Genomic DNA, 72,089 nt, shown 5'->3' with positions numbered 1-72,089 from the left:
TGGGTTATTTCTCAACAACTGTGAAAGTCACTAAAAAACTCTAAACTATGCTCCTTGCCTCAAACTGTAGTAAATTCTGGTTTCAAAGGAGGCACATACAGTGTTCAGCAATCTAAGGTACCAAAGGGGACCTTTTCCATAACTAGGTATTTGACTTCCCACAGTATCTAGGAAACTACTGGGATATGTACTGGGATATATATATATGTACACACACATATATATGTATGTATGCATGTATGTGTATATATATATATAAAGCATACAATTGTGTGTGATTTAAAGTCATTTTCAGAAAAGCATCAGAAATCCAACCTTCTTACGTGTGTGTTTGTACTACATCAGAGACAATCCTACCAGTGAACTTCTTATACTGACTCTTGTTCTTCCAGTGTCAGTGGGGTTTTGCTCCATTCCCACCCCTAAACTGAGGAACAGCCTCACTAAATTGAGGATGAAAATAATCTTTAGACAATACTGAATCTGGGTCATTATGAAGAGACTCTAAATTGATGACTTTTTTCCCTGTAATTTAATAAAAGATAATTGCACAGAGGACTTGGTTGGTGTAAGTTATGCTCTTTCACTGTTCTCTGATATTTTCTTCTTTGCATCAAGAGCAGAACTTTGCAGCTAAGAGGTCTTGAGATGTTCCAGTCACAGAGGAGTCACGGGTCAGTGAGATTTAAACACCACTGCTTGGAAGAGACGTGCCTATTTAGAAACAGAAGAAAGAAAATGTTGTTTTTTAATTAAAAACGTGAATCTGGAAAGGTAGGACTACTGAAAATGGTTCTGAACTGCATATTTTACATACACGGTTAAGAAAAAGTGTTCACCGTAGCAACTAGAGCAATGCACGGTTCAGCTCCTCTATGACACTAAGCAGTTTATTAACCTAGAACTACAAAATCACTCAAAGTGACATTTAGCAATGCTGAACTTCTGACACAAATCCACCAATGTAAGGAAACTGAGAGGGCAGCCACAGAGCCTTTCACTGAGCCCTGCTGCGTCTTTAAATAGCAGCAGGCGAATTGCACAAGGGGAGCTGGGATCAGAAGGATAAAAGAGCAGCGTGAGAGCAAGAAACTTTTGCATTTTAACCCTGGCTCTGACTCCTGCCACAGCCCAGAGCAGGTCACTTTGGACCAGAGATTCAGGAGTTAAGCAGTCACAGTGAAGACCAAGCTTTAAATAGAGTTCTCTCAGTCATGAGCCCTTTGGACCTGACTTACATACCCAGAAGAGCACTGAGTTTGTTTAAAAATCAAGCCCTAATGGTGGATGCTGGGCTCTTTTGAAATAGGATCCTTAAGATCTAATCTTGCAAGTTTGTGATGAAGTTGTGAGCATTCCAGACTTAGAGCTCTAACCATGCTACCTCTTGGGCAAGGCAAGGGCTAATTTGTCATTTATTCATGACTGTCAGGGGATAAAATGTTGGCAACCTCATTTTTTTCAACTGTCTGTTGGGCCTTCTTGCAGGAGCAGGTCTGTCAGACTGAGACTCTAAAGTTGGACTTGGCACATCTCTTCGGGATCAGAAACAGCATAGCTGCATCAGTCTAGAACTTTGCCCAAGGTGAAAGGATGGTGTGGGCTTCTGGGCTAGCACAGCTTGACTCCTTTCCAGATGCAAGCTAATATCCCTGCATGGTGTTTTACTACATTGCATGGAGGTGCCAGTTTATCTAGAATTAGCTCAGGAGTCTCTGCACCACTCCATCACATGCTGTCGATGCACCCTCTCTCCATTTGATATCTAGTTGTTTTTCAGCATGAAGTTATGAAGCGTTTCAGGCAGTAAACCTGACTGTGAGGCCTCCTGGTAAATTGTACAGTCTAATAGTTGTATTTTCTTCAACATAAAGCACTGTCTGCTTCTTTCCCACTGTCTCATGAAATCTGTCCATGACCGTCATGAACTTTGGTTCATGACCAGTTCTTTCACTACTGCATGACCAAGCTTTGACCATAGCAGTAGTCTGAATGACACAAAATTACTCAGGTGCAGAGCGAGGGAGGGAAAAATCATCTCTTCCCACACAGAATTCTCTTTCTAGGTCCGGATTTGCCAGCGCCTGCATTACAACTCTCCCAGCAATGAACCTGCTCCACATAATGTGACTGGAGGCCACTCTAACACCAGTCCTTACCACAAGTTACCCCAGGCGTGGCAGCCAAAACTCCTCAGCAGTTTTCCAGCTGGGCTGCTGCACAGATGGACGTACGAGTAGAAAGGAAAATCAGGTAGACTTCAACACTTGCCTGGCAGGTTGGTTCCTGTCAGAACCTTACTTAATTATCAGAGGATTTTTGATTCCATGTAAAATTTTTTCTTTGACAGACCAATTTCAAAGAAAACAGTTTTCCCAACCGGACCTGCATACGTGCTTCACGTGTGCTCCAGTGTGTAACTGGAAAGGAAAAGCAGGGGTACACGTCTGGCAGAAAACATTGCCCAATGTGCAAAGTAAACATACCTCCCAAAATGGGGGGAGATAAATCTGCTCTTTAATGTCTTTCAGCTCTAGTAATCTCAGCCAATCTACTAATCTTAATTGGTATAAATAACACTTGAAATGTTTTCCGACAGAAGCGTTATCTTTTAGCTGACAGTGTCCCTTTAAGCGCTAAAGCACTGTTGTGTGGAGCTTTTGCTGTAGCCAAATGGGACTAGATTGAAATCAATAGCCCCATTTCGCTTGTCACTTATTTAAGCTTGATTTGAACCCGTGTTAGTGAAGCTGAAAGACTTTCGTATGCCATCGTTATTGTGCCTCCCACAGCCAGCCCACCTGTGTGAATTTCACATTCCTGAGTTTTAAATAGAAATATGATAGACAATGAAAAAATGTTTGTTTTGTTTTAAAATGTTTTACTCCACATTTCTTCTGTTATTTGACTGGGCTAAAATGAGACTGCTTGAAAAGGTGATTAGACACACTGACACATCTGCTCAGAGCAGAGAAAGACTTTCATAACTCATTCAGAGTTATTGGTCTTACCCACAATATTAGCGATAAAAATTGATTATCCATTCCCACTTGTTTCATGATCCATGGCTATTTTTTCATTTGTATTATAAGTTGTTTTATATGGAGTGAAACAGTGTTATTCAAATAGCCAAGCGTAGGTGTAATACATCTTACTTTCTAAAAGCCCACACGAGCAGAAAGCAGAATTTTTCCTTATTAGTCCTCTCCTGTCCTAAAGGCAGAAATAATCTGGACTCGGCAACTGTCAAGGCTTCTTTCTACTCTGAGGAGAAAGTAGCCTTAGTTTGCTGTATGTGCATTGCCCAGTCAGGCTTACAGCTGCCTTTTTATCCCCAAATGCAAAGTTTGGGAATCGATCTGGCCCCATCATTTGATGAACAGTTATGCTCAGCTTCCTAGGGGAAGGTCGTTTGGCGACTGTCTGACCAACACCTCATAGAAGGAAGGGGAGAATAAGAATGATTTAATATCATGAGGTTGGAGAGGAAAAAAAAAAAACAGGGACACAGCGTAAAGCCTCTGCAGTACTTTCCGAGTGAAATCTGTCTTTTGGAAGTTGCTCTTTCAGCAGTAAGGGATGGGGCTATTTGGGCCATGGGCTCACCTGGTCCCAAGGAAGGGGACGTCCAAGGGAGCCATATCATGGCCAGTAGAGTCCAGAGCTTTATAAATGCTGTGGTTACTTCAGGGGAGAGGAGGAGTGGCTGCTTGCCCCTAGTTCACTGAGTTCCCAACTATTAAAAGGACAGAGCAGTGTGGATAGTGACTTCAGAAGAATATGTAAAAGTTTCAGTCTTCGGCTAAAACTGATTCCTTAAGTCCAACAGTTGGATGTGGTGTGAGGTCAGAGACTGTCCCTAAAACAGGATAAACTATAGTGTTCCAGCTGTGAGGAAGAGGAATTTGTTGGCATGACCATAACCATAACTCCCGTACAAAGAACAGAATGGTAACGTATTGGCTTGTCCAGAGATCAATATTTTCTTTGACTTAGACCTAGAAGATTTTGGTTATTTGATCCAGAAGTGAATGCTGGGGATTCCACCTTTTCCTCTGTAACTCCTTTTAGCATAAACAGGTATTATCTGCACACAAGAAAGGGAAGAACAGACTCCTAATAAAAACACCTAGCAGCTTAACTGCATAGCTGGTAGCTTCTCTCACGTAGTAAAACAGTCAATGCATAGACTGACATAAAATTGAAAGGAGAGGTGTTTCCCCGTGGGACTATTAAATGTAAATCTCTTTCCATTCAACAAGGAGACGAGACGAGTTTTTACACACATTCGCTGGGTAATCTCTTTGGAGCGAGCACTGCTTGCCTTGCGCAGGATCTCCAAGTCCTGAGCGCAACTGCAAAGCCAATGATTAATGCCAGCTAGTTCAGCGAGAAAAAATTCCCATCCATGCATCCATATGGGCCTTTGTGGCCTCCTCCCGTACATTATTTAAGAGCTGCACCCGGTCTGTAAGGCGGCATCTCCGCTTTGCCGCTGTGATTTGCAGGCGGGAGGGTGCTGGGGCGAGCGACGGAGCAGCGGGGTCCCCGGAGCGGGGCGACCGGCCCCACCGCCCGCAGGGTGCTGGGGGCAGCCGCGGGGGGTGTCCTGCCCGCAGAGGGCCTGAACCCGCGGAAACCTGGCTCTGGGGAGCCCGAGGTGCCGGGGAGCAGCAGCCCGGGCCCGGCTGCGATAACTAACGCTGTTTTGCCATCTAGTGTCGCGGGCCCAGATTGCAAGTCCCCATCCCCGCCGCGGTCCTCGTCCCCGAGCCACCTGCCCGCCACACCGCTCCTCTCCAGCGGCTAGGCTTCAAAAGAAGGGCCAGTTTTATTATCCAGCCAGAATTACAAGAACTTCAGCTTTTTTGCATTAATTTGCATCAATATTTTATGTGCCATAATGGCTGGATAACCCCAGCTCAAAGAGACTGTATTTCATATTGCCAATAGCAATGGGAAGGGGATAAATTACCAGTGGCCGCATGAGCTATCTGTGGCTCATTTGGAAACTGTTCTTCAGCTGATTAGATATCGCCTAAAAGTAGATATTTAGTGTCACTCAGCAACAGTAGATGTCCTGATTTAGCGCTAAAACTGTGATGGGACCGAAGCCATTAGCTGAGCACCACTGCCACCACTCAGCTTGTTTGGCAAATGAGTCTCCTTCTATTTGTGACTGACGTGATTTACATATTGAGGCTTGGGAGCGGAGCCAGGTGAATAATTTTCAGTGACAGTGAATAATGAATCTGATCAATTCTCTGGGTCCTCCCCCTCCTTTGGTAATTGTCCATGAGTAGGTCATGATTTTCTCAAATTTATTCATTCTTCTAAATTATTTGGTGAATAATTTCAGTGGATATAGTTGGTGTCTAAATTATGTGTGAGCAGCTTATTTGGAGAACCCTAGAATCAAAGGGATTTTAGCTGGTTGCCTAGAAGTACAGAAACACTGTACGGAGACTTGTGGTCATGAAACATGGGTGTTAGTCACAGGTATGAATTTGTGATTTATTTTCCACAAACATTCTCCCCTGTTCATTTATAATGTGCTGTGACTACAAATTTTGAGGCCACAACATTTTAAAGATTATGTCTAGATACAAAAAAAAAAAGAAGGCCTGTGATGCAGTCATAAAATACGAGTGGATATTTGCTGAACCTCTTGGTTTTAGTTTTCATTTCAGCCAATTCTAGTCACCTCAGAAGTGGAAAGGTGAGATAAACGAAATTGGCTGCCCCACAATTAGTTCCCAGCATGTAGAATTAAAAGGCCTTCATGAACTGAAATCAACAGCAGGGCAAAAAAAGAAGATAGATTTGGACTTTGAATTTCATTCCCTTAGAGAAGGGAAATCTCTGCATTGGTAACCAATTTCCAGAGGAGCTTTACAGATAATATCTGGTTTGTTTGGGTAAAACTTCCTTCTGCAGTTTGATGCAGACATACTTCTTCATAGGCACAAGAACTTGGCATAGATGAGAGTCAACATTGCTTATGTAAATGCCAAGAACATAAATCACATGCAGAGAATGGTAAAAAGCAGATGATGAAGGGGCAAAGCAAAAAGAAAGAGATTTGAGTTGGGGACTGAGAAATAGTTAAGAAAGAGTGAAGAAGATGATAATAAAATAATGAGCTGTATTCAGAATACCTCTACCACTGCACAGGAAAACAGCAGCACAGCTGTACCACCAAGAGGAAAACTTGGCAACTTTCAAGAAAAGCAATACCACACCCCCTAGGCTGGTGAGCTGTGAATAATACCATAGTTTAACTTTACTTGCCAGCACAGGCTATATTGTCATCTACAATTAAAATCTTTGCTTAGGAGGTTTTTGGTTTTGTTATTGAGAGAGAATAACAAAGAACTGCATGAAGACAAGATCCAGGGAGACCTGGTTTCCTACAGATCTGTGACTTGAGGCTGAGCACCCAAGAGGACTTTGTAGCATCTAACAGCACTTATGCTCTCACCGTATCCTTTCCTTCGGCTGGGGACATTAACAGGATGTTTTCTCTTCTATCCACCTTCCCGCTTTCATGAAACCTGTAGTAAGTTTGTGCCTTTGACATCTTTGGCCTTCTGTCACATTTGGTTAAATTAGCCATTGAATTTAAAAACTATTGAGGTTACCTGGACTGAAAATCATCCAGTGTGATTGAATTAGCCTTGCTTCCTTAGCAAACTCAAAGTTAATCAACACAGAGTTAGAGGGATGAAGACTTCAACCTTCAAAATGGGATTGAACAGCAGCAGAAAAAATAACTTTTTTGAATCCAGGCAAGCATTTTCACAATATCAACAATAATGACTAATAATAACAATAACCGCTGACCTTTTATGTAACAGCAGATATCTCAAAGAATCTTACAAGCTTCTTTTTTCACTTTCAGATTAATTTTCTCAAAATGCATTACAACCTACATTTTTGCAGCATTGCTGAAGTCTAGTCCCCCCTTGGATAAGGCAATGGCAATCACATGGCTTGCAACACACTGCACATCAGTGGAAGGAGAGGAAATTTTAGACAAAGACATTCAGACTCCTACTCTAAAATAAACTGCTAGTGTTTCTTTAATATTAAAGCAAGTAAGCCAGGGCTTAAATCTTAGGGGTCTTATTCACTGTTTTCTTGGCTAGACTAGGCAAATTGTGAACGTTGTTGTAGATAATAAACCCCAAAGCCAATCCCTTGTCGATACAAGGAGCTGAATCGGGATCAGAGTTGTGCCATGAATACATAAACACGGCAGTTGATTTTACGAGATGTGCAGTGATGTGTGATCACACAGATTCTAAAAGATACAGAGCACGCACCAGATGCAGGCCTAACCTCAAAGCCAAACTTGTAAATGCCCCTATTCCACAGACTTGAATGCTGAAGGGGTGTTCAAAGGCAGAGAAGTAGCCATCAAAAAGCCTTTGAAGGTATTTCTGCTGTGCTGCAATTTAGTGTAACTTTTGGGGCAGTATGGGTTATATTTTTAATGTATTCTTACAGAAATATTAGCTATGGTGTCTCTGTGTGTATGAGTAGATATATGCAAAGAGACAGAGGGAAAATGTTTACCCATTGCTTTATTTTTTATCCTTACTGATTCTAAAATGGTAGGGGTTATATGTGGAGAGGAGGCTGAACTCTCATTACTCACCTGCCATCAGCACGCTGACCTGAGTGTTTCCTCTGCAGTTTAGCAAACATGCAGAAAGAGTACTGTAACACTTATTAATCAGTTTCCCTGTACAGTATTTCATTAAGATATTATTATTATTATTATTATTATTATTCTCCCAGTTAGTGTGCACAGAGAATGACTAAATAATTTGGATAGACATAGCATGATTAGGAAAGAAAAGGGTTTCTAAGCACTTCATTTTTCCCCATCCTTTTCCCTTCAGCAGCAAGAATAAAATCCACTGGTTTTCATGCATAACCTTGTACAGGAGATGGGCTGCAAATAATTAAGCCTTCCTTTCTTACGACCCAGCTTAGGCCTTCTCTGCAAACATGCAGATAATAGCATTGCAGAAATGAAGTATTAGCAGCTGAGTTTAGCTTACTAGTATGCCAGCAAGTATAGGGAAGGACCGCACACAGTCAGTGCTTGTTCACTAAACTGATCCTTGACAGAGTCCATGCCAAGCATGATTAAAGCCTTAAGGATGGGTGTAAATAGCAAAGCATGGTGGGCTTGTATAGGGGCCAACGCTTGGATGGGCTCCATACAAGCATTAGAGGGAGAAGAGAGTGACACATCTTTAGCCTTCCTTAGATTCATGTAAAAGCGATTTAGAGACATAACCTGTGTCCATCTCTCTAAGTGACACAGAAGGACTGCTAGAAATTGTTGGAGCAAGCCCTCAGGTGTACGAAGTCTACACCAACTGCTCCCTAAAGTTACGCCAGCTGCAGCGGGCCGAGCACAAGGCTGATGAAGCAACGTGCATTCTGTGTGCAGGGGAACCTGGCTAGCCAAGCTCTCTGGCCAAAAACGGCCCCCTTTGATAAAGCAACCTTGAATGCCTTCTTTAAAAACGCTTTGCATTGCTGGCACGCAATTATTTTTTTGGAGGGTTCAGAATAAAATAACAGATGCAACTAGAGGTGGAATGGAGGTGACAGGAAGGTAAACTAGACTGAGGTTTCCTTGTGTACTGTTTGATGCAAGCACCACGGATAGTTAAAAAGAGGCATAAGACTTCAGAGAGATAAAGACAAACACAGAAAAACTAAGGGGATGAAACACTTTTCCACATCAATAACACTGCATCAGAAATGCCCATTCTGAGCTGTTTTTTTTTCCCCAAAAAAAATCCCAAAATGTGAAGTTGTATGAAGAATATTTGCTATGAAGAATGTTTGTTTGTGTGAAGAATATTTGCCAGGAAATACTAATTGTGGGTAAAATTACTTCTGGAAGCTCTAGAACTGAGCTTTTCAAAGCAACTTAAAGAGGTGAGAGGCCAATTTTCACTGAATTTCAATGGGATTTGGGCATCTGTTCTCTCACACTCCTGAACCAAATTCTAAAACTGTTGGTTTTCATAGCAGCAATACTTACCACTTTCATGGTGCTATAGTAAAACATCAAAGTCCTTTAACTACAAATCAATATAATGGACAAAAATTACCATTTGAAAATTGTAGGCTGCTATATTCGTTTAAGGAAAACATTCTTAATCTTGCTAATCCCTATTCAAATAAATCCAGCAGCTACTTTAGGAAACATTTAATGACCTGGTATACTCAGCCAGCTCTGTGTTTCCATGAATAACTCAAGGGGAGAGAACAAAACAAAACATAACTCCAGCCAATTGCAAAATGGGGATATGGTACAACCTCCTAGATGAAAGTAAGATGGGGGACAGACTGAAACCCTTTCAGAAGTCAGATTTCACTAGTCAAAAAGCAGGCTGTGATAACATCCCAGCTATCAATCACCCAGACCCAAAAATGCTATGGGTAGCCAGGAGTCACTGTCTGACATTAAAAGTCCATAAGTAGTGTAGTTAACTCCATGACTGTCCTATGCTTGAGATATGCGCTATTTACTAGAGTCCTTGGGAGCATTACTGAAGCACTTGGGATTCTGGGAAGAGCATCATGAGTTTAATGCAGCTGCTCAGAAGCCTGTCGGTCGACTACAATCAAGTGGTGAGATGCCTCAATGTAGCAGCCCACGCTGGTTGTCTTTCAGGGAACAGCAAGCTTTTCTGGTGGAACCAGAGGTTCTTCCCAGTGTCCGTCTCTGGACTCCAGGCTGTTTTCTCATCATTTGGATGTCAGTGACTGCAGTCATACCAAAGAGCTTTCCTACACTCCCCCGACAGTGTTTTCCTTTTTGGCGCTGTGGGAAATACCACATTCATACTTTTCACAAGCGCTCCCTAAATGACTGCATGTTCACATTGGGAATATGAAAGGGAGGGTCGATAACACCATCCTTTACTTAGAGGTTTTGTTACTGCTTACACTATTTCTTCTTTGGCTGTGTTTTCTTCCCCATCTGGCCTTTTTGCTGGAGACAGCACATTAGGCTTTATTGTGTTCACATAGGAGGCTTCTGCTTGCTCCAAATCATTTGAGTGCGTCTCCTCAAGTCGAACATACTCCTGACAATTACTGGGTTGCATCCCAGCTGCTATTTTGAATTTGTATCATTATTATGCACTTTCAAAGGCACTAACTGTTATCTGCCAGGGTGCTATTCCCTGTCTTTTCCTTTATGACAATATAGTGGTTTGGGAGGAATTTCTACTAGGATGCTATAAAGCAGAGGGATGACCATCAGAAAACTCTGCTCATTGATCTGTGTGGCCTAGCATTGCTTTCCAAACTGAGTTCGCTGTCTTTGTTGCACCTCCTACGATGCACACTACAGGCTACTGCAACTCAAGCCCATATTTCTGCAGTGACACACCTCCTCTTCTTTCTTTTGCACCTGCTGTGGACAATATGCTCTCTTTCAATGATATTTCCCCAGCTTAGCAGCTTTCCAAAGCAGAGTCGCTTGATCATCATCTCAGCTTCACCAAGCATGTTAAATTTGTGCTGCCCATCAACAAAGTGTCACACTGTTTGATGGATTGCAGTTTAAGAACAAAAAAATGGGGTCATCCTAACAGGATAGACACTAGTGGTGGTGAGAACCAAAGACCATGGAACACTTCACGATCACTGCCATAGCTTGGCAAAGCCCTGCTGTCTCATTTACAGCTGCATTTTGGCCTGTAACGTAAGTCTGATTGTAGTGGCTGAAGGGGAAGAGGAGAAAATACTGATTGATGATGTTGGTAATTGCTTCAAATCCTTGCTCTCACCCTTCCTGTCTGTCCACTGCTCTAACTACCATATTTATTCTATATCTGAGCAAAGACACTTTCTTAAGTAAATGGTTTGAGCTGCATTGCTGGGTGTGAACACATTGACCTACTTCAACCTCCTCTGCAATTTCTAAATTTTCTTGTTTATCCCTTTCATTCTCAGCCTGTTCAGTGTTGCTTATAATCAGCAGGCTTTATTCCCTTTGCGGTCATTTTCTCCAGACATAATTAAATTGACGTTTGGCTCTGCCGAGGTTGGGTTGGTAACTTCTCGTCTGTCTCAATGTCCTCCTTAATTTGGGATTCTGATCACTGCTCTGCCCCCATTGCAAATGATCAATGGATGCTTTCATTCCTGCAAGACTCTCTTGCACTTGAAATAAACTGTAAAGTATTCCTGGTACACAAAGTACTCCGGAAGGGTATTTCAAAACTCAGTCTCAGCTCTAGTGTTTACTGTGCATTTTGGAGTCTCCTGCAGGCCTGGGGAGATTTTAGGAATCCCTGCCCACCGTGACCTCCCCAGGACTGCTATCCTCCCCTGTCCAGCCTGCTGCAGCCGTGGTTTGCAGCTTTCCTGGGCACTTCAGGCACTGAAAAAAAACAGCCAAAGCAGCTGACTTGTTGAAGAGCCTGGTCCCTCCTTGCTGAGTCCCTTTTAATGTTCGCACCTTAAGGTCAAGACCTGGTACCTCTCCTGTCCCCCTTCTCCTCCACGATTACGAAGCTTTCTTTAATTTAATATGCTACAAGCTATGCTATCTGCTCTCTTGTTTTGCAATGCTTCTTTTAATCCTTTAATTTCAGGTCTGTGAAACACTCTAGGCGGTTACAAGAACAGGCCCCAACCTTTCCATGACGTAGCCTTATGTCATGGGGCAACAGCCCTGTGTCTTTCATAAGGATACGTAAGTCCCCTTGCTCCTGGAAAGGATTTTTGCTTGTTACTGTTGCAGCTTTGGCTGATGTACACCCTCTTGGTCAGGCTCACTAGCGCACGTACATGCAATTTACTGCTTTGCTTTGTCAGATTCAGTGGCTTTAGTGGATTTAGAGGTAAGAAATCAGCCTAGAGACGTCCCTCACTGGAGATTTTGACATTGAATATTTTAATCTTTGAATTAAATTTCCTGAGTTTTCTACTCCTGTAGTTGCTTGTGTGGCTGTGGCTGGCTTTGCGGTGACCATATCTATATGTTTTCATTAGTCAAATCCCTAATGGCAGAATGTCTTCTCATCGGACTTGCAACTTGCTCTTTTCTTTCCCATAAAGATCACTCAAATGCTACCTTCACCTCCCACCTTTTCCACTCTGTGAAGGTTTTGTGATTGTTTCTAGTTGGAAGCACTTCTATATATGAATTAAATCTGCCTCAACATCATTCCTTGTACAAAAGGTTTTTCACTTTCCCTCTGTCTGTTTTATTCTGACTTTTTAAGCCACATGCTCTTTGACTCTTATTAGACATCACTTTACATTTGTGTTTGTTCTGTTTCTTGGCATTGGTACATTGCTTTGCCCAGTGTGATTTTTGTGTCCACACACAGACTATCACGTACCTTAATTTTCTATAGCACAATAAGGAGACATTCTGCAACTTGTAGGGATGTGCTGAATGAAGTTGTGTAGAGAGCTGATCAGTTTTGAAATACGGAGGTTTTTTTAATATGCCAGATTAATAAAACTAATTATTCATTTTGTCTGATATATATATATATTGCTTGAGTTCTTATGAAGAACACAGATCTTTGGTAGATCATGTCTCTAAAGGGGCAAAGCTAGTCTTCATGTTATCTACAAAGTCGCATTCTTCCCTTCTGCCATCTCTCTCAATCTTGTAGCTCCAACAACCATTAAAAAAAAATAAAAAGTGCCATTCACTCTGTTGTTTCCCATTTTCCTACCTAGCTGAGGCTAAGATGCAAAGTTTTATTTGAACTTTTCGACAGTCCCTTCCACATTCTCTGTATTTATTTTTTTAAGCCCAGTTGTTGATTTGTAGGACACATTTCTACATGTTCTTCTACAACTTACATTGCAAATGCCACAGCAAAGCAAAAAGTAATATGCTTGCTTTTTTTCTGTAACCCTTGAACAACATGGGCCTCCCATTCCTCATATCAAGCTTTATTTTGACTAGAGTAACACCCATTTTCTTGACTAATAATAAAATCTTGTAAAGCAAGCAGCCCTCCAATGCCACTCTGACCTATTCTAGCTGTGTTTTCTGGAACCGCTGCCCAGCTCTGTATTCAAAGCTCTACCAAAGTCAGATGGAAATCTGTTATTGCACAATAATCCAACAGGAAATACAGTAACTTTAGATTTACTGCTGTGCTTAATACTTCATTGGAGACTACCTCTGTGTGCAGAGACTGAACCTTACACTACACAGTCTCTTTCAGCCTGAACTAAATGAGATGTCCTTTATCTGTGACAGAGTAGGAAATTGTATTATTAACAAGATTAGTTGCTCTGATCTCAAACATGAGGGCAATATATTAATTTTACCTTTCCTTGATTAGGCAGTCTTCTCCCAAGCACCTGAGATGCATGAAAGTTCAGATCCTACAGCGAGAGCCATTTAACAAGCCATGGTTGTACAGTGCTACAGGCACCTTTTTCCTAGGAGAGACTGGAGCTGCTGTGGGCTTCAGACACAGGCGAACAAGCTTGTTTAACAGAAGGAATATGTAAAACCCCAGTCTCATGCCTGTGGTCATGACTATATAATGAGAATCCTTTTTTAAGCCTGTGGTTTTGGTGCTGAATCTCAAGGCTGAGTCCCCCCTAATGATTACAGTGTCTAACTGTGCATTTCAGCAGTGCCTCGTTTACACCTAGCCTCATTAGCATGAGTAAGAGTTACAGGAACAGCCACTGCTGGAGAGAGGGGGCTCCTCTATTGCTGCATTTATCTCCCCAGCTCCTCACCAGAAGTGTTCCTAAGATGAAGGGAGTGGACCCACAAATATTTGGCACCCAGTATAACTTGTTTTCCATCAGCGATTTGACAGATCAATCAGCAGAAACCAAATTGCGCCCCGTGGCAGGCAAGTGCTCTTTGTTCCCCACCAATTCCCAAGCTGCCTCCACGCCAGGCTAATGAGGTCTGCTGGATGCCAGGCGCTGTCTGCGAGTGCCACCGCACAGTGTTCCCCGTGATTGAACTGCCATCGCAACACAAAGCAGCGAGAAACTTTGATTCGTGCAGGAGGTGAAACGGCAAGTACAACTGCGAAGCTTGAAAGGGAAGCACCAGAAAGCAGTGTACAAGCTACTACTTGTCATTTAGCAGAGACAAAAGTGAGTGCAACCAAAACAACAGCGTTACTCGATTAACAGCACCTGCAACCAACAGGAATGGACCTGGAAAGGTAGGGGATCTGTCAGCTGTCATTACAACACTGCTGCAAGTGCCACCATATGTTAAGTGGGATTAAAGAGGTGGTGGTGTAACAGGTGTAATTACAGTGGTGTTGAAAGGGACACTGCCAAAGCTTGCAGACCTGAAATTAGATCTCCCAATCTTGCATGTGGGTGTGCAGGAGATACAATGTCATATTGCACTGAGGCTCAACCTGATGGCTCCACTGTGGCATTAAAGGATGCAACAATCCCGCTCTTAAGCACAGAGCTTGCACAACTCAGCATCTCCTTTGCTCACAGTCTAGAAGAAGCAGAGGACTGCTGTGATGGGCAATACCCCAAGGAAAGTGTCTGAGACATCTGTGCTTGGGACCAGTCTGTGTGCCTACCAAATACATCTCCACTACCCTTGAAAACTACCTCTCAGAAACAGTCTTCAGGTTTAAAAGTATCTAGTTCACTTTTAACTTTTTTCTTCACCTGCCACATACTTTCCCTTCCCATAAGGCAAAAAACATATTTAAGTTTAGTCAGAGTATAAGATATATGAGTATATATACAATATTATTATTATAATGATACATGATATAACTACCATTTATACACACACACAGACTTGTGTACTTCTACACACAATTTTCTTATACAAAATATTCAGTATATGAAATGCCACCTAAGCATAGCTTATCTGATCATATTTCTTTCACTGCAGGATAAGTGGCAAAAATAAAAGATATTGATAAATTGATAAGTCCACATAGGGTTTTTCATGGTTAGGGATTCTTCTATTCATTCACCTGCACAAACAGAGAAGGTATGGTTCACATGAGGGGCTGGTGTGTCATACGCATCTTCCAATTTAGAGATTTTACAGGCCAGTTCATTAGGCTGCTACTAATATACTCACTTTAGTCAATCAGCTGTTGGCTGTTGGGCTGTTGGGAGGCTGAGCCATGTGCAGAGATGTGCGCTCTGACTTCCCAGGTGTCACAGATGTTCATCTTTCTTAAGGAATCAGAGTGGTGAGAATGTTAATTGCGGGGGAGAAAACAACAACAAAGGGAGGTTGAATGCAGTATTGAAAACTGTACGGTCTGTATCAACATGGGTCTAGAAGGGACTTCCAGGACTGAGAAACAAGGTTTTTCTAGATCCTTGCAGATATGCATGTGGGTCTCATGCTCCCTTCCGTCCACTGCCCTCAAAGCATAACTCTGGTTTAATAAAATAGAGAGGGATTGGTGTGATTCCATCATGCCAGCAAAGCCAGGCCCTTTGCCATTTGCCCCTCATGCCATTTGGCACTTGTCATAGAAAGGCTGAATTTGCAAACATCCTTTGGGTGCTCTTTGGGAACTCCATGAAGTCCCAACATGAAAGTCTGCTAGCCTGTGTGTTTACTTGGAGAGGGATGGAGAATCCAGCAGGGAAATGAATGCTCTGTGCTAATTTATCTGCAGTTCCCAGAGGTAATGGTGCCAAGGTGAGTTACACAAACACGAGTTAGGTTGGGATATTGCACCTTACACTTTTCCTCTGATAGTAACCTCAGCGGTGGGGAGAACAGCGTCTGCCAGGCGCGAGCAGCACCATGGGGAAGGCTGTGGGACTTGCGGTGGGTCAGTACTGCAGGGAAGGCGACACTGTTTTCCTTGTCCTGGGTAGTGATTAAGAGCCTGGGGATTGCAGGGTGTAYGTGGTAATACATGTCAAGGCTTTGCATGCTTACTGTGCCTATGTGGGACAGGTCCATTATGTGCTATAGCAAATGGGAGTTTTGCAGGGCAGGTGATTTATAGGGAGGATTTATGAATATAACTCACTTCAATAAGTATACTTGTGTATCATTCACAGCTTCTACAGAATTAAAGCATACTTATCCCATAACTCCATTGTAAGGTCACTGGCACAGCCTGTTCTGAGCTTGTAGCTCCTTGACTCCTTAGACTTCTTGACCTGTCCTAGCTGCAAATACCAGTGGCCCCGTGGCTGTGATGTGATTAAGGATACTTTCCTTTCCAAAGCCAGTTTCAAGCTACAACCATTCCTGCAAAAATTACCTTTCCTACTGTTGCAAGAAAATGGATAATGGAAAACAGACTTCAGAGCATGATATCAATCCATATGAGATCTAGCCCTGATCTTCCTCAATTCTGTATAGTGATATCACACCAAGTCTTCATCATTTAGCTTATTAAAAAAAGAAAGAAAAAAAAGACTCAAACATTAACCAAAGAAAAGGGCCAGCTCTCTAAAAAGTGAAAATTTCAAATACATTAATTTAAAACACTGTGATAATAACAAAAAATGTAGTCCTCAAGCCCAGATCCTTTAAAAAGTGGCAGTAAAGTGATTGCTACTTCAAGTTTCAAAAATAATCACACCTAGTGGAACTTTTCAAGATTTTTATGTGGAAAAACTTATTTTTATTTTCCTTATAAAACTTTCTCTAGAATTCAATCAACCCTTGAGACAAAAGGGAGTGACAAGAACTTTGGCCAATATGAAGCTGAGGAACAACTTCTTTCCCTTCATGCTAAAATCATGAAGCAGCACAGGGATTGGCCTCCCCAGCGGGCCACATGCTCTGGGCAAGCATCACCTTTATCCCCCCTTCTCTCCAGCCCAAACAGCACTGCCTAATTCTCTTATTTTCCATCCCTGCTTGTTCCTACCTGTATGCTTACAGCCACAGCTCCATAGTAGGACTGTATTTTCTTGACATACTCAGCGAGACAGTGCTCTGATACTGCACTGTTGCCTCCAGGCACTAGCGCAATGCCAATTAAGCAATCATTACATTCACTACTCATCTGGGTGTTTTATATCTCGCTGTACACAGCAAGGAGACACGGCAGAGACGCAGCCACCACAGAGGCGCCTGGCAGAACTGGCTATTAAACTCCATGCTGGCTCCAGAGGCGGCTGCAACGCTGGCCTTCAGCGTGCACACCTTGCCCTTGGGGCTGCAGCATCATCATCTGTGGGGTGGATGTTCCCTCTTCCCCAGGCTGGGGTGGGCTCCCCCAGGAGCAAGTGGGAGATGGGGTGACGGAGGGTATTTGCAGCATGTAAATTCGCTGTCCTCCTGAATGAGGCCCCCGTTACCTGCTCTCTTCCCACTGGGAAAGTCCTTGCAGCCAAGCTCCACAGCATCAATCCCAAACGACTTCTTGTTGATTTGGTAGTCCATCGTGGGAGGGAGAATTCAGCACTTCAGTTCTCAGGATTGTAAATGTAGCGAGAAAGCTTCTAAAAATTAGCTACAAGAAGCTATGACAGCAGCCACCCGGCCAGCAGCAGCCACCTGGATCCTTGCCGGCCCTGGGGTTTTGGGTGAGCGAGGCCCACGCGGGGCACGTGGGTCAGGGAGAGTGCTGCACCAGGGAGTGGGAGGGACGCTCTTAGGGCAGAGCAGAAGGGGAACCATCGTTTGATCTGTTCGAGGGCTCCCCTCCAGCAGGAAAGGCCTGCTCACCCCGTGCCTTACAATGCTGAAGAGACAGCTGTGCCGAACGCGAATGGGTTGTCAGCCCTGGAGAGGCAACGCACGCTGTAAATACTGGCTCCTGGTGCACACGCAGTAGCTTCCCGATATGGTTTCTCAGACTCGGGACAACATTTTGCTCGAAATAAGGCTGCTCAGCCATTGAGTTGAGAATTCAACGCAGATTTTGTATCCGCACAAAAGCGTATCTCATTGAAAATGCTGACAATCAAAGAGGGACGATGGGGAAGGAGTGCCACCACATCGTGGTTTCAGTGAGTTACRTGGTGAAGGGGGGACAAGCGGGGAATACGCAACCCTCTGCCACTTGACTGCCAAACATCTCTGGGATGATAAAATCGCCATGGCTAGACTAGTCATAGTCTACCCTGCAGACTTCTACGGGCATATTTAGCAAAGGGTAGTAACTAGTACATCTCCATTGACTTCATAAAGTTTGCACCCAGGGACAAATTAGGCATTGGTCTTTTTGTGTGCTTTACTTCATCTCCTTAATGAATAAGAGGTTTCCTTTATTGCACAAAACGGAGCAAGTTATTAATGGCCTTTCATTTCAGAAGCAACCCACTCCAGTGTTCATCACAGTATGATTGCCTCCTGTTTGTGATCATCTTACCATCTGCATTTTCAAACAATGTAGTTTTAGAACAACATTAATCTGAAATGGATTATTATTGGGCTGACTACCCCTTGGGGTGTAATGAAAAGCATTCATTAATTCTCAGGGCAGGAGGGCTAATTACTTTTTTAAAAAACCTATGCTAATTGCCAATAACTTTTTCATTGAATTGGTCTCGTAAAGCCATTTCTGATTTCCCTGTCACATTCTAACATCTAAAATAGTTAGTCAAACAAATCGGGAACATCTAGGCTATCCAGATAAGCATGAGGAGGAAATCCTACCATTATAAAGATAGGTGGACTAAGCTGGTCTTTGTATTCTCAGCTCAGTGTTAGAGCTACTCGTAGTATTGGCCAGGATTTTCAGAATTTCTTACCTTCACGCTGCCTCATGCTTTCACATAACAGGCTAAGGCCTGTTTTCTGTTCTCCCTCAAGCAAGTCCATTGATTTTGACAGGCCTCCACGCAGCCGAGACATAAGGAACATACAGGGCTTGTGCCGGTTCCCTGCATGGGGCTGAATTTTACCTTGTGTGAAGAGACGAAGCAGTCCTCAGTCCAGTAATTACTAGAAATTGTATAAAGGTAAATGGAGCGGCACACAACAATAACCCAGTGCTTCAATATACTGGTTTCTATATTTGGAAGAAGGCCTTACACATTTAACATTTGGATCACAGAGAATTCCAGGGTGAAGAAAATTATTGGCAATTTTTTGTCTGTTTGTTTTTAATTACAAACTACAGGCCTGGAGATACCTAGTAATCAACATAAGCACCAACCAGTTTTTCAGCCACATAGGAACTTATAAATATAATGACAAAAATAATAAAGAAGGCCCATCCCACAAAAGCACAATAAGCCTGTGGGAACCAGAGTAAGAAACTCTCAGGGTCAAACCACTCTTGTGAAGCATTCAAGTAGTGCCATGGATTTATGCTGGCCATGAAGTTCATTGTGTGTGAACCACCGTAGGTTTCAGCATAGCTTAAACAATATACAGCTGAAGAAACAGGCACAACCAGATTCTGCCGTGAGAGAGGTTTTGTGATAGAGAGACTGAGGAAGACCAGCTCTCCCCCCAACTTTGCGGCAGCAAGGATGTGTGTGTGGCAGAAGGGACCGGGAGGCGAAAGCTACTGGAGCTTGACCCTGCCCTATGCAGGACAAACCGAGGCACCAAGCCCAGTGTCTCCCAGTCTGACATCTGAAGATTTCCACAAAAGGCCACTCGCACAGATCAAGACATGAGAGCTGCCCTGGCAGCCAGCTCCGTATCAGGCTGCCAGCTCCCGTTTCGCCAGCCTGAACACGGGAACTGCCCCAGCTCCAGAGTTCAGACCGCGGCACCACAATGTCGGGCCCAAGGCCAAATCGGCTGCTCCCGTTTCTCTGCCCAGGCACTCTTGCAGTTCCTGCATCAGACTGAAATACTTCCCATTTCAAACCCTTTTGACTGGGAGGGGGAAGTGATTTTTTTTCCCCTCTTTTCCCCTCCTTATCCCACTCCAGCTTCTCCCACTGAGCATCAGCCTTCTCTCACATCATGTTTTCTGGTTCTCAAGAAGATAAAACACACCATGGTTTCCTGCCCCATGAACCAGAAAGCTGTTCCTGCTTCGCCTCCGGAAATAACTGCAGTTAAAAAAATATTAATGGCTTTTACTTAGATGAATAGTCTCCTTTTCAAGAACATATAGGGCTTTCAAATGTGACTTTTCATTTCTGAGTGCCATAAGAGGTTTTGAAAGGGCTTGATTTTCAGAAGGTATGTTGCTCAGCATTTTTTTGAAAGCGAGAACATTTTGAAAATACCCCAGGAGGGTTACCCAAAATCTAATCCTTCTGAAAGTCTTGGCCAAGATACTCTGTTATTTGAGTATGATGAATAAAAAATAGCATTCTGGTGGTTCAGTAGTTGCACTGGGAATATACATCACATTAAAAGTTACGTTATTGCATAGCACAGAAGGGATATTATATGTGTGTGTGTATACACCCCCCAATTATGAATAATGTGGAAGGACTGCAAGCTAGGAGTACTCACTGTCACCTCTAAATAGCTTCAGCAGAGACCAAAAGTGGCCATATTGCCATTACTACAGAGCAGAACAGACTTCAGAGCTTGAAGAGTTTCTGCCTCGGCACGGCTTGCTTTTAGTGAGCTTACACAAACCAAATATCTGCAATCATGCTGGACAAAAATGAAACCCAGCTTAAATAATACCTTTCTATTTTGCAACAGAAACTGGTGCAATGAACATGCAGAAGGCAAAAGCAACAACTTTTCCTTAAAAATTAGGCCAAAATGGTAAAAACAACCTGCAGATAGTTGACCAGATTTTACATGTTTGTGGGGCAAAACACTTTTTGTTACGAAAAAGCAGGAGTGCCATTTATATGATAAGTCATCAAGATTTACATTTGTACTATATGCATTTATACTGAAACAGCCCTAAATGAGCCCTGGTGAAACTCCACACCTTCATCAATCCAGACTTTCCAGTGGGACGCCATTTGTTTTATACAGCGTTAACTAAATATTACATGGGGCTTGGCTGATAGTAAAAGAATTTGCTAATCTCAAAATTACCTTGAACAGTAATAAGCTATTAAAGTCAATGAAGAAAAAATACAGAGGATTAAATCATTTTGGCCATTACACTAGGTTCTCTGAGGAGCAATAGGCTGAAATCCAGATGTCTTAGAAAGCAAATTTCCCCCAGAGCAACATCCTCCCATAGAAACTTTTTGTTAGCAGTGGCAACATCTAAGGCTATTGATTCACCACCTTTTTTGCTGCGTTGCACTCACCGCGAAAAGACCAGTGAGCTCTGACAGCTGGCTGAAGTCATTTTCAAAGAAAATGTGATTCTCAGGCTCGCTGCCTTCAGTTCACACAAGGGTTGGTTACGGGCCCTGAGGAACTTGCCACTGGTTATTTTTCCTATTTCTAGTACTGTAGTAGCTGTTGCCCTCAGAGAAAACTGAAGCCCTTTGGGTGGAAGGTCCTACCTGTATGCAGGGATGTAAGCCCAGATCTTATAGTCACGGGCAAGATGGGGAAGGGGTCAAAAGGAGAGCAGAAACAGAGGGACATGCCGAGGTCCCACGGGAGGTTGAAGACAAAGCGAAGACTAACCTGGCTTTGGCAGCCCCGCAGCAGAGTGCCCCTGGCACCCCGCACCCTCAGCGGCCGTCACACACTGGTTCGCCTTGGGAAGGAAAATCCCAAGCAGCTCTGTCTTGCTCACGCTAACCCCACCACTCCCCTTCTGCCCCAGCAGTGGTGTTATTCCCTCTCATCTCCATGGAGGGGAATGTGGGGATGCTGTGCCTGCATCAAACGTGGGGATGCTAAGCCTTCAGGCCCATCAGCCAGCTGCCGTGGGGGATGTCACGGTGTCGACTTACGCAACCATCCCTATAGGAGCTGCTGCACGGCTCCAGCATGCGCTGGGGGGGTTATGAGAGAAGTCCTTGGCAGGTCACTCAAGAGACTGTTCCTCTCTGAGGAAGCTGTCAAGAGCTCAATTAACACACCTAGCCCATACAAGCACGAGTGCTGCTAGACCCGGCAAAACAACTGAGCACATACTTAAGGGCTTTGCTGAATGGACTTAATTCACTGCTTATGCCTTAAAGCTGAGCACATACTTTACTGAATGGGGGCAGACAAGCTGGAGCAGTTTGGGGGCCTGCTGACCTGTCACCCAACATCAGTATCTTCAAAAGAAACAGCTTTTAGCACAAACAGCTCTTTCTTTCAGGAAGAGAGAAAAAAAAAAAACCCACTGAGGAAAGGCTGATGCTTTTCCACTCCCAAAGCTCACTCCTAACTCCTGCGGGAGGAGGCGGCAGTCTTGCCTTCATCTCTCCCCTACATATAACAGGAAAAACATCCTAGGAGGTGAATAGGAAAGAAAACTGGGACAGCTTGTGGGCCAGTTCTTTCTGGTACATGGAAAAATGTTCCTCTACAAACTTCCTGTGTTTGTAAGGAAGGGCATTGCTCCAGCATCTCGTAGTCCCAGCAACCGAATGAGCAAATACTACTTTTTTGAGCACTTGGAAGGAACTGCAGATGAGATGTGCAGTGATCGGTGCTGAGCAGCTCTTCCTTTCTGCCTCAAAAATCCTTGCATCAAATTCAGCTCTTGCAGTTTCATTTGGCTTGGGAGGGAAAGGACTGTGTTTCAGCAGGAAGAGAGAGAATACACAGCTATGGCTGAACAAAAGAGTTGTGGTTCTACCACTACAGAGTTTAATTCAGATATCCTTTCCCCCTCAGCTTCGTTGGGGTGTTTCCAAAAGTAAAAAAGACCACAGTACTGGGCCTGATGTAGCCTGAAATCCAAGCAATCTCTAAAGGCAAAGCATATGGGAACTGTCCTCAAAGCTCCCATTTTTGGCTGGCAGCTCAAGAGCCCGCATTGTCCTGCAGGTGCAGAGCAAAGCTGCTGGGAGACAAACAGGCTTCCTGGAAACATCCTGCTGGGATGGAGAGGAGGGAGGAAGAGAAAGGGGAGAACGAGTGAGACTGTTTATATTGCCTCAAAAACTTGCACGCACACTATTCAGCATTTATGCAGATACTCTATTGGCATTCTCCACATTTAATTAAGCACAAACATTGTTCTGCTGCATAGCCAAGCACAGAAGCAGGGTCTGCGCTGGCGTAACACTGAGCACTCCAGCTTGCCAAACGCAAAGCTGTCAAAAGCAAGGGGATGCTCAAAGCACAAGCGCTTGTGTTTGTCACAGAGAAAAGCAGTTCCCTCCAGGCTGAGCCAAAAAAATGACCTGCTCCCTCAAGGCAGGTGGTTATTTGCTCTCCTAAGCAGAGAATCAGCAGTGCAGAACTGCACAGGTGAAGGAGATTAAAAATAAAAATAAAAATAAATAAAATCAGAATCTCAAAGGCACAAGCTATGGACCAAACTACAAAGCTTGAACCCACAGGCCATATAAGTAACCTCAGTCTGAACCCAGAGCACTTGCAATTGCTAAGAGAAAAAATGAATAAATCAAGGCGAATAAATCAAGCAGTGACATATGTGGGCCATCAGTTCTGCACAAAAGCAAGGCCCCCAATCTGCTGCCATGCAGCACAGAGCACATGAGGCAGCCAGCCAGCAGCAGTGCAGGAAGGCGCAGGTCTAAAAGAATCTAAAAGAGCCCTCCAGATTTTAACTGATCCCTTCAGCTGGCACAGATGAACTGTCTGGTATTTGCAGCATTTGCTCTCCTACGGTTACGGACAGACCCACCTCACTAGCACAAAGCAGAATCCACCGACGGCTGCTTTCTGAGAACAGCAATGCAATTAGCAGACACTTACTTGGGATTCAGTACAGACTGTAGAAAAACAGAGCAGCAAAGCAGCAGAAGACAACTGCATTCAAGACAAATTTAAATTCGTGAACCAGCTTCCTCTTCTCTTATTACAAATCTCTATTTCAAATTACCACAGTTTTGAACTTCAAGGAGAGATTATGGCAGTGAAGAAGGAGAAAGAGAAGAGAGACATAAAAATTGCCTTTGTGAGTACTTTATTTGCTCTGAGGTAACGTAATTTACTTGGTCGGAAAAAATCAGTAAAAGGACTTATGTGAGATAAGCAGGATTTGTTGAGCACTGCGGTACTTTGCCTTACAGCTTCTAAAGTTAGTAGAAGTTATGAGTAACACTTTCACATGTAATAACTGTGCAAATGCTTAAGAATGGAACTCTTCCCTTGCAAGTAACAAAAGCTTTCTGCTCTTCTGACTCAACCTGAAGTGTTGAGATATTAAAAGTTCAGCCATTCTTCAGCTACATATGAGTTTTTACATTTCACGCAGAGAGAGACAGTGTGCGTGTGTGGCAGGGGGGGTGCGCACACGTGTGCATTTGTGTGGTGGGGAACCATGCTCTTTCACAGGACAAGTACTACAAAATTCTCTATATGCTTTTCATTTACAGTGGCAGGGGAACATCTCAGATATGAAACGATCTTGTGGAAAAAGGTCTTCAACTGAAAGTCTTAATATATCCCCAGCCAGAACAGACTCCTGTAATAAAATATGCTTCAGACGCCCCCCGTCTTGATGCTTCTCTCACACACAGGTACTAAGCCTTTTTGCTCCCTTCACCAGCAACTTATAATAGGGAAAGCGGAGATGACAAAGAAAATATGAAATGCTCTTATTTTTCATAGGGTATGAAACAAAACAAGCCTACAGACATGCATTTCAATATGCACAGCTCTTAGCATCAGCCAGCGATCAGGCTCCTGGGCACCACAGTAACACAAACTGCGCCAAAGGTCACAATGTAGAGCTTGCTGAAAAATGCAGACTGAGACAGAAGCCAAACACGAAGCTCTGAGCTGTATCAAATACAGAAGCAGAGACTGAGCAGCAAATCAGAGCTCTACATTTTGGGAGTGGATTGAATCCATAAAAGAACGTTACTTATATTTCAAGATCAACACAGAGTACTGACTTCCCATTTTGCTGGCAAAGCAGAGTCCCACATCTCCCCATTTTGCAAATACTCTGAATAAAGCTGAAGATGCCACCGAAGAAAGCACTCATACCACTCAGAAAGGTTTACGGGCAGCTGAGGTGGGAAGCTGTGCGTGTGGGCACCCAGGGCAGCCCTCCTCAGGCTCCGTGTCCTCCCACACGCTCGGATCCCAGCCCCGTGGCAGGCTCCCCTCACCGCAGGCATCCTGCTACTTGGCAAAATGACCTACAGCCTCCCCCAAAGACGTCACATAAGACCTGATCCAAGCTGTTTATCCAACACTAATTAGGGAACTCAGGGCCATTGCTGCTATGGGCTGGGAAAGGGCAGGCGGGTGGGATGGACAAGGGAAAACCCACGCAGGAAGAAGGCAGATGGAGGATCGGCATTTGGCAGAGAGACTCCAGGGACAGCGTTTGGAGCAGCGCCTGGCCTTTTGTGAAAGTGCAGTCAGAAGTGCAGCTTTTGCACATCTATTTAATCCAAGACATGTCCAGATGTTCCTCTGTCCTTTCTGGCTGGCTGGAACCCAAAATAACCGCCTGGGCTGTGACTATGGTTTGTATCATTTTGCAGCCCACGTTAATGAAGATCAATGTGTTATCCCACTTTAAAATCAGCTTAGACCTCAGCATGACAACTTTCACACCAGCACTGGGTATTTTTGCACACTAATGTCAGGCAGTTGCTGTTTTCCAGGGGAGCAGACGGAAAGGTTGCAACAACCAGGCGCTGAGGCAGGGCGGCACCCGCTGACAGGCAGGGACTCCTGCAGCTCAAGGGCCTGGGTGGACACCTACGCGACAGAGCCCCTCTGCAGCCGAAGAGCTGCAGAGAGGACTGAGAGGTTGAGAGACTGCTGCTCATCTCAGCAAGGGCCTGGTGCAATCATCTCCTACATTTGCCTCATTGCACTTAGAAAGGCTTGAAAGTTTACCTCCAAGAAAGCTACAGAGTTTCCCCTCAATTCTTCTTTTCTGCCCAAGTCGCCAATTTAAGGGCTTGGTCCAAAACTTCCAGAGCGGCTTTCGATCAGACCTTCAACTCCTCACATGTTCAAAAGAAAAAGAGACATGTGCCTGCCTTTCCACAAATGCAGCAAAGACAGCTATTACCCTCCCCATCCCTAGTCTCCCCACCCACACACTCACCAAAACCAAATAGAGAGAAATGCCTAATGCCAAAATCACACACAGCACTAAGGACAGGATAATTAAATACTGCAGATTTCATCAGTCACAAGAAGAAAAATTGCAAAGCAGAGGGTATGTATTTGTCACATGGTGAAACCAGCTGTGGATGGTTTTTCTTGGAGTTTTGAAACAATTCCAGCTCTTTCTCTTTTTTTCCAGGGTAACAACATTTTTCCCCTCACAAGCAAGTTGCAAATTAAAATATGCACACAGAAACATGTCACTCCAAGCTGTGCACTTGGGTTTCATTTTCACTTCTCCCCCCAGAGAACAGTTTTGTTAAGACTAAAGAACAAAAAAGAAGCAGCTAGAAATCTGTAATGGTTCCATTTATTAATACGTATATCACAAATACTCACAATATCAATGCATTCTCGTTGGCATGCTAGACAGAGGCATTATTAAAAAAGTCCTATTTTTTTAAAAAGGTTTTAAACTTTTGCTTTCCCCAAAAAATATTCCATATGCCTGGCTTTTTGTGTGTTTTTTTTTATTATTTTTATTTTGATTTGATTCAACAATGTATTTGGTGGCTGCAACTTCAATGCAAAAAGAAAGAAAAAGAACAGGAAAAAGTATGAAGGCCGCAGTACAGCACAGTTCAATTAGTTCATAACTATCTAATAAAAATAAAGGAAGCAAAATTACTGCCTTCACAGTAAGCAACAACACAGCTTAATAACAGTATTACACAGGTTCAGAGGCAAAATGCACTAGACAAAGCCTACTGGGATACGCACTAGGCATACAACACTGAGTAAGAATCAAAGATGTAGAAGAACATCAGGAATAATGGTTCCCTTCAAGCACAACATTTTAACATCATTTTCAAGTATCTTCATGTTTTGTTACTGATTTCTTTGTTTTTGGGGTAGGGGGGCAGGTGCAGGGAAGGGGGAAAGGATGAAAACCTTAGTAAAGCAATAAACAAAAGAAATTAAGGTAAAACCAAAAGAATATATATTTCATATACCGGTTTATATGAATGTGTGCAACACTTATTAACCATGGTGAAAGGCTAATTATGCCCTCCAGTCACTACATGCACAGCCTGATCAATGCTGTTGTTAATGAATTACCTTTGTTAACTTACAATGCAACTACTGTATGACCAAGAACATACGTACAGTGTCATCACACGCAGAGCCTTGACGATGGAGGTTGGGTCTAGATGCTGAATGGTTCAGGCTACTCTCTGCGGCACCGCGGTACTTCACAGGATGGTACACTACGCATGGGACAGACTTCAGGAGACGGGTGTGAGTGTGCGCGCGCACGTGCTCGCGTGTGTGTGGGTGTGCGTGCTGGCGAGAGACAGTGTGTGCTATAACGTTCTTTTCAGTCTTTCTTGAATTCTGCAGTTCCTGATCCTGAGACAGGCTCTGGACTTCTCACTTCTGAAAGACTAGAAAAAGTGAGAGAGAGAGAGAGAGAGAGAGAAAGAGGTGTTTTAGTTGCTAACAGTGTTCACAACAAATATTTTGCCCTCTCTTTTTAAGAAAAATTCGGAAATAACACTCAATGATATGTTTCCCCCTTTTGTCACTAGACAATATTGGAACACAAACTCCAAACCAAAGATCACGTGGGAAGACATAATTCTTGATGAACATGCTGAGCATCTAAAACTTGCCAACTATCTTCATTAGGAGAGCACAGCTACTGTAATACATCACAGACAGCATACCATGCAGAAAATGGTAAAAACTCACCATGTTACACCATCTCATACTGATTAGCAGTAATAAACCGGGACAGACAGCACGCCAGCAGCATTCCGATCAACTATTGCAGACAAAAATAGAAATAAAAAAAAGAAATTAAGTTAAAGGAACACAAAGTAGATTTGCCAGGAGAGGCCATGGCAAGCCAAGGTTTCACGTTCTGGAGTTACTATGCACAACAGAATTTATGCCTTAATTTAAAGACAGTTCTAATCAGAAAAATAGCATTATTTATAGCCTGCTCTTCTCCACTGGGTCTTCCTCTTGACTGTTATCAGAGCCCTACCTCTTTACTTGAGAGAAAGCATGCATTTTTACCACTTTTCAAGCCTTTCTTCATTGCCTGGCCAAGTCAGACATGGATGGATAAACTGGTATGTGTAGCAGCACACTGCTGATGGTGTTTGTCTTGCAAGATCCACCTTGGTCCCTCACGACTACCAACCGCCCCTGACAGACAGCCGTCGGGGCCCAGGGGGAGGACTCAGCCCACCGAACCATTGCTGCTGAGGAGCAGCACACGGGAAAGAAAGGAGCTCAGCTGCCAAATCCAATTCTTAAGCTGCAGGCCAGGAAAGCTTAAGCTTTTACAAGCTGGACCACAAACCTCTGTTAACAGTATGCTGGCATGAAGGTTCCTAATGCCCCAGAGCAGCTGTGCTTTCTTTACAAATGAAGCACTACTTGAAAAATGAATGTTATAAATCTGCAAACCAAAAAACAGTCTTTTGCTATGCCCTGGGACATCACTCAAATTATTGAAAACAGATTCCTTGCTTCCATTCTTCAATAAGCTCTCAGTCATTTTAACATTTTGCCTGTTGCAGTTTGTCAGCATTTCCTGTATATGCCAACAGCATCAATATGCTATAAATAACTCCACCTCACTTTTCTCATCTGGATTGGTCAATTAATTAACTCATGAGCATATCCAGATTGTTACAGCTCATCATCAGCTACAGAGGTGAGGCAGGGAGGCCGTCTCTGCAGAAATACCAGCCGCTCGCTGACTTTGTTCCAAACAGCTACAGCCGCTTTTGCCAAGGACTGGGGTGTCAGAGCTGCTCCAGCTCATCCACCTGTGCCTGTGGGGGCGTCTAGTGAGTTAGGGGAGACCAAACAACTCACTTTGAACACTTCGTTTTGCTGCAGGGAGAGCGTATCAGAAAGGAGGCAGCTCACAACCGTTTAGCAACATCGGAGCTCCTTTTCCCCCTCAGACCTCACAGAGGGCACACAGCTAACGCCTGGCTGGCTCTTCTGCCAAACTGGCTCCTTCTTTTATTTTACACTCAAGATTATTTGTTATTTTCCCTATACAATCAGTGCTCTCTGTAAATATGATCATCATCCTAATGCTCACCTTTTCTACCAGCCAATTGTTTGATCCTGCTTTATTTTACACCTCTTGCTACACCCTTTAAGATTGTATCTAAATACCAAAACTGCTTCTAGGCTGGGAAGTGCTACTTCTTCTCTAATAAAACTTCTGGACACCACTGTAAGAAGCACAACTCGGTGACACACGACTTTCATCACAGTTGAGCTGGCATCCATTTGAAGCAAGACCGAGGCAGGTAACCTGAAATGCAGATGTTTTGTGCCCCTCAGATGTCAGTATTCCTGGTCAGATCACACTTTGTTTGTCTGAAATTCGCTACAGCCGCTCCTTGTCCTTCTTCAGTGCCTGCCTGAGGCTCACCCAGCACAGCTCTCCTGTAAGCAGCACGGCACAAGCAGGCGCAGCCTGCCTTAGCAGAAAGGCACATGTGCAAGACCATGTACCACCAGCATCGTTCCAGTTCCATCACTCCACCTCAAAAGGGCACAGAGACATTTTTAAAAGCAGTCTGAATATCCAGTGTTGCCAACAAGCAAACCCAGATTTTAGCTCCAAGTAACAAGGATGATATTGTCTCAGTTATAACTAGACTTGGGTCATAGATAACATTCCCTGAACAGCCTTTAATAAAAATCTAAGCTACTAGGTTTAGGGGGCTGTATTTTTACAGCTGCCCAAAGAGATCTAGATGCTAAAAGCCCTCCTTCAGCTTTGAAAATCTCAATACCAAGATGAAATTTTAGCAAAGTTACTGCCTTTTCTTTCACTGGACTTCTTTAGATGGGTGTTCCCAGAGGGAGCTTATCTGGGAGCTGGAGCACTAGTGGAGTATTCGAGCGCCCATCCAGGCGTCTTTGGGCCAGCGACAGCAATGACGTCAGCGTTATCCCGCTGTGCTTTGGATCTCAGCGCTTAAATATTCCAGTCACTAGGAGGGTGATTTTATCAGTCTGGCAGTTTGCAAAGCGTTGCTGAAAACCCATCACATCCTGCAGGTTTACTAGAGAGGCTCTAACACTTCCACTGCTTACTTGTGTGATGCTTCTTTATCTCAGTTTCATTTTTGAGAATGATATTCCTTATAGTGTGTCTCTGATACCTATTTCTTTGTGCTTTGACATACTGAACAGAATAAGTAATTCTGACTGGGCACTTTCCTACCTGCTTCTCTATTCCTTTTTTATCCTTGTGATAACTTTTTGTTCTTTCACCTTCCTCAGCTGGTCATGGAAGTTACTTCTATTTTACTACCTTTTTCATTACAATGAATTTCATAGTGTTCTTCATCCTACTTATTTTCACTGAACAAACTCCCCCCTAGACCCAAATCAGTTCCTCACTCATTCTATAATGGCCAACAATGTAAGTACATTCAATTTTACTATTTTTCGCCTGTGCCACAAGATACCTATTATTTCCTGTTCCTCCCTAGAATTTCAGTCTTCATTTGTTGCTATTTCAGACAATATTAAATTGCACAGTCTTAAAGAGCAAAATTTAGCTGGTGTTGGACCCTGGTCTTAGCTACACTGATTAGGTTTGGTGAGTGCCAGAAATGATCTGGCTGTCCTCTGCAGTACAAAGTTGCAACAGCAGGCAGGGCAGTCACACCAACAGAGATGAATCAACTGGAAACCAAAGCTACGTTAAGCTGATCCCATACCTACTGTTTGTAATAGGACCCTGCAATGAACCCAGAGGAAGGTTTTGCTCTCCTTGACTCCATACGAACATTATCAGCACACAGGGCCAACCAAAAGACATCACAATCTAAAAGGTTTTCCGCAGCATTTACATATAGCATAGCTTCACATACATGGTGCCTGACTACAAGCCGACTCTCACCACCCAGGCACAAGATCCTGGGTTTACGATCAATTGTTTCAAGGAAACATCTGCTCAACAGGGGCCAAAAAAACCCCCAAATTTAATGCTAGGTGTTATTCGGAAAGAAACAGAAAACATTGGTGTATTACAACATAAATTCCTAGAGCCTGTAAATTCCCTGTATCACAAAAGCATAAGGAATACCCTTTCATTCACATGAAAACAAAACACATGGGCACCTTAATTTCATTCTCTCACTTTTTTATTTGGTGCCATATGGCAGCACATTAACCCCTGCTCCAGGACAGCCCAGCCAGGCTAGCAACTCCCATGCAAATTCCATGGGGAAGGGAGGAAAATGAGGACAGTAACATCTTGAAAAACACAAGCATTCAGTTAGCACCCAGATTACTGCCATCGTTATCCCCTACCAGAGTCTGCTGCTCATTTCAGACTTTGGGATGAAAGATTTTACAAGGGAAAGATACTGCAACCCTTACAAACAGCAAGCCATTCTTTCTCCTCCCCCAAAGACTGTAGTAGACTTTCCCAACTATCTTTAATTAGGGATTCTTACATTTTATACAAGCTACACCTCTCTAGTAATTGAAGTGTGTAAGTTTTGTAGCATTTGCAGCTATTGACAATGTTTTGATTTAATCTAGTCAATCATAAGATGAATGTCAGGTTACACATAAATGCATCTTTCTGGTCTTTGGTCCACTTATTAATTCTTGGCTCTGATTATACGCTGGCTTACGCTTTTAAGTGGTTGTAGTACCATATTATTAAACTTCTTTATTTCCCAAGTGATGGTATGTATATCAAGCCATTACATACACTGATTTTATACAGCACTTCTAGCTATTACTAGGAGTTGGCAGAGCTATAATAAATGTCTTACAAGTACTCTTAACACATATAAAAATGTATATTTTACAAGGTGTGTAGACTTCCACATTTAACCACATAAGAGCAATGTCCTTTCTGTAGCCAAGAAGAGGGGATATTATACTAAGTTGCTGAAATCTCCTCACAGTAGCCTTTCATTACAGTCATAACTACAGTCCTCTGTATTAAAGCAGGTTAGAGGCTCCCAGCCTGTGAACGGCAAAGGAGCTCTCCCTGCCCCCTCTTGCTCACTGGATTTGCTTGATCACTTGCAACCTCTGCTCTTCAGCTGGGAGGAAGCCCCTGCTCCTATTGTGCAGCAGGTCCCTGCAGCTCCTTTGAAAAAGCAGAGGAATTAGCATAAAAGGATTCCAGCAAAGAAGCTAGCCGCTAGAAGGTGCATTCATTTCCCTTCAATCCCACTGCTCCCATCGGCTCTTAAGTGCTGCATTCTCAACTTTTATCCGCTTTTTTTTTTTATTTTATAGTCCCAGTTTTTTGAGCACTAAAAATGACAATGTTCAAATATCACTCCATCATGTGAAGTGCCAAGCTTGGTTCTGTTGGTATTCTCTCTCATTTTTATTTTCTTCCTTTTTTTAAGATTATCTTGGTCTCCTGAACTACTCTGTGCAAAACTGAGGGTTTGCCTTGGTACCTCTGGTCTTGTCGCAGAAAACTTGAAAGGACTGAAAAATTCTTGGTTGAGAAACCAACATCCCTTAGGTGTGTCTTCTTTATTACCATGCTGTTGGTCCAAGTTCATTCTCATGAGCACAATAAAGTGCATGCATTGTTCATCTCACAGCGGTTTCTAGGAGTAATCTCCAGCATATCTCAGATCTGACCACTGAAATCCATCCACAGCAACTTCTAGCAATCTTAGCTTCTATCATACACATGATGCCTGATTTTTTATAGTTATTTCACATTGATTGGAAGATGTCCCACATGATATATTCACTATATCTTATTATACTGAAGAGAAACTGAAATGCAATTTGAAATTCCATTTCATTTTAGGTCTTGGTCTCTTTGTCATTCCTCACTCTTTGGAACTCTGTTAAAGTCTATAAACGCAAGTGCTGCTGTGCTGAACTAACTGGAAATTCACCAGTGGATCGGGTAAGCTAAAGTTTTTTTCTCTGTCAGGAATAATAGTTTAGGTCAATGATTTTTCTTGCCATATTCTAGCTCCAAGCATCCAGTTTCCCTGACTCTATTTTAGGAGACAGCAAATTTTTCATGCCACATGTCACTTACCTGAGTCAGCCTCATGTGCTGGGGTATGTTTCTGGTAAAGGTCTTACCTTGATACTGAATGAACAGTGGTAAGTCTTTTGGAGCAACAAGCTTAGCCCTATATTAGATTTCAGGTCACGTACTGGATCCCAGTTTCTCTCTTCCATGCAATGCCAAAGCTTGTCTCCAACTCCCTAACCCTGGTGCAAGGGGTCAGAGAGAAGTCTACACCCTCCACAGATCAGAAGAGCAGACGAGTGAAAATAACTGCGTGTGTCACTGCTAGCCTGTGTGCCACAGGCACAAGGAGAGAAGAGAGCAGTGGAAATGAAAGAATCGCATTGCCCCATCATCAGTTCTTCCTCCAGGTTCACCAGCATCTGCAAGGAAGAACATCTTCTGCCAGAGTCCCTTCCTCATCTTCAGCATGTCCACACACAGCTACTGTGAGTCAGGTGTTCATTCTTCTCAGACAGTAATGCAGACTCAGGCCAAAATCAGGGTAAAAACCTTAAAAACATTTCTTACATGAAGGAGTATCTGAGTCAGTCCAAGTCTTGGCCTTGGCCCGTATACAGCCAGGAGTTGCACTAGACAAGGTGGATGATGACTTCACCAGAACTGTGTCCACAAGCAGGCAGAGATACTCATATTTATGTTAACAGTAAGGATGCGAGGTGGACACTGCACTGTAGAGAAAGGGACCCTATCCCACAAGAACACGTCTTCATATGATGGGAACTGTGCATGCTGAAAGACCAGTTTTCAGGGTGTGGAGAGCACCTGCCTTCCCATCTCTCAATACAAAAGGAAGAATTTGGCCGTAACATTGCATTAGGAGTCCCCTACTTGGCAACTAAACCTACCTAATGCAACCACAATCTATTAAACCTCCCAAACCTCATCTTTTGTGACCCTTAAGCCAACGCCTGCACTGTAGTTTTATCTAGGCAAAACTCTTCATCAGCTGTACTGCTTGCATAATTTTATTCTCTGCTGGGCAGAATGCAGAGATCATTTTGCTAAACTGAAATTATTCCAGCTGGAAGTCTGCATTGGCATCAGATTCCAAAAAACAATCAGATTGTATTTTATTATTATTATTTCAAATCCAAGAAGCAATGCCTGCTTCTCAACATGCATACAATGTCAGCAACACAGCAGCTTTTCAAACTCTGACTCTGACTGATGTGTCTATGCCAGAGCTACAAGATGTGTAATGCCATTACATCACTTTTCTCATTTTAGAGAATCAGCACATTCCTCATGCTAGTCAACACCTAACAAATCATGTGAAGAAAGGCCCTTGAGCTTACTTTACTGTAGAAGAGCAACACGATCTAATTTGTCTTTTATTTAGATTAAAACTATTCTCAGTAGGAACAGCAAAACCTTGCCTACAGCTGGAACACTGCCTGGCATTACTGCCAGCCACAGTTAACCTAAAATCAGTTTGTAAACACCATTCTTAATTGGGTCCAGCAAAACAGATTCGTCAGTAAATGGTAACTAGCTGCCTTCTATTCCTTGCACACCAGGATAGACGCATTTTCCTCCTCTGCATCTCCCCTCCTTTGTAAACATTCACATACGCCCAAGCAGACTTTTCCTGCACTGGAATATCTGCTCAGCGTGCCAGAGCCTTGCATTTACAACAGGGAGTGACACCTCCAGCTGGTAGGAGAGCACACGTTGCCATCAGGCAGAGTGAATTGCCAACACCACATCAGAACACATTTTGATTTTACTTGGAGCCGCAGCAGCAAAGTGCGTGTCCCACTGTGTTGCCCACAGCCTACTGCGATAAATCTTGCCTCGTGCCAAAAGGCTCCTGTTGCAGGGACCACATTCTGCAGGCTTTGCTCTCCCTCTTTGCAGCATTTCCTGCCTTCCTCTGTCAAGCTTACGAACAACTGATGACCTAGAGTAAACATCCAGACACACGTCAAAATACTAACAATTTCAGTTGAACACCTCCTATATTCTCCGTCCCAGGTGCAAACAACTTTCAGGTAAGTTAAGACATTGGTTTACCTATCACACATACTGTAGACTGATTAAAGGTTTTCAAGTAATATCAGTCCCGAATGAGGCATTTGCCCCAGCAGCATACGAATTACTTGTAAAGTTCTATTCTTTTGGATAGATTTATGAGAGACATTTTCAAAGATGCTACACAGCCTTCTGGCTGTCTAAAAACAAATCAAAATAAAGAGTAGAGCTCCATAACAGTAATTAAGTCATAATCAAGGCTGGAGAAGAGTATCAAGACAATTGTGAGAAGTCAACAAGAACTAGAATAGCCTATTAAAAAAAAAAAAAAAACAACAACAAAAACCTCCCTTCCCCTGCAACTCAAAACTGGTGATTTCACCACTTCTAGCTCTCAAAGAGCTGATACCCACATGCAAGCTCTGTGTGGCTCCATATGATGAACCAAGGTGGTTCACAGAAAACAGGACAAAAGGCCAAAGCACTGGGCTTCCTGCATCTAAATGTAGGCAAGAAGACACTACTTTTCCAGATGTGGCCAAAGCAGAGAAGGCAGCTGGTCTGAGCCCATCCGTATGTAGGGCTGCTTCAGGCTGCGCGTACAGAGACTGAGAGGACACAGGGACCATTTTCCACAGAGCTTGGGGCACTTACACTGAAGAACCTTACACTGAAGGCAATTGTAACTGTTGAGTAGATTAAACCTACGAAAGATTGGACTAAAACCAAATGAGAGGAGGTGGCACAGCACGGCAGCCTTCTACTAATGCTCAACCACGCTGCCCCTAACAAAGATGAGCTGAGCACAGAAATCTCTGCTTGGATCCACAGTGCAGGCAAGCACAGACTGACTGCATGGGGCACCAGGGGGAAGAAGGGAACTACAGCCCTCCCCTTAATCCATTTGCCCATCTCCTGCAACAACACTGGCAAATCACTTGCTTCCAGTGCAGTAAACCTACAGCATGATAACTGGACTGGTAGGTTTTAAGAGAAAGTCAAATAAACTGTCCTAGCACCTCATTTTTTCAAAACACTGGATAAACATAAATCATTCAACAGAAATATTTATTTTGAAGTGGTGCCTCAGGCCCCAGGTTTTTAATATTATGAGAGGGAAGCAAATGAAAGCTGCAAAGATAGTTTTTAAGTACAACATTCACAGTCACACCACACGCTCTCCATAGAGAGAAGGCAGACTGCTCTCAAATAGAAGTGGCTCAGGCATCCTACACACTGTCATGCATTTTGCAGCACCATCCTGCCAGCAATTTCACATTGCCTGTGTTCCCCTCTCTCTTATTTCTGCACACTTCCTGCAGAGTCCTTGCCATTGCAGAAAAAGGAAATAGTATAAGAGAGTCAGACTTGGTGAAAGATGGAAGTGTTTTCCTGCCACTTCTTGATTAAAAGATTCTCAACAGACCTTTTAAGTTCCCTAACTTCTGTCTAGGTAAAGGCAGGCTGAATATCAGTGAGCAGCAACCAATTCTTAGCTCTCCTCTTTTCCTTCCCATACCAAACTCATTTTGGTGGGGGCAAGGAGTTGGCTTTATATTCTGGTTTTGGCAGATCTCTGCTCAGTGTTCAGTGCTAAAAGGGAAGAAACAAACAAACAAAAAAAAATTCAGCCACCAAAACCAGTTGCCCCTTCCAGGCTCTCCCTTTCCCTTCTCCAGCATGGGGAGGCCTGAACTTAACACTATTTGAATTCTAGAGTCCTTTAAAGAAAAATAAGAGTGCTTAGAAGAGAAAAGCCTATCCAAACAATGGATCGGCTATTTGTCTTTTTAGCTGTTTATGCTCCATTTAAGCCAATGTTTTATTGGGTTAACCTCTGTTTGACCCAGTAGAGAGACAAGTTGTTTTCTTTGAGCTAGTCATTAGCTCAACCGTAACTGATATTCCCAAGAGGAAACTTCATTTAAGTTGAAAAAAAGAAAATCAATGAACAGATGACCTCAAGACTAACGAGCATGCTGCGCTCAGTCCCTTACCATAATCCTTCCTTCCTTGAAGTCAGGTAAAGAGAAGGGAAGGGGGGAGTGACACCGTCCTCCCAAAAACAAACAAAAACCCCACACTGTATTTATGCACTTACCTGTGAGAATGCAATCCCAAAAGCCACTCCAGCTATGATTCCCATATTTGTCTCCATAAAACTGGTCACCAAATCATAACAGCCCTGGAAAACAAACAATCATTCCTTGTATAGCTCTTCCCTGACACATACACATGCACACTTACCTCTCATTTAAAATGGACTTGCGCTGGATGGTATTTTTGCTGTAATTTCCAACAGCATCACTTTTTTATTTAATACCAATTCTGACTGTATGATGAAATGTGGCGGAAAAAAAATAGTTTTTAGATGCCAATGTATTTTGATATTTTTAGAAGTTAAATATGATATTGCACTTGTTTTCATAGGTCTTACTTATTAAAGAAAGTCAGTCTGCATTGATTTAAAAAACATTAATAAAGCTTTGTTCTGAAACACCGAACTATAAAGTAATGATAAAACACAATACAGGCTGTCAAAAATGACTAACTGATGTTGATCTCCTAAGATTCCAGATGCTTAATGTGAGCATGCTTCAGGTGTGTAGTGAGGCATTCTGCTTGGCTTTGTCTGTCAAAGGACAGCAGGCAAGTATGGAATACTTTATAACTTTCAAATATTTAACAAAGTTGTCAAGGGTTTCGTATGATTTTTTTTGATTTGTTTGCTCTAGGACATAAAAATCCCCTTCCTGCTCCCCAAATCACACTTCTGTCTCGAGATCAGACACTGATTCCGTCAGCTGAATTGCTTCCTCGTACCTCAATTCACAGTAGCCACTAGGGCCAGAAAATTCATACACATCCTTTCTCCTGGACAGGCTTTTTTGAGATGTCCCCCTCAGTATGTTTATTTTCTCCAAGCTTCTCCCCTCACCTACCCCATTCCCCCAAAAAGCGTTTGCAATTAGCTTTCCTAGCTTGTGGTACCTAAATGAACCTAAATATGTAACACAAAACTTCAAGAAAAAAGATAACATCTATTTTCTCTTTCTTTACAACCTATCTGCCTATACAATACAAACCCATTTCTCAGTCCCTTTGGCCACACTTACCCAAATGACCAACAACACACACAGCCTAAAGTCAGTCCCAAGGCATTTTAGTTCATGTTATAACTTTATCAACTTTATCAGAAGTTGGAAAAAACAGAAATAACAGTGAGCTCCCTTTCCCAGTTTGGACTCCAGTCCTACCAGTGAGAAGCATCTCCACGTTCCCCCACCATACACACACACACTAATCTGCAAACACTTTAGCAACTCTTTGCAAGATTTCAGGACATTATGTTGCACATAAAACAAAATAACTGAAAGGAAAGGACAATTTCCTTTGTTAAAGATAGGCCATTCACAACACAGATTATATCATTTCTTTAACCTCTTCTGTAATATCAGAAGACATTTTATTTAATCCCAAGAGTAACAAAGTGGTAAAACTAATCATAACTCAGGACCAGCACAGTCAAAATTGAGTTCTGAAATGTTTAAGTATACATATTAATCCTTAATTATGTCTTACAACATTCCACAGACGTGAGATTCAAGCTTACTTATTCAACACATCAAGCAACTATAGTTGTGTCTTACACATTATGAAATGAAATTAGATTTCTCAACCAGTTCTTTCATTTTGTCTGATGTGGCTTAATGTTCTCCCAGCTATTCTCAAATCTGTTCTGTTCAACAGTCTTCAAAAGATGCAACATCTAACAGTAATGGCAATTTGAGGGAGACAGATCTTGTTAAAAAAACATGCGAGTGAGATAGTTTTGATCACTTTCGTCACGTGAAGACTATGTTTTCCCCAATCGCAGTAGTCTGTTTCCTGAAGTGTATTGCATAAATATGACTTAATTGCTCAGTCCTTACTGTTCACATGGATAAGAGTGCAAGAAACACCCAAGAGTTGCATATATAGTAGAAAAGTATGTGAAGCATTGTGCATATAGTGCATACAACTGGGTGCTGATTCAGAAGGCAGGAGTGACATTTTAGCAAATATCTGATCACCGTCAACGCCACACATCTGTTCCTTTTTTAATATTTTAGCTCTTGAGATTTGTTGGTAATGACCACTGAAGATTAAAACCACAAGATGAATCAGCTAATCCTAACAACAGTTCTCAAAATTAGGTATTAGCCTGATCTCAGATCAAGAAACAGACACAGAGATTAAATGATTTACCCATGGTCGCTAAGAAAATTAGTAGCGGAGTTGGCAAAAAAGATCCAGGAATATTTGTCTTTTAGTCCTGCAATTAGACCATTAGTTTAAGCCTCTTTGGATAACTCATCATTAGACCTCATAAACTGCTGGTAAATTGATTAGCTTGCTGAGAACTTGTCTGATAGTTTTGCAAGATCCACCAAAAAGATGTGTTTCAAATATGTTTTTCTATAGAAACAGTAATAAAGGTTTTCTGCAACAGAGATGTATGCATTTTTCGCTTTCTCCAAAACAAAACAGAGCAAAGTACCTATTTCCAAGAGAGCATGGGACTTGGGTCAGAAGCAATGATGTTTGCTCCCTATCTGAAGTTAAGCATAAGACCAAACAACATTTCCTCCCGCTTTGTTTTTATTCTCATGCCCCTTTCAGAAACATCCTACCTTGTTCAAGCATTTGGGATAACTCTAAGATCTGACAACTGCTAAACAGAATTCTTTCCAACCTTTGTTTAGAAATGGCTATCTCAGGAAATGGGACAGAGTTTCTCAGATGTTGCAGGATGTTCAAACTACCTCTGGGTAATTAAATCCAATAATTAATTCAACTGTTTCCTGAGGAATCAGCAGTCCTCTTCTGTCAGGTGACTTGTGCATTTGATATGAGAGAGGCTGACAACTTCTTAGGAACGAGCATGGCTAGAAGTGAGCTACAACCACTGGAAAAGGTCACTCATCCTGCAGCTGCTCTGTACAAGTTTCGGAGGTGTCCTTTTATAATAGGAATTCACATGTGGACAGGGATTTACCTGGGCATACACGCTATGGAGAGCATGCAAAGGAAGTCTGACACTTTTGGGAAACGCCAGACCCATGGTGGGAATGCAGACGGCATCTGTATGGTTATGCAGCTGGGCAAGGTTCAAAACGTGCGGCTGTCCCAAACTGGGAAGGTGGGACTTGCTGGTGGAGTACAAGAGTAATCACTTAGGATACACACGCAACAGAGAACCTTTCTGGAGGGGAGGTGGCAGAAACACGGGCTCAAGCATGGGCTGCCCAGGAGAACTTCTGCCTGCAGGGGATGCCAGCTGTCCTGCACATCCAACAGATCCACCCCCTGTCCTGCCTCTCACCTTATTTCCACTTATACAAAAATGAAAAGTCACTACAGTTCTACAAAGTGCGAACAATTGGAACTGCTTATCCTTTATACTCCTGCAACACAGCAAGATTACTTGGCTGGTGACTATGGTGAGTTTGTAACAGACTGAGTCACTACTGTTCCAAATATGTTTGAAACAATTGGCTCTCGTTACACTACTGTGGTTAAAGAAAAGGTTAGTGGAAGATAATCCTCTGTTATTCTTTTTCTTGGTACAACCTAGAAAACACCATCCACTTGAGTGATTTACGGAGTAAGATCCTTAAGGGTGTGCTCAGCCACCAGTCCAACTTCCTGAATCACAAGTGACTGACACAAAAAAGACTAAAATAGAAGGCAAGCAGGTATTTCCATATTTTCCCTGTTATCTACTCAGGATTTTTTCTTTTTTTCTTTTTTTGTATTCAGCAGCTACCCTGGAAACAGAAAGGTCAAAGGAAATCATCCATAAGTCTGACTGATCTATGCTGCAATTCAGCTTGGCCATTTGCCTGCAAAACCACTCCTGTTATCAAACTGTCTTGTTGCATCTCTTGCAAATCTTAAGTGAGAAGGAAAGAACCGATGGTGCATCAGCAGTTAAAGGAATAACTTGAGCTGTATTTCTACAGTGCAGTATTTGCTGTATATGCTGCATTATTTTCCTTTTACTCCCCCTTTTCTTTGCGGTTTCTGTATTTTTATTCCCCAACTATTCAATCCTTTCCTCTTCCTTCATTCTGTTCTGCCAACCTGCTCTTTTAGATGACCTCAGGAGAGGGCTCACTTTGGCTTTGTGATGCTTGAAATAGCACACATCCACGTTTCTTAACATGCACTGTAAACGTATCCAGCCAACCACAATGCTTTCTTTCAATCACCCCTCTTTTCTCTTTTGGGGGTAACAAGCTCCAGTACTGAAATTTCTGTTAGAACTAAGCAAGAGTAAAACCTGTTCTTCCCTCCACCTAACTACATTTTGTTCCTCAACAAAAAAACCCACAACACTCAGCAGAAACAAGCAGAGAAGTGCTGATGGCCCTAACTCTCAAAGGTAGTCAAATGCACATGCTGTACATATTCCTTTGCCTGATCAGCAGTGCCTCTGTGTGCAATGCTGTACCTGAACCAATGTGATGAAAAAGGGGAGTAAATTCCCTTCTCATCAGAAATGTCCCTGCACCTGGTAATTTGAGAAATGTCAGCTTAAAGAATCTGAATGCAAAACCAATTATTATCATCAATCTATCCCAATAAACAATACAATCCTTATCAATCAACCATTTGAATCAAAATGTAATTGTAAGCAGTCATATGCTCCACTGATTTGCTAGATGGTTTCATAACCATTGTCTCTAGCACAAAGTTACTGGTACCTTCTGGTTTACTTTAGTGGCAGCCACGGTCATATTGCGCAGATCCTGAGTATTACAGTCACTGGAGTTCATGCAACAGCTTGTAGGGATGCCATGTTTGAAGAAATAAGGGCTAGTGCTCCAGTTAGTGTAGCTCTGAATGCCACAGCAGCTCAGCTATGAGGAAAAAAAGGTAGATAACAAAAAAGAACCAGAATTAAAACAAGTACAGAAACAGCTTAAGATTTTCCATTTCAGAGAAATAATTTAATCCATCATCACTGCCCACTTAAAACTCAATCAAAATAAAGACAGTTAGCCATGCTGTGGCATTTGCTCATGCTCTATGCTCCACTGGAAGGTTGGAAAACCTCCCATTTTTCTGTCACAGCACCCCTCAGGTCAGAAAGGGTACTCTTAGGAGTACCTAATCCATCTCTCCAACACTGCAAGAAAACAGCTCTCATTACTGTGGGGCCACCAAGCCTGACCTCCGTTACCTCATGTTATGGATAAAAAACAGTGCTTTTGGTAGCTTTATTTTATTGAAGTGAACACTGTAGCCTTCCTTCAAATGTCCTTCAAAACGTTCTCCCATTTTCTTCATGTTTATATTTATTTGGTTTCAACTACCGAACAGCAAAAATGTTTATTTTATACATATCTCTCTAGAGTACTGGCAAGCAGCCACATTGGTCCTCCCATATTTGCTTCAGGCAGAATACATTCCGTTTCTCCCCTTGACTTTAACTCATTAGGTCTCCATGCCAAGTCTTTCATTGTATTTGTGAAGAGAACTGCTGCTGCTTATCAATAACAAAGGATGCTAGATTATAAACTCCTGTCTAATCCTGGTCAAATTTATAACTCTTCATAGTCCTACTGATAGATTTCCTTAAGAATAAAGCTGCCCGCCTTCCATCATCCTTAAAGATGGAACCAGCTCTAAATCTAATTCAAGATCTGGGACCAACAACTAGCAAGTACCACAGGCCCTGTCTTTATTAGACAGCTTGCACTGGGTTCATTAAAATTTAAATGCTCTTGTATATTAATTGAAATACTTTTTCTTAAAACCAGTTTTACCAGTCTCTATTTTGAGTTTATATGAGTTTATCTCATGAGTTATAAGACATTTCCATTCCAATGGTACAAGTTTTCTAACATAGGCCAGGCCCAAATTAGAGGTAATCTCAACTGATTTGACAAAGCAACAGCATTAAGAGTGTACTAACAAGATGCTGCTGCAGTTCTGTTTCTGAAATATTGTCATTTGGTATCCACTGATGCCTTAGACATGGTATCCAATGAACATGCCAAACAGAACAGGACCCCTCAGAGAGACTAACACAAAACCTATTTTCACCAATGCATACGGGAAAGCTCCCACCAACTTTGCCAGGGCAACATATCATCTCAAGCATTCAGAAACCTGATTTGTTATTGCATAAAACAGCCAAGCAACCAGACAAGGCAAGTAGTCAGAAYTGGGGAGCAAGATCAAACTTAAATGCTGCATTTTGCTTACTAAAAATATAGCTTGCAGACTGAGCCACCAGCACCTCATGTTCTGTGACCAAATCAGAATGTATGCTTTTTGTCTTTTTATTCATTCATTTTTAATATCCTGTTTCAAACTTACACTTTCCTGGACATTATCCACTGCATGGCTCCGCTCATCATTCTTGTTGTAATTCTGGATCGCTTCAGTATATGTCCTAAGGAAAGTATCCTTGATCTAAGAGGGCAGGGAAAAAAAACAGCTGATATGAACATTGAGAAGCATAACATCTGAAACAGTCTTTGCAGGAAACAACTGCATTTCCAACCCTAACAAGGCACATTTCCACTCTCATGGTTTGGGTGTTAATGTAGGAACACTACACATTGAGCTGTTTATTGGGATGTTTGGGGCATGAGTGTACTCATTCAGTTTGACAGAGGTTATCTAGAAGGAATGGCAGATGGCAAAAAAATGGCGCCATGTATCCCATCTCAAAACAAAAGCTTCAGGGTCATGATCCTTGGCATATATAACAGGGTAAAGAAGATCCCGTGCAATGGACTTGCAAACTGATAGCTTCAGATTATCCAGCTAAAGCTTTAGCTTTTTTTTTTTTTTTTGGATCAAGAGAAAAATCACTGGTTTTGAGGACTTTCCCTCCCTTTCAGTCTAACCAGCAAAACTAGGTGCAATCAGAAAAAATATAAAAACATGACCACTAAAGGAACACAAAAGCCATTACAGGTTAAACAGGGAAGTCCCTTAGGAAACACAGGGAAGCTGTCAAGAGGAAGCAGATGGATGCATATAGCGACCTGCTGGAGGTGCCTGGGGAAGTCAAGCCTGCCAGGTGACCAAGACAGGATGGGAAAGAGTTAGCCTATAAGAAAGATATCTACTGATGCTTTTTCCACAAATACTCTGCTCCGGCACTGAGTTTGAAGGAGGCTCTGTGCTTATCTCTGTTCACGGATGCCCACAGGGAGCTGGAACTGAGTCACACTCTGGCAAAGCACATGGCAGGGACTGTGGTACCACAGACCAGGCGAGGGCCCATGGCAGGGGGCACAGACTACCACATCAGAAAAGGGGGGCCCAACGCCAGGGTCCTGACCAAGAGCACTCTGGGAAGCCAGGAGAGAACACATCGCTTGAGAACGTGACAATGGCAAATGGTGAGGTTTTTCATGAAACATAGGATAATGTCAAACAGGCATAAGATAAGGTGCAAAAGCAAAAGTAGTTTTGGGTTGTCTTCCCAGCTGCACTTCACCTTTGTCTTCCAAGGGCTGGGAGTTTTTATGCACAGCAAGGGTTGGTGGAGGGGAGGAGGTCTATGCCAGAAAGCTGAGAGCACCGATCTGAGCAAAGGTAGAGAAAGGGAGCAGCCTCCACTTCTCTGTCACACGGACTCAGCCAGGAGACAGAGGACAGCAACATCAAAAGAAAAAGTGACTCTCTGGACTAGGGAGCAATCCTGGCTCACAGCACCAAAGGTGCCTGGGTAAGGAACAAGAGCTCTCTCAGCTGGAGGTGGTCAGGCACGTCACCACAAAAGGCACTCAAACTGGGCAGTAAAAGGGATGGGCAGCAGATGACTTGGGCAACCTGACTGCTGTGACCTTCACAAGAGACTGCCTCTCACAAAAGGGAAGAGCAGCATGACACCTCGGATGCCACCAGCGAGGCTGGGTGAAATGGTAGCCCCCAACAAATGGACAGGTATTTCAGGATCAAATTAACAACTGTCCACCACTTGTAAAGATAGACCCCAGAACAGCCTATACCAAGGGAAAGCTCAAAAGAGGAGACCATAAAACCAATTAATACAATGAGAAGAGACAGAGAAGGTCTCTGCGGTTGTCCTGGCTCAGTACTAATGACATGTAGGTCCATGGACTTAAAATCAGAGATAGTCCCAATTACAGCAGGTAAAGCAGAAGTGCTACTACAAATCTAGATCATCATGCTCTTTTAAAGCTTCTTTCTGTCCCAGTTTCCTACTTCATGCTATTTCTACCTCTCCCTGTTCCCAGAATAGAAGAACAATCACACACACACGATTTACAAGACCTCAAGGAAACTAGCCTGGTTTGATGAAGCATTCTCAGAAAACACTCTCTGCTATAAACAACTGCTTGTCTGGCTGAATAAGCTGCGTTTAAGAAAAGTATTTAATCTATTTTGCAGCCCTCAGCATATGCAAAAGGGTAAAGAAGATTTTACATGATGGACACACAGAAAATGATAGCTCCAGAGTAAGTATCAGCCAGCTGAGGCCAAGAGCTTTTACTAAATCTGTTCATTTGGAACATATCAGTTTTTAAGAGCTGTACGTGTTATTGTTGAAAATCAGCCGCAACCTTGGAGATGCATATGGAACCGCTGAACTCAGAGACCTACAAATTCTCTATGCTCCAAAAGACTTTTCAGTAACTGCTGCTCAGAGAGGCACTGCCATATGTAACCTCAGCACATTTCCACTCACCTCATGGCGGAACACAAACCCTGAAATGCCAGCCACTAGCTCAGCCAGGAATACCAGGGACAAGAACATGGCATACTGAAAAGAAAAGAGGCAAGAGAAGTCTGAACAGGACATGCTTTTGTCTCAGCACAAATACTGCTCAGCTATCACGTAAAAATTTAATTTTAACTGTCTGTTCTAGATCCTCTTTAAATATGTTAAAAAAACTAAAGGTCTTTTGGAGGAGTTACACAAGTTATTGCACAAATATATTGTATGTTTTTATATAACTCACAAATGATATGTATTCTGTAATTACCAGCTTTTCTGACACTTCTGTACCCACATTTCTTAGCATTCTCATATAAATTTATACATTCTCACATGGCAGAGATGGATCACGAGTCACTAAGGTTTTGATCTTGTCATAATGAACACAAATGGACCCTTTAAATTTGTATGGCACTCTACTAAAGTAAATAGGCTTATCCAGGTGTATTGGTTCATGTATATCTATCTCACTGCAAGATTGGGACTTGCAGCCTAATTCTAGAAGTTTCTTAAATGGATGAACTGAACCATTGACTTCACTGGAAATATTCTCATAGTAATACTAGACAGAGGCCCCAAACACTTTGCTGGGTCAAGGTCCATGTTTGGATTTGGAGAAGCCTTTGGATTAAGAACTGAACAAACCTTAGAGACAGAAGAGTTTTCAGTGTAGCTGCTCACAGACTATTAAAAATACATATAATAAAAAAAAAGAAAAAAAATGCTAAGTAGGTTGGTCACATCTGAAGTTGGGGCTTAATCTCCTGGCGGGGAAAAAAACCCTTTTTCTTCATGTGCTAAATAACTCAACAGTTAATTAAAAAGGAAGCACTTTAAACTAAATTCAGTGCTTGTAGGAGTTAATGGAAAGAGGGAAATTTATTTTCAGTGGAAGGCTGTTGGGAAAGGGAGGACAGCAGTGAAGGCAGAACTAGAAGAAGTATTCTCTACAATTAATGCAGCTGTCAAATCACTGTCAGTATTCCTTTCAGGACAGAAACACAGTTTTGAAACGTTTCTTTTGTGTACAATGAAAATAAAACCATATGTTTGGAACAGCACATGCTACAGTAAGTCAGAGGATTTACCTTTGAACAAGTTACATGACTTATGGGGCAACTAGCAGAGCCTGATTTCCTATGGATTTATATCCTCTTTCACCCTTTATCCTGGTCTCATCTGGGCTGTGATGACTCTGACAAGCCACTACATGCACCCTGACAGCAAGAGACAGCAGTGGTACCCAACAACAGTGTTAGATCCATGCCGACTGGCCAGCCAGCACACACCTGGTGACCCATCTACATCTGCTACCCCTCCCCTACTGAGTCATCAACTTAGGAAATTAACTCTCTTTAGGATGTCCCTTTTCAAATCTGGTTGGAATTGGACAGAAATCATCTCATCTCCCTAGGAAATAAGCCACAAAATATCCTAACAGGAAATGCATTGCACTGTCAAGCCCTTTTCCACTACCTCAGTGCTTCACAAGTGGTATTTCCACCCTTTAAATCATTACACATGCAAAATTTTACTTTTGAATACTCCTCAAAACACAGTTTGTTTTATCATTCTCTGATTCATCACCTATAGTTACTTTGCATTTTAAGGCAGACTGGAAAACTCAGACTAGAGAAAATTATACAGAGAGAGATGGCTGCTGTATCTATGCTTAGTATACCTCAATTCCATGCTGCTTTTGAGATGTGGACAAACATACAGTACAGAGCTTAGTTTTCTAGGGTTGACTTATTTTATTCTAATGAATGCTAAGGAGGAAAAAAAAAAGCTGGTGTGCATTTAGAAGGTACCAGCTATTTTGTCCATAGATTTCACATCAGAACAATCATAGGATTACTCACAGAGTAATCCAGCAGCAGCATTTTACCCTTACTCCCAAACACACATGGGCCTGTAAGCTGGGCAGCAGCAAAATTCATTTATATGCAATCACCAAATGGTTTTGGTAAGAACACTTTTTTTCCTTCTTTGTCCAAAAGACACACATGCTGAACATTAAGGTCAATAAAGCCTAGTTTCTATGTCTAAAAAAAACATGTTAACGTCTGGTGAAACTTAAGGGGGAAAAAAGAATTCTCAATACATCCACAAAACCTCTCCCTCACTACCACAAGGCACTTTGGCTTACTTACCAATTTCAGCATCCATGGGCTGCCACGACAAGTGGCAAAGCAGCCAAAAAGCCCAAAGACGATGATTGTGGTACCTGTTCCAATGAGCACATAGGGGGCATTGGTGGAGTTTTCAGCAATGAGAGAGATGTATGTGCCTAGAGTGAGCTTGCCCCAGACTCCAACCGCAAGCAGGATAACACCTGTGATCTGTAAAGCAGAAGGAGAAAACAGTCAGGAGCTATCAGTAAAGACATCCAAATTCAGTACGCAGTGATCCCAAAGAAATTATTTGTTGCTGTCATCATGGAGAAAGGAAGCCTCAAGACTCTCACTAATTCCAGTGGGATTGACTGAGAAAATTAATATCCAGTATCTGGAGATGTTACATTAAAGGTGCCATGGGAGCACAAACTTCTAGGACTAATCACTGCAATGCTGACCACTGCTAAGGGACAATAAAGTGTTCTGCCTGCAGGTAGCACTACTGGGGCTTGAAACATGCGCTCTTCTCTTACAGCACACCTGGGGAAGGCAGTCAACTAAACCACTCTTACAATAGCCGACAATAACCACTGCTACCTCACATGTCCTGAGTTTTGCCATGAAAACTACCTGAGCAACCAAAACCTTCTACCTGGTGTCCTGTCCTTCTTAATGTGGAAGTACCTAGTTTCAGGGACATGAGCATCCCTTGCAGTGTGTTACTTTGGAAGAAAAGTCTTTCCCCACCTCCCCAGTTTATTCACTGAGTTACCCTGGCCATGCACAAATTTTGCCCCTGAGCAGGGGGCAGGAGGAAATCAGTGGGCCCCAGGAGTGCCCAGCCTCTTGCCTGAGATGTGCAAGCAGGGACTGTCGTGCTGCAGGGCAGATGGCACACACAAGCTCCTAGCGCCAATGGGGTTGTGGAGGAGGCCCATGCGTGCTCCACGCCAACATCGAGCAGTAGCCGGAGCAGGGGTGATGCCCGCACCTGCCTTGCTCAGGTGCTTGGAGCAGGCTGCAATGGGTCTCAGTGCTGGGAGCCCAATGGCTCTATCTTGTTAACAAGAATAATCGTGATTTAAAAGATTAATTTAAAAAATCATTAAGGTAGTCCTCAGTGGAGCCCCCAGACAATGGTAGAGATGGGGAGGGCGATACAGGGAAGGGATGACTGTGATGAAGGGGGAGCAGCGCAGGTGAAAGCACTCCTGGTTTCCTTGCAGCTGTGAAGCAGCTTAAACTAATCACTACTAATATTAGTTCACTGCGCACGTTTAACATGCCTCAGAGCTGACACATCTGCTTCAAGACTGTACACACGTAATTTGTTCCCACGGTGTGACCCAAAGATGAAACATGAAGTGCCGCCTGTGAGTGCCAGGTCTGCAAATGCTTCCTGAAATCTCTCAGAACTACTTATTAGCTTCTCAAGGCCGCTAACGAGAGGCAGAAACAGAAGAAACATCCCGACAATATTCTTTTGTTTGCTTTCCAAGTCTTCTCTTGTGAGCGTCTTTATACTGCTGTGAAATCTTGGAAATTCAACACTATTACACCAGGGTTGCCCCGCACTTGTTCAGAGGGGACCTGCGTTCACAGTTTTGTTGCACCAAAAACCTCCCCAGCTGAGCTATTTTGCAAGATCTCTCTTTCAGCCGCTATTTGTAATGGGTGATATGAATTAATTCAGGAAAAGCCTTCTCAAATGAAAAAAGAAAGCAACTGCTGAACTTTTTTTCCCCCTAGGCTGGCTCAAAAAGGACTATGCAGGGTGCACCTTTGTTGCTCCTTTCTCAGTCACATCCACAGGTCCTGCTACTCTGTACTTTGCCTAACAGGCAAAGGAGCCCTTCCTCCATCCTACCTGCATACATGGAGTGACAGCAAATGCTGCTCAGAAGCAGCACTTTTCGTCTTCTGGAGGGGGAACCACACTCAGCGCAACTGCCGAATAATCAGGGTGTTATAAAGAAAATGCCAGTAGGAGAGATGATACAAAATGGGTGCTCTGAAGAAACGTATGGGGAGAGGGATGCAGGGGATAAAAGAAACCACAAAAAGAGAGACTAGAAAGAAACAAAAGGAGAGGAGAACAAGCAGAGAAAAGTGAACGAATATACCCTCAGTCAGAGCGAAGACCTTTTCCATACCACAGAGAAAATTACCTAATCTAGTAATTTTAGCACTTAGCTCCTTCTCTTTCTTTCATCCCTCACTACCTCCCTAAGCTCTAGGCAAAGGAAATTTGGGGCATTTTCTCCTAGTATCTCCCCACTGTCCGGGGGGGCTCCACATCTCCCCCACAGAAACACCCCTCGCTGGTTCCTCTTCAGAGCCCGCTGGCACTSAGCACTGTCACGGGAAACACGTCAATTCCTCCCGTTTCTCTAAACCTCCTCTTCTCACTTCTGATTGACTACCCTAGGTGTTGATATTTCAGTCCCCCCTTCAGAGCAGGATTAGCAGAGATTTCTGCTCTCCTGCCCAGGGTGGAGTGAAGAGTAAATCCAACTTCTGCTCATCTTTCAATGCAACCTTTTGAAAAGTGTGGATTCCTTTACACTTGTAATCCGTCAACCAAAAATTTGATGTCAAAAAAATTACCAAGTAGCATGCACAACCACAGCCATCAAACATCGCATCTGAGTTTTGCCTTGTCCCTATACAAAGCCCCTGAAAGGAGGGAATATCCTAACCTCTGTCTCTTTTCTCCCTAACAAAAATTCTTTCAGAAGGTCCAGATTAATAGGTTAAAAACACAGTCAGAAAGCGAGGTTGTGGGGAACTCAAAAACCCAAAGAACAAATTTTGGTCTCTAGCCTCCAGTTAGACAAAGGGCTGGTTTCTGTGCCTGAGCTGTTGAAAGTTTTACCACCATCCTCAGAGAGAAGTAAAATCAGCCTTTACTGCCAAAAGAAACAAGCAGCTTCACATCTGAAAGAGAACTCTAGGCTTATAATAAAAAAGCATTTTTATTCAGCTATTTAAAACAATTACTAACCCTGAACTAGGCATTTTAAAAGTTTGGTTTTCTTATATCTCAGGGGGGCCTATCCAATCTATGATGCATAAAGTCTTTGGAAGAAAGGAGCCAAGACTTCTGATGGCTTATCCCACTTCTGTTTCTTAATAAAACACTGATTTCCATGGGTTTAAAAAATCTTGCACTTCGTGGTGAAGTATAAAATCCCAGCAAATCTCCCCAGCACTGTGCAGACAGGGAATGGGAAAAGAAGTTTCTGCAAGGAAATGCCTTAGATATAGCTAGAGTCTCAACAACACAGTTTGGAATTTTGCTCCTGAAGAGAAAAAACAGGAGACTTTCTTTTTTCCTGCCAATCCTTTAATGATCTTTTTTTTAACAGAGCATGAGCAGCAGTTTCATTAATGCTGACTTCCACCCAAAGGGAAAACCTGCCTTCCTTATTTTCAAGATGTGCTTTTTATCTCTCTCTGTTCCATCACGTAATTGTTGGAACAGTTAATGTACTAGCTGCTTTTTTGGGTTGTTTTTTGTTTGTTTGTTTGTTTGTTTTCTTTAAGAGTGGGAGGGACAAGAGCAGTGGGAAGACCAGGATACCGCTAGTCTTCTGGCCTGCAAAGACAGCACCAGGCAGAGACATCACTGCTATAGCTACCCGCGGGCATACCACAGTACAGACCCCGTCTGACATCTCTACCGTCACACCATTTGCCATCCTGACCTTCCCACCACCTGGCAGATGCACATCTCGCCCTGCAACAGGCTGTGGAAAGCAGCCCTGTATGGCAGGCATCAACCTGACTGATAAAGCGATTCCTTCACTTGACCTGAAACTGCAACACAAGGCCTGTCCAGAGTGACCTGTTTGTCAGACCCAATAGCTGAAAGAGCAAAGTAGTGTTGGTCCATTCACACCTAAAAGAAAACTGAAAATGCCTCCTGTTATGCACAACCCCTTCCTAGTCTTCCCCCTCCTGCCCTTCCCTCACCACTGTTTCCATTCAGGTTAATCCACGACCATTACAGTACATTTCAACGTAAAAATCAAAGGCTGAATGTACTGTAACCAAAGCAAACTACAAAACAATATTATATAAACCAGTGATGATATATATTTATATAAATGAGTGTGATGGAGACTCTGGAGCTGGGTTGGAGTGAGGTGGAAAGCAGAAAGAAGAATGCTGTTGCTAGATGCAGTCTGAGAAGCAGATTTGCATGCGGGCAAATCCTGCAGAAGACTAGGATGGCACAGTCACCTACAGGAGGATTAGCTGATCCAAATGAAATCCCAATTTGTAGTAGGTTTTATTTCCTTTTGAGGTGAAGAGCAGTGCAATTTACGCTGCTGACTTATTTCAGCACCTTTTATCCCGCACAAGAAAACCTCACTTTGCCATCCAGATTGTGCTAGCATCACAGGAGGGTGACACAAGCACACATTATCACTAACAGCTTTCTTAGACTGCAAACTCCCCAGCGAAGGGACCATGTCTGAGCGGTGTCCTACAGTGGCACTCAATCCTGCCACAAAGCACTGCTGTAATATAAATGCTAAAGAACATATAACATATAGACATAAAGGGCTATGCACAACTTTACCTTTTTCTCTCTCTGTATAAAGTGTTCCATTTTATAGCATCATCACAGGTAATTTGAAGGTGCAGTCAGAGACAAAGGGCACGAGCCACATCCATGACACAAGGACGTGTTTCCATGATATGCATCACTGTTCCTATATACTCGGAGGTCCCCGACTGCCACCTGCACGTCCCCCCCATGCTGTGCATGTCCCCGTGGGGAGGGTACACAAGTGTAGCCTGGGGAGCCAAGCACCATTTCCTGCACGCAGTCATTCCTCAGCATGGAGGCAGCAGCTCTGCTGGCAGCGGTAAGCAAGGTAAGTCGCCAATCCTTGTGTAGCTCACAAGAGAGGTATCAGAGCATCCAAAAGCTATTTCAAACAGGAAACACTGGAAGGGTGAATGCTAGGAAACACCCCAGCATACCAAACTTCTTTTGCACTTCTAAACCTCACCATTTACATTCCCTTGAACTGTCTTAGCAACACTGGAAAACTGGGAATCCCATTAAAAATAAATAAACCAACCAAACAACAAAAACCCATTCAAGAAAGGGAGTATCTGTTGCACTCGAGCTCACATCCCAGAGTAGAGAGCCACACAAAAACAAACTGTGCAATCAGACCATCTTTATAAAAAGATATCAAGACTAATCTAGTCCATACTCAGCTACATAAAATCATCACTGGGTTCATCTAAACAGTTCTTGCAAGTGTCTCCTGCACCTGGGCAGGCTGCTTAACCTCTCCAATGCCTCCCTACAACAGGGATAATGTCATCTACTTCACAGAAATCTTGTGTAGCTTTAATATCTGCAAAGGGCTTAAAAATCCAAGAGAAATTTGCAAAAAATGACAGCTTCCTCCCGTCATTCAAAAGCTACAACAGAACTGCTTGCCCTCAGCAAATCCAAAACAACAATGGCATATGGCTATTTATATTTCAAACTTGCCTGTTTTTCAAGGCAGAAAAACAATCTTCACATTGGGAGACTCAGGCTGGCTCTGTTAGCTTTTTTTCACTAAAGCTCCGAAGGATTCAGATGACTTTCAGAGCTATCCTTGCTCTTCACATGGCTCTGCTCATTATGAAGTCAGGTTTTTGTATGCACCCTAGAAATTTTTGTATTTCATAAAAGAACAAAAATGTTTTGTCACTTGGGATATCAGGCCTTACCTGATATGTGCTTATGCGTTTGCAGGTATATATATTTTTTCCCCTGGCAAAGTCATGATTACCAAGCCATCATGCAAAACAGTGGCGGATACATAGCTATGATCAACACATCTTCTCTTGGAGACGTACAAATATTTTAGATATCCTGACAGACCCAGGAAAGTCAGTACAAACTTTGTAATTTTTAGAATCCATCAGAGCCAAGATCCATTGTCCAGAGCAGCTCTGTTTATAAACACTTTCCAAAGTCTGTATACGCAGAGCAAGAGAGCAATAGCCTTATTCTACCCACTAACTTTCAAAGCCAAACGGAGATAGCCTGATGACTACAGCCTGTGCTAAAAAGGCGGCACAGTTATAGTAGGACAATAAAAACCAGGTCTGTGCCTTTCATCTATGTAATAAAGAACTCGGATTTCAGGAACCTGATGGTTGTAGATGTTTCCGTCAACCTGTATTTACTGCTAAGGCCTGGCTAAAAGAAACAGAGCAGTATCCATCATCAGGCACAAACATGCTCGAGCTGCTCGGTGGGCGCTGAAGAAACTAACTGGAAGCTGTACCACCAGCATTGCCCAAAACCAGAGTCTGGAGCCATACAGAAAAGCAAGCATTTGCAGGCGAGAAAAAAAGAGATTTGCTTTTAWAAAAGAGACAATAGGAAAGATATTGCCCACATAGACAAAGCTGTGGGAGAAAAGAGTCGCTCTCCGTGGTGACCAGGACCCCCTTCTCCCTCCTCCCCAGCCCTCAGGGGAGGCACAAGTGTCTGACCAGACACCCTGGGCTGCGGCCCCCTTTTACACATGCCCGCCGTGAAAAGTGTAATGCGACAGAAGGCAGCCTTGGCTTTCGCAGCCTCCTTCAAACAGCTCTCCGAGGGGCGTCACCTCCAAGAAGTCATTTCCTATTTTCACTTCTGGACTTAATACAAAGCTGGGGATTTGATTCCCAATCTCCTTCAATAAAAACGAAAGCCTGAAAGCTGCAGTTGATAAGCCAGTAAAAGGTAGCAGCCTCCTGCTGTTCCCGCCTGCTCCAAGCCTGCTCTTTTCCTCCCTTATGCAGATACGGACACAAATTTTAATCAGGAACACTAAACCACCACACTAACCTTTTCCCTGAAATCCCCCAAATGTACAAGCACAAGAAGCATCTTTGACTTTGGACATGTTGCAATTCCCAACGCAGTGTCTGAATATACACAGAGCCAAATGATCAGAGGAAGGATGCACAGGGAAGGACTGCCTAAATAACTTGGACACTTTAAATACTCAGATCCGTCTCCACAGCACAACACAGAGCATCGCACAAATCCCTGGGCAAGCAGCAGACCTGCAGCAGCATTGCACTGGCATGCGGCTCACCTGGAGGCAGGATTAATTAAGCCACAAAGCGATGCTGCCAGGACCCAGGCCGGCAGCGCCCAAGCTCTGAGCTGCATCAGGGAGACTTGGCTCATTCAGAGCTCTCGTTGCGATCCCTAACGTGGAAACTCTTCTTCTCCTCCAGCACACCTCTAGCTACTCCCCCTTCATCCATAGCATTTGTTTCCATTGATTATAAAGAGGTCATAAGTGAATAGTTGAGGTGGCATTGTCTACAGTGTGGATCTCTGTATTTCAGCAGATGAATCTAACCCTCGGTTCTTACAGACAGAGAATCTAAAGTATTACCAGGAAAAAAAAAAAAAAGCTATTTTGTGCTGTCTTGTCCTCTAATGTGGTTAAAAAAAGCAAAAGAGAAAACAAAAATACCGTGTTTCAAGGTTGTTTACAAACATATCAAATACTTTAAAAAAGAAGTCCAAAAGTTTTCCTCAGGCTTTATAAGAACCTTGGCTTAAACGGTAATAGCCCACACCTGAATAAAATTCAGCTCAGCAACCTATAATTAGGAGCCCTATGCCTCACACCACTTCCACATGCCACACTGTTAAACACGCAAGGCAAACATGCCCACTGCTTCCAGAAGATGGTGTAACAGGAGAACAAACACAGATGGAAAGAGCGCATGGCTACGTGTGACACTGTGACAAGTGTGGTACCTCAGGACAAAACAAAGTGCCTGAGTAGGATAAGCCAGCACAGCATCTACTTGGGCATCGTCCCAGGAGGTCTCTATGAAGACGATTGGTCTGAGTGGCCCTGACAAAATCAGACTGGTGTAGATTCCCAGTGACTTAAGTGGGCTTTGCCAAGGGCCAACAGTTTCGGCCCACTTCACTGCTAACTCTTTTAAGAAAGTTTCCAAGTGTGAAAATCTTCTAAACCACTGCTGTGAGAGCTGCCTTTTCCCACCAGATAGCACCTTGTCAGCCACCCATGTACATGCAGCAATTCCAGGAGCTAGCTGGAGCCCGCAGTCTTTACTGGTGAAAATAGCTTGGATGAAGGAACATGGAAGACCTCAGGCTCACGTCCATCCATTTGAGCACTGCCGATATCAGAAAATCCTACTGTACAAGTAACAGCTACTGCAGGCAAGACACACCCAACATACTCAACACAGTACCTTTCAGACTGCTTATCAAAAGCAAAGAGGAAACAGTGCCTGTTATCACTTGATGAACATGGGAGCAAGACATCAAAGTAATATATTGTTTAACAAAGCAGCTGGACTGCTCACATGGATACTCAACCAGTCTACTGAGTCCAAGAGTAAATTAGACCTAACATTGGTAGAAACCTTGCACAGCTCTGATCCCAGACAAGGATCTGCCTGTCAGCCCATTTTCAAGGCCACTAGAATCAGCTTTCTGAAATGGTGACCTAGGCCATGTGGACTAGTCCTGCAAATCCATTTCCTCCGTAATCATTCCCAAACATTTCATGAACACTGAGATTCTCTTCATTCTACTCATCAGTGATAGCGGGCACATCTCCTAATTAAATTCAGAGCACTGACTTGGTCTACAAAAGTTTGGGATGTGGTGCCAGGCTTTTGTTGTTTGTCTGTGGCTCGACAACCCACCACGTATTTCCAGCAAGGCAAAGATCATCTCTAGTTACTTTCTGCTCACAAAGAGGAGCTATTAAACATTGCAGAGTCCTTCCTAAAGCATCTGAGGCCAATATTAGCCCAACCCATAGTGTTACATACGCACTGCAAATCTACTTCACTGCAAACAAAATAACTGCATGGCTAGTTTTACCAGATGGCTGGACATATGCATCCTATCGATCAATTGCTAAGAAGAGCTCCATGAGAAGAACTGGCCTGTGTCACAAAAAACAAGGCAACGTCAAACTTGGCAGAGACAGCACAAATTGTGCATGGGCCTGAAGTGCTGCAGACACAATTTGCACTAGCATCTGCAATAGCACACGGGTATTTAAAAGAGAGCTGCTAATCAGAAGAGCTCAGTTATCAATTAATGGTTTCATAAATTATTTAAAAATGCCTAAACCAATTATTTCTTTTTCCCTATCAATTACGGAACATGTTTCAGAGGGAGCTCCGTGAGTAGCCTGAACATGAAAGAAAAGTACCACAAACAGGTATACTACCCTTGCTACAATAAGCTCTCTCCATCCTCAAGACACTCTTTCAGGTTCTCTGTCATTCTTCCTCCCTTCCTCTTGGGTACTTTTAAAGCCCAGTATCTGTGTGGTACAGCGCCAGCAAGGCAAATGCCAGATAAGGGCATCTACAGGACACTGGGAGGAGGGAGGTACAAAATGTCAGGGGCTTTGATGGATTGGACTTCTGGGAGAAAAGAAATGGGGTGGAGTGAGGGCTGGGGAGTTTGCAAGACTGGGGAACAAGGGTTGAAGGCAGAGCTGGTGGGGGAGGACACAGCACTGATGCCTTCAACACAAAGACTGCAGAAGAAGCTAAGCTTTCAAAAACTAAGACTCATGTGGAAAAAAGGGGTTAAAAAAACCTGTTATCAGTTACGACTAGAAGCCAAAATTAACAGTTCAGATTTAATGTGGAGGCGTAACAAATGGTCAAACCACATATTCATGCCCAAATACATGACATCATTAGAGAGATAAATTTGCACCAAGTGTCAGTGAAGTCCTGATTTATCTGTGTTCAGGGCAAGTCCAGTTTACATAACAAGCCTTTCAGAAACTCGGACAAGCTTCATGTCCGTGAACGGGCTTGCAAGCTGTTTGTTAGTGCCGATTTCTGTCGGCTCTTTCTAATGCTTGCAAATTGTCCTGCCTCTCGCATACAGAGGGCTGTTTAATCTATTTTGATGGATACTCACTTTCTGCATATATTTCCAGGATGAAGCACTTTATTTCGTCTCCTGATGTATGGCTCTCTTCTTCCAGCCTCACACGTAGCTGTTGTCAAGAAAGCATTAGGCCTCAGAGTTCAACTAGCAATAAAGCATCCCAGGCCTGAAACTTTCATGCCCTGCCTGAAGAATTCCCTCACTCCTAAAACCACCCACAGCACTTCCACCCAGCAGCTGCAACCAAAGCAGCAGTCCTAAAGTCTTGGGTGGTAAAGAAAAACAGTCTTCACCTTCCCAGTAGGCTGAAAGACTTTTTTAAGCTGCAATAAAATTCATTTGAAAAACTACTAAGCAAGAATGGTATTGGTGTATTTGACACAACATGCATACCTGCCAGGAGAAAAAAAGACTTCAATCTTTACAAAACTCTATTTTAAGGACAAATATCGCTATAGTAAGGGTATATCACTATCGCTGTAGTAAGAGTAAGTAAGTATAGTCACTTTTTTTTTTCCCCTTGGCAACTGCCCAGCTACAGCCATTGTTGTAATGTTGCTCTAGCACGAGGGCAACCTGTCATAAGCCCTTTTCGATATGTGGGTCACAGACTGCGACCTGGGCTGGAGCTGTCCCCAGGCTGCTTCCTCCCCCTGCCAACACAACTTACTGCGCCAGGCCTCCAAGCCTTCATCACATGGCACCGCGTAACTCCCTTCTCGTGCTTGTCGCTGGGTGGGAAGTCTCATTATTTCTGATTTGTCCTAGATCAGGTTTTTAGTTTGTCTGTTATCATTTTGCCTGTGCAGAAAACGCAGGCATGTGTGAAAGCGCAGCCTGTGAGCTCCCTGCCAAGCTTCACCGCAGACCTCCTGCCTTTCAAACAGCAATGCATCAACATGTTTCACAAACAGTCCACTCAACAAAAGCAACTACAGAAAAAAGGACAAAAAAGTAAGATGTGCCTCAAGATCCAAAATTTGCCTTAAACAAGACAAGCTTGAAGCCTTTTTACATTTTTGCAGGAAGTAGATTTTTTTTCCAATTAAATAGCATTTTCTTTCCTCATTAATCTTATCTCCTCATGCTGACTGTACTTCTCTCCCCACCTCCAGTTGATATAATGGGACGGAGGGAAAGGATAGTCACATAGTCTACTTCACATGCAATGCAGAGAACATAAGGCAGAAGGCTAAAGTAACCTAGGATAGATAGTGTGAATATCTCCATATGTGTTTAATATGCTACAGACCTCACTGGTGGAACTAGGAAGCTGAATAAACTGTTTTACGCAAAAGGAGAGGGAAGAGTCAAACAGAATAGTGGGGTATCACCTTTTTTCCGCTCTACTCCCCCATCCACACTCGCTCAGTAAGCAGGACTTATCCTGGACTCCTAGTAGGACAGAGGACTGCAAGCTACTGATTACATATTCCAGATCCATAGGTTGAGACAGATCAAACAAAGCAAAGTTAAGAAAATTAAGAAACCCTTTGATACAGTGTTACTGCATTGACCTTTCAAAACAGGCAACCTTCTATCACTAGTTATTCCTTTTCAGGGTCCAAAAAAGCAAGAAAAAAATAGTTCTGGTTCTCTTTTGTGCTCTCTCTCCAGCCATAACCATTATTAGAAAGCTATTTTATCCTGGATTTCATCAAGGTAGATCATGTCCCAGGGCCTTACAAAAATGTATGCACCACTGTGGAAGCCCCTAGACTCATGTTTCTTCAGCCTTGAAACCTGAGATGTAGTACTTAATAAAATATTATTAGGTCTGCCCTTTCTTTTAGGTCAAACATCTTAAAGGAAAAAAAATATATAGCAGATATCCAAGCAGAGCAAGGATTTTAAAGATTACATGCAACTATGAATTGTATTGTTTAGTGCTAAAAGGTCTCACATTTCATTGCTTCTGAACTCTGACTTGGCAAATACACCCCAGAAGCTCTTGACAGGCTAGATGGCAGGAAATGAAGCAGGTAGGCAACCTGGTCTTTTTCCAAGAAAAACTCCACTGAAATCAAGACGTTCCTAYGGAATGTTTCAAGCCAGATGAATCAGCATTTTCTGGCTTAGGAAAAGCATCTGGAAAAAAATTCCAACCAGCTCTACCCCTTGCTCTGGCCACGTGCTTCATATTCAAACCCCACTGGCATCCCATGCACCTCTATCCTTCCCACCTCCTTCCAGGTTAACATCTTTGTGTGCATCTCACATATACTCTTATTCAGCATCTGAAAGTACTGGGGATTGTCAGTAGGACTGCAAAATCACACAGACCACCAAAACATCTCTCCTTGCCTTGTCCTACCTCTCCTTAAGCATGGTATCACAGACGCATCCCACCAGTCAACCAACTCTAGTCAAAGGCAAGCTTTCTAGTTCTTCTGCTGGCCCCTGTCAGGGCTAATGTTCCTAATGTCACCTACAATATTGCTCCCATTTCTGGAACTGACTGGATGTGATGAAAAAGTTAACATGCTACAGACAGTTAGAAATATGACTGGAGTGAATGTTAGGTCTCATTTCACTTGTTCAATAAACCATACGCTTTTAAAAGACATTTAGGCAAAGACACGGCCAATAGCTTTAATACAGGGGTACATGTTGCAGCTTTATAGGAGACAGGCACAATGATATTCTGATAACATGATGTGTTTCTGAAATCAGAACTAATATTTAACAAACTCAGTTTCTAAACAGAGGACAATACAAATACATCTAAGAATTACTTTAATAGTGCCAGCACAAAGACTAAACTATCAACTCCCTGCTTCTGGGCTAACAGAGATGAAATACATAAATAAGAGAAAAGGATTCAAACAATAACATCTGAAAGTGCACAAGTTTTAATTCTGCCAGAATTACACAGGAAAACACTATGTACTCCTTAAAACAAAATGCATATTACATCTTAATTGAATCTGCTTTCTTCATAACTCAAAATTCACAGAGCATTTGTTGCACAGTATAAAGGGAACTACTGCCTTGAACTAAAGATAGGAAAAATAAAAGCTACTACATCTCGCATCCACAGAGATTTCAAGAGGCCCAAATGCAGAGGAACTAATTTATACACAGGGCTTCCATATGGAACATTTAAAGTTTATCATTTACAGAGGTGAAGATAAATGTGCAGCAGTAATTGCTAGTTTATTTGTCTACATAATTCATGTCCTCCTGTTCATTACAGATGTCAGCTATTTTGCTTCCTAAGCTCTGGCAAAATAAGATTTAGAACCCAATCCTGATTGGTGCTGGGCACAAAGCAATCCCTATTGCTTTCAAGAGTATCTGGAAGAGCTCAGCATTTCTCTGGACCAGTTTTTTATCCACAGAACTTAGAAGCAGGAGGCCAGCTTCATTAAGCAGGATCTCATTGCAAGGATCATTTTTCTATTTCATTTCATATTCACAAAACTTGTTAAATTAATGTGAAATGTGTGCAAATTAAAATGAGATCCAGAATTGCACAAAAAGAGCCAAATGCAAGGCAAATATCCATGTTTCTGATATTTTCATCTCCTTGATTCCAATATTTTCTTTTCCAAACACTAGGCTCCCTGTGGTTTGGTATCCTGCAGATTTTGAGGTGTGCTTTCTCAGCACATCTCTACTGCATTCTTCTCCTCAAAATGAGTTAGAAAAAGTCTGTAATAAAATGGATGAAGCCAGGGGAAGGCAGACAAGAACTAAAGCAATCCATCTTGGCTGAAACTGAAAGGTCTAGTGATGTCCCATAGGTTTAGTAGGCTGCAAGGAACTGAGAGAGGACCAAGGCACACAGCTAATTAGATCTACCAGACATTTCCCCAAAGGAGGGAAACTTTTGCAAAAAGAAAATGGTCGACCTTGACAGCATCCAGAATGTACCCTGCATTAAAAGCATGTCCAGAGAGGTTTAAAAAATAACTGGCCTACTTCTGAAAATTTTATAAGTTTCCCAAAATAAGCGAGGGATCACATTCAAAATGTTCTTGCTTTACAACCTGCCAAGCAAGGGGAGTGGCTGGCTTTGAGTCTTTTCCTGTCTCAGCCTCTGGGCTCTAATCAGCCAGACAGAGGACTAAAACAAATATAAATCTTCTTCCTTTGAGCTTCAATGTCAGGTCTTCGTAGGCAGGAACACAGCAGTAAGAAAAGATATGACGCAACACGGAGATGCATGTATGCCAGCAATGCAGCTGAAGTTTCTATTCTCACATCTGGTGAACCTGATTAGACCTAAAAAACCAACTTTATTTACCTTTACAAAGTAATGACCTCTGCTGGAACTAATAAAAAAGCAAGATGTCATTCACTGTATCTTTGGAAGAAGGCAACTCTTTCATGCCTTTCATGCCATATTTCAGATCAATTCCCTTTAATTATTTAAAAAACATGTTATGATGATGCTCACACCATTAGTAGGTGTCAAAGAGCAGGAAGTTAGAATTTTGTTCATACTCTCATATCAAATTCGTAGTAGTACCAACAGCTGTAGCTCCCTGCCCTCACAGCCTTTGAAAAAGGTCATGCTCAAACTGTCAGTTTTGAAGAAACTACACATGTAGAACAAAACGTATAAAAATAAAAAAGGATGCACACTGACAAAAGAAAAAAGCAATCTCACTGAAGGTGTAATCTCACCTGTGTTATTGCCCAGTATTACCATCAAAATGCATTTGCTTGAAACCTAAAAAAAAACAAAAAACAAAAAAAGCCCAAAACAAAGAGACTCCTGAATAATGACAGAAACAAATGTTTTAAGCCAAACTTCCTTCCTTTTTTTTTTTTAATCCACTATAATTATACTGTACTCAGTGAAGACTACTCAAGAAAAAGATGAAAGCCAATTAATATCTATTTCTGGACCATTTGCAAACTCTGTATTAGGAGCAAATATCTTCAGTAGCCATTTGAGAATATAACTGCTCCAGCTCCTTCCAATCCCTGCCTTCAGCATTTCCTAACACATCCTCCAGTGCCTGACATGACAATTTCTCATCTCCCTTCTCTTCTCACCTAAGCCTGTTCTCTTCTTCTCCTCCTTTCCTGCTAGAGTTTCCCCTCTAAATAATCCCCTTCTAAGAAAATCCTGCTCACAGGATTTAAAGAAAAGTGTCATGACATGAATTTGTTACATTAGGTTCCTCTCTGCTATCCATTGGTAGTCTTGCCTAGATAGGCTGAAACTCTCTGGCCTCAGGGTTGTCTCTTGGTGTTAGACATACATGATGTCCAGCACAATGACTCTTGGTTTGTCCCTTTGCCCCCACAATATGTTTGAGCTATGCCATTTAGCATCCATCTAGTACCTGCCACTGTCAGAAAATAGATTATGTACTACAGTTCTTGCTGTTTTCATTCAAAACTGCAATTCCTATGTACTAAAATGCTCCATGCTCTCTCTGCTGAAATTGTCATCAAGAACGCCAGCGTGGGCAAATGGTGGTAAGGGGGATGCTACCACAGTTCCCATATCTCAGCAGGTGAGAGCTGGAGTATTTAATGTGTCCAGATCAGGGGACAGCCACCATGATGGCCTTGGGATACAGTGGACCAAATTTTGATTGGACACACTCATGTGGCGCTTAACAACCTGTTCTTTCCCAGCCACTTTCTGTAAGTGGACTGGTATCCTACTTCTTCAAAAATATTTTTAAAGGTACACTGTTCTTCCTTGCTGTAACACTATTACAAGCACATGAATACTTGTCATAAGTGAGCTGCTATCAGATTAATATCCTCAGAGGTGAAATTGTAGTGCTTCTTAAAAAATTTATGAAAAGGAAATAAAATTTCCACTCTCAGGTAGATGCTGGAAGTGAATGCTAAGTTATCACAGAGAATTCAGTTGATCAGGCTATTCACCACTGATGGCAGAAAAAACGATGTATTTATCACTAACTTTAAGAGTGCCTCCTTTAACAACAAGAAGGTAGAGTTAACTGAATTCTCATTAAAAGTCCTCATTGTATATTCAGCTCAGGCATTTTCCAGCATCCCTACCCATCCGTACACTAACCATACACCAAGGTTTGATGATGCTTTCCACCCAGGCTGGAATGGTGGGGTGGAAACAACAATCAAACGTGCGTCACTCATTCTGTAGGGAAGAGAGGTTAAAAATCACACAGAGGATAACAGCCTTCCTACAGCTCCTCCTTGCAACCAGGAGGACAGGCAAATGCTCCTATAATTAACAACAGGGAGAAAGAGTCACTTATTTTGCTTTGGGATAAAGAAATGGATATGACCCCAGAAATCCTAAAAGCACTAACAAAAAGTGCAACGTTGGGGGAACGCAACACAGCAGCCTGAAAACACCTCTGCAGCGCAGCTCAAAACCAATCATTTCTTGCTAATATAGTAGCAAAACCTATTCTTAAAGAATTTTCCTATAAGGAAATCACCAGTTAAATGTCACTTACATGAAGATTCAGGATCTCCATGCTAACATACATAGTGAATGGTTATAATAGACAGTCATATTCTCATGGTAAAAACTCAGCTTTATTCCACCTTGCACTTACAGAAGTGCAAGGAAATCTTAGTAACATCAAGCTCTTCATTCTGAGGTTTATGCTTTTTTAATATAAGACACTTCATTAAATGAGAAAATATTCTGCTTTGCGGTTTAGTCACCAGTGGCTCTATTAATTGATGCATCTTTCAAGTCAGCTAAGACAAAAATGTGGTCATCTTGGGGTAAAAATAAAATGCAAAAATACACTTCTATTGGGAATTTTCAGTGCTAATTTCTTGAAACTTAGCTTTAAATATGCATAACTGAATGTCTAAGGAAGAAGAACTTACAGTGTGGAAAAAAAAACCAAAACAGCATCCAGCTTTGCAAACTAAAATGCATAATTAGAGAGAAGGTGCCTTCAGCAGCCATCATTAGTTTGCGGAGTGCGGTTCAGAGCCCTGCAGTCATTTGCACTTTCTGAATACCACTCCATCACACACAACACTGATAGGCATGTAAATTTTGGTTATTTGTGGGAAAGTTGCACTGTTCGTAGCTACCAGAACAAAAACCAGAACAGTGAGTGACAAGCCTGCTTCAGACTGTGCTTCTGGGGGCGTACACTTGTTTCCAGAGTGTGGTTAAACCACTTAAGCTTAAATCTATGCAACAGACAGAGTCTCTGTGGAGCTTAAATCTGCGTCAGTCAGGACCACACACTTCCTGTGAGCTGTTAGCCCCATGTGACCCGTTTGCCCAAACGGTAACAAAAGTGGGCCTGGGCCTCACCTCCCCCTCACCCGCATCACATTTGTCTAACTATATTTAGAGACAGCAGGCAGCCATATTCTGCCCTATAATGCATCGGGTTCCCAGAAATCCCATTTTTCAAGGAGCGTGAGTTGAGCAAATGCTAAGGCACAAAATCACAACTGAAACAACCAATTGTTTCAACAGCTTGAAACTGGGAAAAATTCATAAATGAAAATCCAGCTTTCCCTAGCCTGCTTTCAACATAGCTTTTGGCACTATACAGATTACTGGGGCAGGCAAACAATTTGCGGCGCAGAATAAGGAGAGCTGCTGGCCCCCCAAGAGGCCCCCCTGCCCTGGGGAAAGGCCTTGGGCAGAAATGGGCACCTGGGGCTGCTCTGCCCTCCTCAAACACCCCCGGGGGCGCGAGGCACACGCAGTCCTCAGCAGAGCGCAAATCCCATCAAGTCTTTACAGATTAAGGCCTCTACTCAGCAAAGCATTTTAGCGTACTTATCTTGACGCACATGTTTACGCGCTTGACTTGAGTGAAGGGGGGCTGCCGAACGCAGGCTGGGAGGAAGAAGACAGGTCCCCACCTTGGCTGGAGACCAGCGAAGTGGCAGACGCCCGGCCACCATGCAGCACTGGGGATGGCACTGGCGTTGCTGCCTCTGAGCCTGTTGAGCCAGATGGGCTGCAAGAGCCTCCTCAGTCACCCACCAGCGAACTCAAGCTTGATGTTTCATCAATTACGATTTCACCTTCCCTGTCCCCAGGCGCCCCAAGAGGAACACAACGACAGTGGGGCCAGCAGCTGAGTTTTAAGACCCGATGCAGCAGCCAGGCAGCATCTTTGCGGCATGCTGCTGCCTGCCGACGCACCTTCTCCGACGGCTGCTCTGCAGATGCTGCACTCAGCATTGCTTTACACAGCTGAAGCCATGGGTGCAGCAAGATTGCTCCTTCCTTGATTCTTCTTTTGAATATCCTTCTTCCTCTATCACACGTGTTCTCTAACGAGAGCCCAGTCTATCTGCTATTTGGCTAGACACCAGGTGTTGCTACCAAAGCCTGATGCAGCTTGTCTACTAACAACACCCAAACTCTTAGCATTCAGGGAGTGGTCACCAAATCCACCACCACATGTACTGCCCCAGAATTCCTGCATAGCAATAGGCTAACGAACAAGAAAATGGAAATAGCTTTCCCATAGGTGACAAAAAGAATATTCTGGCACTTACATTAAAGCTAATTAAAACCAGGCTTAATGGACCAGGTACCATTTGGGATGGGAGGATTCAATGAGAGAAAATGAAGTCACTGTCTACATTTGAGAGAGTGATTGTGGTGTGCAAAGGGCAGAACATTTATAAGGAAAACTAAAAGGTCTCCAGGCCTGTCATTTTATGTACAGACATAAATGCAGAAGGGCAAGTGTCCCAACTCACCAGTCACTGAGCTAGCTTCAGTGTCTGCTTCTCCGGTGAAGATTTCTTCTTAGATGTGTTGCTCTCAAAAATCAGTGCCCTCATCCCTCTTCTTGCTCTTCTTTGGCAATGCAGCAACTGGTGGAGCAAGGCCAAGACTGATGTCCAGCAAACTACCCTCCTAGACTACAGGAGGGTTCTTTCTGTAGGAGCCACGTCCCAGGAGAGTTATGGCCCTCTTCAAGCTCTTCCTTTCTGCTATTCATTGGTGAGCTTCAACAGATGGAGTGATTTACCATGCTGGCCTCTCAGCCTCAGCACTGACTTTCTAGTCTCCCTCTCCATTTTCATCTCTGGCAAAGAATGGGAACCTCCCCTTTTGAAGATTTTCATATTCAGGCAAAGCAGCCTTGTAACAGTCTGTCCTTTAAATAAGACAGGCCAATCATTCTGTCCACTGACCACGTCAGAGCTGCTAATGCAGCTCTTCTCCACCTTGCAGCACACTGCCCCTGACAAGAGTTTGAAGTTTGTGGCCTTTTTTTAATTTGTTTGTTTACTTGTTCGATTTACAAATATTTAGGGAAAGCTAGGTCTAGTACAATATATTATGGAATAGAAGGAACAGAAAAGATGCACTTGTTCATCAGTAAGCTGATACAGCCAGAGAATATTTTTCTGTGGGACTCAAGTTTTTGGAAGCTCAAATTCAGTGTCTCCTCCCCAGGCAGCAGGTGTTCCTTTCACACTTTTAAACCCTGCAGTAGCAATACACAAAAGTGACAGAAATGTGGTTTAAACCACATAATAAAGTTTGACCTCAAAATAGATGCTTTGAAACAGGAGTATCCGCTATTTAAATCTTCTCTTATTTCTTAAATGTTCTTGTTGATCACTTGCCTCCTCAAAAATCCATGCAAAATCTAAACTTCCCTATTCCTTATGTGAAGAAAGGAACAGAGGAAAATGAAACACCCTGAAAAACAGCATCTAGCACTATCTGTGGCCATCAGACCAGTACTACAGTCAAACCCCATGTGAGCGCATGTATGATCTAGACTCCAATGGAAAGACAGTCCTGTACCTTGGGACTGACTGGGGTAGGAAAGAAGCTGAGAGAGTCTGTAATGAAGAATGTTTGGTAGTTTCAGCAAATTACYCGGCAGAGGAATCCCTCTCTGCACACGTAACAGTTCTCAGACGTGTAGCAACAAACCACAGCATCACACCAGGCCAATTTAAACCCAAGTGAATCATCTAAACTTCTTCAGCTCTCAACAGGAATAAAAAAAAACAAAACAAAAACAAAAAACAGAAGATGCAATGAACATATAGTGACCATGTGGTGCAGTTCATGCAGTTCTACAGAGGAAGAAAATGTAATATGAGTATTCTGAGTCAAATATACAGAAAGAAATTTTGCACTAGCACAAGTGTTGGATGACAGCAAACACCATAAAAGTTGTTAGAAAAAATACAGCCAGCAAAGATTCTGCAAAACAGCCTCTCTGAATGGGAGCTGCTGGAAAGCAGTTTAGGAGAGGAAGCTCCTCCAGGGAACTACTGCATCCATCTAACAAATGCACATAGTTTGCATACGGAAAAAAGATTCTCAATTGCACCATTACAAGGAACATGTCCAGAGGGAGAGGGTAGCAACCAGGTCTACTGGGCACAGAGAAACTCTTGGGCAGATGTAGAGTAATATCAATCCAATCCCATCCTTCACTAGGCACTAGTCTGCCATTGTCCATATGGCTAAGAAATTTCTATGATTATGACTTCACCAGTCTTACAACAGTTTCCTCCTTAATATAAAAAGAGGTGATAATGATGTCCATAGCAGCACACAACTAGGAATGATTTCTCACTTTGCTGACTGTAGGAACTGGAGGAAAACCAGAGCTATCAGGTTTAGACCTACTACTTTTACAAAGTTAAGATTTAACAGTAAAAAAACTTGAAAAGAATTAAAAAGTGATTAACAAGCTCATTAATCACAGCACACAACAGCACTGGTATGAATTTCTCTTGGAACCATTTTGTATTCAAGCATCTACACCCCTAATATCCTACAGAAATAGCTGAATATGGCATTGAAAAGCTCAATAATAGACATGTGATGAAATTCAGTAGTACCAAATTCAAGGTCACGCTACTGTGACCAATGCCAGAAATTTCAAGCTCTTCATTTGCAACTAATAGAGGAGGATAAGGACTTTGGAATGGCAGCTGACCTCAGGTTTATCATCAGAAACCACTTATGTCACACAAGTATGAAAAAAAGGCACATGCAACCCAAAAATACATTTCCAAAGGCAAGATATTTCCCCTAGAGGCTGGAAACAGACTGCCACTGCATAAGGCACCACTGAGCCCCATCTGCAATGGTGAGTATAAGTCCAGTTACCCCCATTCAAGAAAGATTGGTGAAACTGCAACAGGGACAGAGAAACACTCCTAGGATGATCAGGGAATGGAAAGTCTCACTAGCAGGAGATGAGAAGCTTGGCTTTTAAAGCCTTGCATAAAGTAGGCTAAAGAGGAGGACATGAATCTGTCCATAAGGAGATTACACACCAAGGACAAGGGAGAGCTATTTAAGCCAACGGACAAATGCGCCAGAACAAAATGAGCACGCACTGGCCATGAATACATTTAGGCTGGAAACGAGAGTAATGAGGTTCTGCAACAGCCTTTGCCTCTCAGAAGGGGAGAGAGGGCGGGAAGGAGGTGAAACAGGTAACACAATTGCTGCCTGTGAAAGATGACAGATGGGCAGCTTTCATCCATTCATCTGCAGGAGGGGGGCTGCTGGGCAACGGCACGAGTGGAAAGCAGGGGGGCCCCGATAAACTCCCTAATTGGCTGGGACCTGTGAAAAGGGAGCCAGGGGGGTTTGTGGTCTCCAACCGTTCAATACCCGGCCTCTTCTGCCAAGAAGGCTGTCAGCTGCAGTGTTCACTTTAGCTCAATCCGTGCAAAAATCAGCTCAGGAGCACATGTAATGATCTGATAAGGGCTCGGTTTAAAGTTTAAAAAGCATGTGATTATTGCAGCTAAACCCCTAATGCACTGATCCCATTTTATCTAAAATCACAGGTTATTTACATTTTCCCAATTATGTTTATTAGCAGAGAGCTGTCATTCTTACCACAGGGCTGTTTTCCTCTAGAAAGGACACGTTTCTTTTATTCTTAGATTTCCGGGCTTTCTTTTTCCTCCTTTTGCACTAGCAGCACTTTCCTCTCCTTCTTTCAGGCACAGCGCTGCAGTGAACTTCTCTGGCATATAAAGGTCTGCTTTTGGCAAGCAGTGTACACACAACAGGTCCCCACTGTGTTGTTGTACAGCTGAAATGGGCCACTATGAGAAGTCAAGTGTTCTTGTATCAGCATACTCAAATTGGTCTATCAAAAACAATGTTTTCCATAACCATTTATATTTGCTCACACCCACACTTCTGCTACTGCCTCTCCTTCCAGACTCATCCAAGGAAACAAGAAAGGTAACAGAACAGGCTAAGAAGGACAAAGACATGATTTGTTCGACCTCCAGAAAACCTACTTCTGTCCCAGTCAAGGATACAGCACCCAGCCTGGCTCTGTGTTTACATGCTGCTGTTTTTCATTTGCTTACAGCTCTGTTCTTCATGGGCCACTCCTATTAAAGAAGTCAAAGTCAAAGCCAGAAGCTGCTGTTTTTTAATACCCAAATGCCTTTTTGGAGAGAGGAAGGAAACATCTGCCCCGAATCCCAATAGGAAGGCGTTTCCAAGAACGGTGGTGTACAGATGCTCTTTGGATGTTTCTGAACTGCTGGGTGATGGATTTAATAACCAAGGTGGTTCTCCCAAGTTATATCTTCCTAACAGCTAAAAGGAGGAGGAAGAAAGCAGATGAAATTCAAATTTGTAAGTTCCTTCAGAGTCCACGCAGTAAACAGATACTGGGTGCTGCCAACAAAAATTAAAATTCAAAAGGATCATCCCAACATCTGACAGTCTTTTGTTTACAAATATTATTTTGAAACAGTTTCTGAGCTGCAACCAAAACAACAAACAAAAATTCCTGGATTACATTAATAGAAATAATGTAATTGTACTTTATATTTCTATACATGCACACTGTCTCTTAAATGGTTCAAATATATGAGTACCTGTATTTGTGCTTACTGCACATGCGTATGTGTATGAAAATAAAGGCATATCCTTCACACAAAAGCTGTTCCTCTGCAGCAGAGCATGGAAGCTTCAGAGTTGTTTAAAGAAAATACTGATACTTTTGAGTGTGCTATGTATTTGTTCTCATGTTAAAAAAACAGCTTTTTATTTAGCCTTGAACTCAGAATTTGTTAAATTCCAACTGGAGGAAAAAAAAAAAGGCAAAAGAAGTCAGCCAGAAGCAGGAACAAAACCTTAAAAATTTCAGCCCCATTGCCTAAAGTTGTGCAGTGTTTTTTAAAAAAAAAAAAGCAAAAAACCCCAAAGGCTCATAATAGAAAACATCAGGTAATCACAGTAACAAGTGACACTACCAGATTGCTGATAACACAAAAGTAACTATACTGCTTGTACTTTAACGCTCTTTTAAGACACAAACACTTGGACATCTCCAGCCATACATGTACAGACTCTATTGTAAGTTTACACAATTTTTAAGTTTATAATTTTCTTTTAAGTTTATAAGAGATACTGATTCACGTCTTATAGCCCACTATAAATGGACAAACAGATTTGCAACTGTATTTCCTGTGTCAGAACTGTAAGGCCATCAGAAAACCTTTTTGATCATAGTGCTCCCACCACTAAATTCATTTGATATTATGGTGTGGCTTCAGAAGCTGTGGGACACGTGCAGGATTTCCAAATTCCACCCTGAAGTTTTGCCACAGCTCCTCTGGGTGTCCCAAGGACTAACACTCTCCCTAATCTTAGCTAACCTGCTTTGAATCCCTTCAAAAGGGCCTCAGAAGTCTGCTGATGCAATGGCTGGAGCCTTCAGTTGCAGGCCATTTACACCCTCTGAAACAACTCCACATGGCCTGGAAAACTTCCTTCATCAAACACAGTGAAATACCTATCCATTTCTAAGCAGCAATCCTCCTGCTTTTTGAGATGCAGTGCAAGATTTGCAGAAGGATTTTTTTTCCAACATTGCAACAGATTTCTACATACAGTATGCACAGCTCACTTGCTCCTCTCTCCTTCATATTTTCTTTACTTTTATTGAAATAAGTACAGTCCTCTCACTCCCCCTGCTCCCCCACCCAAGCTGGTGTGTTAAATGAGCTTGTTCCTGAACACCTTCCAACTTTATTCTCACCTTGTCTCTTTAACACTGTCCCTTTCTTGTAAGCAAGCAATCTTGTAACATCTTGCAAGCAGGGGGAGGGAAAAAGAAGAGCAAGTCAGAAAGATGTCAGACTAATGAAAAAAAGGTGTTTTACATTATGAAAGGTTTTCAAATGATGTACTAAATTATACCGGACCTTGCATATCTTATTGCTATCAAAGATGATTCATTTTTAAATATTTTAAGACTTCTTTATTCCTATTCATCTCACCAGCTCTGTCCAGGTTTTAATATAACACCAAC

At 42.7% G+C, this 72,089-nt stretch overlaps 1 protein-coding gene across 1 annotated transcript; it reads right to left on the bottom strand.

Annotated features, from left to right (window-relative positions):
• Positions 1-27,335: 27,335 nt before the first annotated feature.
• On the bottom strand, positions 27,336-48,140 carry TSPAN7 (tetraspanin 7). The gene is made up of 7 exons (XM_026072790.1): positions 47,958-48,140; positions 45,775-45,849; positions 43,425-43,520; positions 41,804-41,959; positions 37,156-37,239; positions 27,749-27,821; positions 27,336-27,441 (listed from the first exon to the last, which is right to left on the bottom strand). Exons 1-6 carry the CDS (start codon positions 47,967-47,969, stop codon positions 27,753-27,755), a joined length of 492 nt encoding a protein of 163 aa, XP_025928575.1. The 5' UTR covers positions 47,970-48,140; the 3' UTR covers positions 27,336-27,441; positions 27,749-27,752.
• Positions 48,141-72,089: the final 23,949 nt, after the last annotated feature.

Source organism: Apteryx rowi, unplaced genomic scaffold (assembly GCF_003343035.1).
Source record: "Apteryx rowi isolate R43461 unplaced genomic scaffold, aptRow1 scaffold_350, whole genome shotgun sequence".
Taxonomy (NCBI): Eukaryota; Metazoa; Chordata; class Aves; order Apterygiformes; family Apterygidae; genus Apteryx; species Apteryx rowi.
Note: the sequence above shows the minus strand (reverse complement) of the source record. Positions and strands in the feature narration are given on the sequence as shown.

Bases quoted from the DNA above. Each gene is read 5' to 3' on its own strand.
- TSPAN7 (XM_026072790.1), bottom strand. The intron at 41,960-43,424 runs GTAAGTTTGAAA...TTTTCCTCATAG, and splicing joins TGGATAATGTCCAGGAAAGT to CTGAGCTGCTGTGGCATTCA. The intron at 27,822-37,155 runs GTAAGTGCATAA...TGTCTGCAATAG, and splicing joins TTGGGATTGCATTCTCACAG to TTGATCGGAATGCTGCTGGC.